A 72,089-nucleotide genomic window follows, 5' to 3' on the forward strand; every position below is an offset into this window, starting at 1 on the left:
GAGGATATGGCCCTATTCACTTTGATACTTCAGATCTGGACCCATAGTGGTCTATGGAGCTTATCGCAGCTGGATTTATGTTGAGATATGGAGGTGTTGAGCTAAGGATGCTGCTTTTGGGGCTAAATCATCAAGTGAAGCCTCCTAGACGTCCCATGAGTGTCAAGACTTGAACTTTACATGTTTATCAGGCTTAGGAAGGTCAGATCTATGGATTCAAGGAACAGATCTGAGCTCAGGAGGCTATTTGAGTTTGTGCATGGCATGAACTCGCCGAGTGCAAGGGCAGACTCGGCGAGTAGGGTTAGGTTTTCCCATGAATCACTCAGTGAGTGGACTTGCCGAGTTGGGGGAATAACTCAGTGAGTCAGGGGGGAATCAAAGGAATAGAGTTCAAAGAGGAACTCGCCGAGTTGATCTTGAGACTCGGCGGGTTGAGTCGAGGTGGCCCCGCGATTCATGCCAGGTGGAACTCATCGAGCAAGGGGAGGGAATCGACGTGCCAAGCGAGACTAAAGAGTTAGTGGACACGTGTAGACTCGCCGAGTCACCCAAGTGCACTCGACGATTCGGGTCAAAGTTTGACCATTGACTTTTGTTGACTGATAGGAATTGGTCAACAATGTGGCCTTTGACTCAAAGAGGGGTAAAATGGTCTTTTGCCCTTCTGAGGGTGCCAAGAGTGGGTTGAGTCTAGTCCCGAGAGATATATTTATGAGACTATTTACTTTATGTGATTAGGCGGAGGATAGATCATATTTCTTCTGAGTCAGAGATTTACCGAGACATCTGAGGTGAGTCTTCTCACTATATTGTACCTGGAAGGGTACCTATGTGTGACCGGAACGTCTGTTATGCTATGAGATATATGCATTGTATGCTATGAGTTGCCTATTTCGTATGCGATATGTATGTGATATGTATGTTATACTTGATATGGGTCGGAAGGCATTATCATTTGGGCCGGAAGGCAATATGATGTGGACCGGAAGGTCAGGGAGTTATGGAGCGAAAGGTCAACATGGGTAGGACCGGAAGGTTTACCGGGGTGGGACGGAAGTCCCCTGAGACACATGGACCGGAAGGTCGTGTGGAGTATGGCCTGGAAAGGCGTATGTATGTAAGTGGTATATTGGGGAACTCACTAAGCTTCTTGCTTACAGTGTTTATGTGTAATGTGTTTCAGGTACTAGTGAGGACAGTGGGAAGGCGCTGGCATGACTCGTACACACACACAAAAGCATTTGGATATGATTGATCTTGGGATTGATATGTTTTGTATTATGACCATGTTACATTGGATTTTATGGTTTGTCTTGAATGAAATTATGTTTTAAAGAAATGAAAATTTGTTTTGAAAATTTACGCTGTTACAAGTTGGTATCAGAGCCTTGGCTTGAGGGATTCAGATGCACCTTCGGGCATAACTGAACTCAAACCGAGGATTTGAAAAAAAATTCATACGATAAAAACTATTTTTTCTGAAAAGCAACAGATTTTGAGACAACCAGAGCGGAGCAGTGTGTACGGTCAGCCAGCGCCCGAACGATGAACCCCCAAAATGCCCTTACGTTATGTGTTATGAGATATGAGATGTTATATTATGCATGCTAGAGCTAGCTAGGTATTCATATTAGGACTAGAGTGGCCTGATTTTGTGATGCCCTAGCCTAGGAAGGATTGTGCTGCTATATGATGCTTAAGAGCGAGTAGGTAGCAGTGAGGGGCTGATAAAAGGTCTACCGAAGGGTAGCCTATGTCAGTGAGATATAGAGTACTTGTGATCTGGGATCCAAGGAGGAGGACTTAGGGTGAATATTGATGCGGTGTAGGCAGTAGTATAAGGGCACGTACTACCGAAGACATCGAAGTAGTGCGCACTCTAAGTACGAATCCTTTGGATAGTAAGGAACAACTAGGGTTGAGTTATCGAGCGCGAGCATGCTCGAATGAGTCTTTGATATTGATGTGTTATATTTCTGAGACATCATGGTTGGCACACGCCACAGACCTGAGGCGAGCGGTGTGAGTGACGAGGAGCTTTGTCAGATGATCCAAGATGAGGTGGCTGCGGCGATCAGGGCCGAGATTCCGGAGATGTTTGGGTCTATCAAGACCACACTAATTGAGACTTTCGATGAGCGGTACGCCTCGGTGACTGAGGCTGCAGCCGCTGCAGCTACAGCAGCTGTGGTTGCTGCCAGGCCTCTGGGAGGTGACTCGTTGTTGTTCTGGGAGTTCAGCAACACGAAGCCACCTGAATTTGATGGGACGCAGGATCTGATCGCTGCGTTGAGATGGATTGCTGATATTCAGGGATGCTTCTATACGTGTTCATGTACAGAGCATCTGAGGGTACAGTTCGCTTTGAACCAACTTCACTTGGGGGCGAAGGATTGGTGGAAGTTCGTGACGCCGAGCTTCACTCTTGCAGAGATTTCAGCGGTGACCTGGGAGAGGGTCACCGCCATGTTCAGAGACGAGTATGTTCCCCCGGTGGAGTTGGAATGGTTGGTTCAGGAGTTTTTGACCCTCAAGCAGGGTAATGATTCAGTTACTGTGGTTACCCGGAAGTTCCATGAGAGGGCAATGTTCTGCCCTGAACAGGTGTCTACTGAACAGGCACGGATGAGTCAGTATTTGGGCATTCAGAGGAGGGACATTCAGGAGTTCGTGTCAAAATCGACGTACCGGGCATTTGTTGAGCTCCAGGCAAATGCCCAGAAGAGGGAGATTGAGTTGGAGACTCAGGCCAGGGAGGAGGCCGAGTCTCAGAGGATGGATCGGCGACCGGCTCAGTCACATCCGGCAGCCAAGCGGACCAAGTCCGCTGATTCGATGACTGGAGGCCAGAAGGGCCGCACTTGCAGAAAGTGTGGCAAGGGTCATGAGGGGCCTGTCGATCGGGTGCTTGCTACAAATGTGGCAAGGAGGGGCATATCGCCAAGGATTGCCCCAAGGGATTTATGGTTTGCTTTCATTGCAACCAGACTGGCCATCAGAAGGCCGAGTTTCCACAGTTGCATCAGGGGTCAGCTTAGGGATCTGCACCTGCTGCTAGGGTTACCGAGGTTCGACCAGTGAAGGCTGAGGCTCCGAAGGTGTCACACCCCAAAACCGAGAACGGCGGAAATGTTCTGGGGCGGAGGACGTCATGTAATGTATCACAACAATGTAAAGTAGTAAACAAGCAACAACATCATCCATTGCATTAATAGTATAATTTTAATTACAAGTGTGTTCTTTCATAATATACAACAATAAAATGAATAATCAGAATATAAGACGAGTCTGGACTGCTCCGTCTTCACAAAACCTGGTCGTCGTACCTGTCTATTTGTGACCTGAGAATACAAGTTATTTTGAAAGCGAGTATCAGCCAAAAAGCTGGTGAATTCATAAGTATTAATGTATCTTTGATTTGTAAAACTTGTAATGAAAGACTTGACATTGTTTTGAAAGAACGTTCGTATAAGTGTGGACATGTTTGTAAGTAATTGAAAGCGTTTGAAAAACCCTAGAAATCCCTATGATTCCTATTAGTATAGATGAAATCTTCTACCAAGACCTAACTGTTTTGAAAGTAGCCTTCTACCAAGACTCGACTGTTTTGAAAGTAGCCTTCTACCAAGAATCGACTGTTTTGAAAGTAGTCTTTTACCAAGACTCGACTGCACTACTATTATTATTAATATAAGACATTGTATCCTTAGGTACTAGGATACTCAAATATAATTCACCTCATAGGTTATGTGAATGACTCACAAGATAAAGGTAATAATAATATAAATAACTTAAGTATTATCCTTTTGTATTAGGATAACTAACAGTGTTAACTGAAGACATCCGTGGATGTACATTTACCTCTGTTGCTAACAGCTGGGTGTAGGAATAGTTAGTCCCTTAAAGTATACCTATAATGGTATCAACCGTAGACATCCGTAGATGTTCATTACCTCTGTTGCTAACAGTTGGGTGCCGGAATGGTTAGTCCCGTCTTAGTAAGTAAGTAGTCTTCTCACAAGACCTGCTGTAAGTAAGTAATAATATGATTGGTAGTCCCTATTCTACATTTGGAACTAAAGGTGACTTCCGCAATGAATTGCTAGGTTGAAATCCATATTTATTACCAAATCATATATAAGCCCAAACTATACCTATAATAACTTACTAGGGATATATGAACGTATACCTTTGCTACCCAAAGGTACTGGACTGACTGACCAGAACTATTATGTCCGTATATGTACACATGATATATAACTAATATTTAGACGACCTTCGGACGAATACCCGATACCCTACCAGACCACATCCCAAAGAGGAAAAGGAAATAAAGCGGGTTAGCCTTCCTAAGTCCTTTAAACATTACTTATATAACTATACATATACAGGCATGCTTTTAACAAGGTATCTATGTAAGCGTATTATGTAAACGAACTCATGTAAGCGTATCTATGTAAACGTGCTCATGTAAACATATCTATGTAAACATACTCATGTAAGCGAATCTATGTAAACGTACTCATGTAAGTGAATCTATGTAAACGTACTCATGTAACATGTAATATATTAGTATAGACTCATGAATGAACTGAATCTGGTGTAATTCCTTGTAATAGGAATAACAAGTAGTATCTCCTAACTATACCTATAATAGTTACTAGTAATTTACAAGTATCAACGAAGGTATACCTTTGCTAGCCAAAGGTGCCGAACTGACTGAAGGCACTTTTATGTCTACATATGTATACATGATATATAACTAATATTTAGATGACATTCGGACGGATAACCGATACCCCATAGCCACATCCCAACGAGGAAAAGGAAATAGAGTGAGTTATCCTTCCTAAGTCCTTTAAACATTACTTATATAACTATACATATATGGGCATGCCTTTGATAATATAAAAGCATAAAATATGTTTTGTAAAACCTTTGAAAAAGATTAATATCTAAGAAAATCTCGACTTGATGTCAGTTTATAAAACGGTTTGAAAGTATTTGTTTGATAAGACAATTTAAGTATAAAGAAAGCTTTGTTTGAAACACAATTGTAAAAGAGTTTGAAATGAAACATACAGTGTATGATAAACAGTTTAATAAAGAGTTCTAAACATATAAAACGTTTATGAAAATCATTTAAAGAAATCTGTTTGGTAAAACAATTAACGTATAGTAAATCCATTTGCATGTTAGTTATCAATCACATGTGATTGATATAATAACTAGCATGATTCAACTTGTATTCCCCCCCCCCCCATAAAGCATTTAAAAACATTTAGAAACATTTAAAAGGTTAATTCAAGGGGGTATGAGCTCACCTGCAGTGAGCGGATCGGAAGGAAGTGTCGGACAAGTGCTTGGTGTCAAGTGAAGACTTAGACACACACAATGATCCTAATTACATAGAAGGCATATGTATATAAACAATTAGTGATTATAACACTAATTAAACATGTATACACATCCTAATGCGAGGAAAACACTTTGGTCAAGTGCTAGGAGGCTATCGGGTTGCAACAAAGGAGTGCAAAGCCTCATACGGGAGTTTATGGTCCAATGAACATGTTTGTTGGAGTTTATGGCCCAGGGGAGTTTACTCCTGGCTGTAAACTCTCAACTGGTCACCAAAATGGGCTTAAAACTCAAAGGGCTTAAGTGGTTAAGTGCTCCAAAGCTTTAAACAAGTGTTTGTGTGGGTTTAAGGTCCTAAAATGACCTTGTATGGTGTTTACGGCCCTGGGACCACTCCCCCATGATTTTACGGCCGTAAACTCATGGTAAGGAGTACCATTTCGTGAATTGTAGTCCTTAGGTCAATGGTGTAAGGTTCTATGTCCCTAACCAAGGCTTACTAAGGTCTTAGGGTGTCATTTGCACCCTTAAAAGGGGTTTACGGACCAAGAACATGCCTTGGCCGTAAACTCCTTGAATCCTATGATTTCTTATGCTTTCAAAGTCTTAAACATGATAAAACTAGTGTACAATGAGTTGGATCAAGAGTACTTACGATTTAGGAGCTTGAATGGTCGATTTTGGCCAAGAACACGAGTGTGTGTTCTTGGTGTTCTTGGTGGAACTTAAAGATCTACAAAATGGAATGATTTCACGGATGAAATCATGTAAGATTACTAGTTTATGCAATATAACAACTAGTTAAGACAATAAGCTTACGTGTTTTGAAGATCGGGGACGAAGATCGGGATGATACTTGAGAGCATTTGGGCCAAGAGGAGGAAAGAAATGAACAAAGTGGCCAGAACTTGACCTTATAGGAGGAGTTTACGGCCCACATGGAGTTTATGGTCGTAAACTCCTATGTGGTGGCCATGAACTCCTGGTCAAGGTGTTCCAGACTGGATCTTTGAGCTAACGATTTAGCAAATAAACCCCGACACTTATTCCTTAAGTGTACAAGGCTCAGAACGCGCAAATAAACTCCTAATTGTGCTAAAAGATAATAGCACTGAGTTTGACTTTTATTGAAGTGTTTGACTGTACTGGATGGAAAATTACAGGTTGTCACAGAAGGCTCGTGGGAGAGCTTTCCAGTTGACTGCGGAGGAGGTCCGCGCAGCGCCCGATGTTGTGGCTGGTATGTATTCTGTATTTATCTTTTTGCTGAGATATATTGCTTATATGATGTTATGCATAGGTACTTTTCTTGTGAGTTCTGTACCTGCTTTGGTGTTATTTGACTCAGTTGCGAGTCGGTCATTTATTTCTTTGGCATTTAGTCAGCACATTAGTATCTGTTGAGAGGCGTTGAGTCGGCCTCTGCGAGTTTCCATAGCGGACGAGCGAGCAGTGTATGCTACGGATGTGATTCGAGGATCTATTCTTGAGATCTTCGGTGTGGAGTTCCCGATAGATCTGGTTCTAATTCCGAAGGGGGACGTGTGTGTTATAGTGGACATGGATTGGTTGAGCCGATTCGGAGTAGTTATAAACTGCGAGCGTCAGTTGGTGACGATACGAGACCCTAGTGGGGGAGTACTTACGGTGTATGGCAAGGGAACCCGATGTGGGTCAGCATTTTGCTCGGCTGCCAAGGCAAGGCAGAGTTTGCAGCAAGGCTGCAGTGGATTCGTAGCCTATGTGATGGACACGCAATTGGTCGTTGGGAGGCCAGGTTCGATTGATGAGGTTCCGATAGTGTGCGAGTTCCCGGATGTTTTTCCCGAGGAATTGTCGGGTGTGCCTCCCGAGAGGCAAGTGGAGTTCCGTATCGATTTGATTCTGGGAGCAGCACCTGTCGCCAAGGCGCCTTATCGCCTCGCGCCGCCAGAGATGCAGGAGTTATCCTCGCAGCTTTAGGAGCTGCTGGGGAAGGGGTTTATTGATGGGTTTTGTACAAACAATCCTATGTGTGCATGCAACCCTAGAATTGGATCTATGTTTTCACTATTAGATACACAACATTATGAACACATAATTAAACCCTAATCATGATTGCTATTTTCGAAATTAACCAAGAAGGTTAGATTACATACCTCTTGTTGTTATATTGTAATAACAACTTAAATCTTCAAACCCTAAGTCTTGAAAGCAAGCACCACAAGTGTAGTGCCTCTAATGGCTTACAAACACCATAAGCAAGTGGAGAAGGTATAAAGAGAGAGGAGAGAGGTAGAAATTCGTCCTTAGATGCTCTAGGGATCAAGTGCACGAAATCCTAAGGCCTTAGGGGTCTTTATATAGGGTTGGGATTAGGGTTTCAGTCCTTATCCTTATCTAGTTACTTGCCCATCAAGCAACCATAAGATAAGCGTTGAAAATCCCTATCTCTTGGACCTTGGATGATTTTAAGGATATCCTTATCCTTGAATTCGTCCATCCTTTAACAAGGATAACCATTGCCCTATTTTGCAACTATCACATAATTACAATTCAGCCCCTCTAGTTTAATTAATTACATTTGATCACAAAATTAATTCTTAATTAATTATTGACCAATATTAATTAAACAAATATGATTTCTCCTTTAATATATTATTCTTATAACATATTAATAAATCATAATAACCTCTCTCTTTATTTATTTCTCCAATCAAGTTGCTTTGGTGAAGGCAACCCAAAAGGACCATGCACCATCGGGTCAAGTACATACCAAAATAGTTATGGACTTAGACACTAATCCAACAGTCTCCCACTTGGATAAGTCTAATAACTATTATGCGTATGACTTCAGATCCTGATCTGCAATCGTAGCTTTCCAAAGTCGTTGTCAACTCTGATCCTATCAGATACTCGTGTCCTTAGATAAGGGATCATATATTCCTCCATTCTAGATATCATATGAGATATGATTTCCAATTTATGACGACTGACTAATTGAACAAATCAAATTAGCCCTAGCCCGGCCGAGCATTTACGTTTGTCATCACAAAATCATCGAGGGGCCCAAAGATATCGCTTTTATCCTTCTTTGGATAAAAGGAACGGATAAACTTTGATACAATGCTCGCTTGCACTCACTCACCAAATCACACACAACAATATGTTTTATAACACCAAGTTACTAGTGCGTTTACATATTATCAATGTGCAACCGATTTGCAAGATACAACTCACACATCTCGGTTTCAAGAATATAAGATGTTATCGTCTCACCAATCACTCGTGATACAATCCATGGAGTGATCCAAGTGAGCGTGGGTTTAATCCAATGCTCAAATTCATATTCATAAGCACTCATGAACGTTGCAGCAAACATTTGCTTATGTCTAATACTCTTTTAGACAATCCACACACCAATTCACGACAGTCTTCATTCATATCTACTTCCAACATATGAACGACTGTGGCCCGTTCGAATAATTCGATTATTCTTAATAAACTCAATTATTCTGGAAGTCAAAACATGCAAATGTGAAACACAAGAATAATACTAATCCCATATGGTCTCAACCTTTGAGTATAAATAAAACGCCTTTTATTTATCACCATATTGATTACTCATTATTTGTCGTTTCGGGTAATCAACTTCTTTCTTGAATTATTACACTTGTCCCATGCTCCTAGCATGCACACAATGTTTACCTATGGTTCTTACTTTGTGAAATAGAAAATTTGAGCACATTTCTAATCATTCTCATTTCACAACTCCAAATCCTTTTTCATAAGTGTAAGAATACCAAATTCTTGCTACTTATAGAATATGCTATATTCTAACACTTTATGCAATGATCCTTTCGTAATATCACTGCACCAAAGTCACAAAGTCTATTGCCAATGATATTACAAAGTTTTCTAACGGAGATTGTTACAAGACAATTCCTTAGATACAATGTCTCTCACTCAAAGTACATTCCTTTAAACATCCTTTTGCATAAAAGTTTCTAATCTAGACATAGATTTTCAATATTCAATTCCCAATATGGATACATTTCCATATTTTCCATATGACAACTTATTCTTAATAGAATCTTGTCTATTCATAATAATGTCGATATGGTCCATCCAATATGAAAACATTTCCATATCTTCCAATACTATACTTCCAACTACTCACAACCAACCAATCCTCGTCGAACTTGGATTGTCCTTTGATAGTTGTTTAATTATTTTAGTCTAAACCGATTCTAGTCCTTTTTCCCTCTAAATGCGCTAGACATTTGGAAAATTTTAGAATGGTCAAACATTAAAGCATTTTCAATCGATCCTATACTCGAAGCGTATGGGACACGACGCATAATGTTTTATTTGCTATGTTCTCAAAATTCGAATTGTGAAGAGGAATGTCGTAATCATAATCGAAATTTTAAGAACACACTATTTACCTTTGACTAAATTTATTAACATTTCTCAACCTAATCCTTTAGATTTGAAATGAAGCATAATATTCTCTCCCTTAATTATAGAAAAACAACATTACAACCCTTACGACCTTGCAAGGTATAACTCTTGTTTTCTATAATTAATATTGCCAACTTGCAATAGGTGCCTTAATAATCATATAATAATAACTTTTATGCTCCCACTATCATGATGATTATTATAAACATAACAGTTATGCTCCCACTAGCTTTGACATGTATTCAGAAACAACTTAACTTTCAGAAAAAGAATACTTATTGAATTTCTTAAGTTCATGTTTCTAATACTTAGTACTTTAATAATCTTTTATCAAGGTTTCTTGAAATTATACACCTTTGCCTTCGATAGTTCATATGTGTGTCTAAACACTTAAGACTAATTGCCAAACCTCACAATTCAAATTATGGAAAGGGATACCATAACCATAATCGAATTCGAGAATGCAATTTTACAATCACTATCTTCTTAAGTCTTTCTTAGTGAAAGCATTTCCTCACAATCATTTTCATGAAAGAGGAAATCTTATGACACTTAGATTTAAACGGTGTATTTGTTCCTATCCATGTGAATTTGTTAAAACCAAAGTTTACGACAAATTCAAACTCATATGGATCGAACTTTCTTAATCTCGATTTCTTGCCTTATGGTAGCACAGCTGCCCACCATGTCTTTCAAGTAGTTAAGCAGCTCACCTTTTCTTATCAATGTACTTTCCATTGATCAAGGTCCTTGCCTTTTATGCATTCAAATGAGAACTCATAGGATTCACATGCATAATTAACTCGATTGGATTGGCACAGAAACAAAATAATGTCAACACGATAGGTTGTAAACCTCAACTCGTGTGCTAGTGATGATCGATAAGGTTTATTTGATTTGTTCTTGAACCTTTCAAGACCATTAAGACTCCCACTGACTCCTTGACAGATAAGATTCTCTTGTCAACAACCATTTCTTGACAAGCAAATATTCAAGAGTTAGTGTAGCTTTTATCAAACACTTCATAAATTTGGTCCTAGTTGGTCTTTGTCTTATCCAAGACATCACAACTTTCCACATTTGATGAATGTTATAAACCTTCTTAATACTTATCACTCAATATCACAATCTTAACTTTAAGAGTTGTTTTGGAACGAAGTATGATCGACTTCTTGATTTAACCATTTCTTCAATTCTTGATTCCTCTTCTTAGACATACAATTATACTAAGACTCATTTAGAGGATCAATTGAGATATGGTTCTTAATCATTAAGACCTATCATAAAGCATAAAAGGTACTATCCCATTTTCTTAGAATGGAGAAACTTTTATCTTTCTGCCTACTTGATTCTTCTTATTCGTTCTGCTATTGATCTAAACCCTTTACTCAATTCAGAATTACACTTAATCTTGTAAGTATAATCATATTTACTAAACCTTTAGTAAATCTTGACGAATATCTTTGTTACTCTTATGGTGGACTTGATCAACACGCAACTTTGTGTATTCGATCTCCAAGTCCTTCACTTGACACTTTGTCAATGAATTACTCTAATTTCCAAATATGAAATTTCTCATTCATCGTGCAACCAAGTTGCATGATTCCAAATTTCTGTCCAATTGAAACTTGGGCAATGAGAAACTCTCCCTATTTGGTAAATTCTCGACTTTTCCATAAACACCATAAATAAGAATCATATCCATTTGTTGTAGAAATATGCAAACACCAATTTTCATAACAATTTCATTGTAAGGAAATAAACAAATAAATAAATAAGTCAAACGAAAATTTATTTTATTTATAAAAGCAGCGGAAAACATTTGTCCTTACAATGCAAAATCCATTGAAAACTATGTATTTCAAAAGAAAATTTTCTAACAACTCTATCATAACTATCTAAGCTCAAAATCTAATCTTCAAGTCCATGCGATCAAGATCCATTTCTTCACGGTTAGATTTTACTCACTACTTCCCTTAAGCTTCCTTTCTTTTCTTCGATCCTACAAACATCAATTGTAATCTTATCACATTATGTATTAAGAATCTAGAATAGAAGCTTAAAAGAGTTTGTCAATGGATTTTACCTATATTAGAGCCATACGTTTCGACTCTCCCATCTCTTAGATCTCTTAGGTAAATGGGGCAGCTTCGTCTCCAATGCCCTTTCTCTTGGCAATAAAAGAAAATTGACTCTTTTGGAACATGACATGGAACTACTTCAGACATTGCCTTTCTCTTATGATCAAACTTTTCGATCATAGCACGTCTTTCGTTGTCATTATCTATATCCATAGAGGTCTTGAAGGCAGATTCACCAATCAACTTTGCTTTTCTATTGCACCAAACCATTGTTGATTCAGCATCAATAAGCATATATGTGAGATCTATAAGGGTCACGTCGTGGTTCATCATATAGTACTCTCTTACGAACTCACTATACAAGTTAGGAAGTGACTGAAGAACCCAATCAACAGCCATTTCCTCACAGACAACAGATCCCAACATTCTTAACCTATCAATGTGTGACTTCATCCCAAGGACGTGTGCACACACCGGCTTTCCTTCTTTATGTTTACTTGCCAAAAGGGCTTGAGTGATCTTGAACTTTTCAAGCCTTTGAACTTGTGGGTTAGGGAGAATAATTGGAGGAGGTTGAGGAATTGAAGCATGATTTCTTGTTCCTCGATCGAATCGTGGAATATCATCTTCATGTGGAATGCTTGTTCCACGGGATTTGAGAAGACCATAGTTGTCGAACTTTGACATCTACAAAACGGGAGAAAACGAATTCAAGTTAGTTGATTGATTGAGTCCTTAGTAAATCACCCAAATGAGCTACTAAGGCTAGGACCCAACACAATATTCTACAACTCGGGAGAGGGATGCCGTAACCCTAATTGTAGAATATTTGAAGGTAAGTGAATGACGATTCACTAATTTCCACCATGAAAAACGAAAAAGAAATTTAAGTTTTAAATCTATGAAAACTCCTAGATCCTTTTAAATTCATTGAACTTCCAATGGCATGTTTAAATCTCGATATGCCCCTCTTGTTTGTGACTGGGATGCCGAGGATCACAAAGCGGATGTGAATAACCATGCGAACTTACATGGTGCCCTCACATGTTACAGTCACCTATTCGATGTGTTGGTAAACCACACACGCTCCACCAAACTATGACAAACATTGAGTTACCCTTTGCTACCTTTGCTCAGAACCATTTAGTGTGCCGGTAAACCACACACGCTCCACTAACGTCTTTGCAAGGGCACAAAGTGTAATTTCATGGAATTGCATCAATTCACTTTTGCCTAAGTAACTAAGATTGTGAATTTTATGAAAACATTTAGTTACTTTAATAATTCATTATACTTATAATGGAAGGTTTCGTCCTATCCTACCCATTCTGTAACGACCAAAAAACTTCAACATAATTTAAACTTTTCAAAATAATTCATTTTAATAATGTCATTACAAAAAGGTTTTCAATACATTATTTATCAGAGTATTTCCCAGGTCCATTTCATAAAACACCAACGCGAGGAATGGTACGATCACGCCTTTGCCTTGCCACAGACTCCTGAGAACCTAAAAACATAAAACCACAACTGTAAGCCCGAAAGCTTAGTGAGATACCCCCAAAATACCAACCACATATACGCCCTTCCAGGCCACGACCTTCCGGTCCAAAACATATTGCCTTCCGACCCATAACATAAAAAGCATACATAACATAACAGAACATAGAACAGCCATGCATATCGGGTCAAACCCCAGTCCAAACAACCCTGCGTACATAACATTCAATCATATAACAGTTCACAGTCAACAAGTCGATCAAACATATCACATAACATATCATCACCCTAACCAGGTTACCGACCTAACCGATCACGAACATAACATCACCCTACGTCTCAGCCAAAATACAACTTACGCACATACGCCTTTCCAGGCCATGACCTTCCGGTCCACATAATATATAATGCCTTCCGGCCCATATCATAATGCCTTCCGGCCCATATCATAATGGACAACTATCCGGATTTCCATCCGATAAAGGGTCGGCCTTGGTGCCGTAGACCCTGTCGATATAGTGAGGATAACTCACATCGCGATTGCCGACACTCTGAACTGTAGAAGCAGACTCTCGAATCACCAACTCACCGCATATCCCGAACTAACCACCATCACAAAAATAAACATAAGGTCAATCATACTTTCACTTATTGGGCCAAGACCAAAGTCCCAATCCCACACAAAGTCCCACATTGGCCCAATTTACCAAATTGGGCCCACCTCACCAAATGGGCCTAGATCCAATATCCATAATATTAATTGGGCCCAAAATACTCTATTCATAATTTCCAGACTTGGCCCAAACACCAACAACCCACAATTGGCCCAACACAAAAGCCCAAAAAGGAAGTCCACAGGAGGAGTACGCTGGGCGTACTCTCCTTGGTACGCTGGGCGTACTGCAAAGATCGCCAAAAGAAAACGGGACACTAACCCGCTACGCGGGGCGTACTCAAAGGTTACGCGGGGCGTAACTGCGAGATCCATTAAGCCCTTTCTAACCTCTTAACGGCTTAAGCTCTTAAGCCCAAACTTCATATCCAAAGGTCAAATATGATTAGAATTCATAAAGTCTCAGACTTTATCACTTGGGACGTCCTTAAGCCCTTAATCCAAGGTCTTAATCCATTAAGACCTATATAACTCATACATGGAATAACTACAGCCCTTGGGACCTCATTTTTATCACTCAAGACCTCTCCAAAGGTCTGAAAGGACAGATAATCTTGGCCAAATCAAGCTATACAACAAGGAGATGACTTTTGGGACAAGAATGGAGACAAAGCTTCAAAATACATAGATCTATGCCATAAGAAGGTCAAGCAAGAAACTTTATACCTTAAACCAGCTCCAAAGGGTGGTATTTCTTCAGATCCACAAGCTCCACACGTTCTTCTTCTTCTTTGACAACTTCCCTTTTCTCCTTCAAGCCTTTCTTTTGCCAACAAGAGCTTCCCAAGGTCAAACACACTCAAATATGGAGGGAATACGAGATCTAGGGTTTCTCTGGGGTTGAAGATAAGCTTATGGAGGCTGAGGGGTGAACCATCATGTTCCTTATATAGTGGCTGACCCTAAAAATAGGGTTTGGGGTTTCTGAGCGTATGCTGGGCGTACTCACCCAGCTACCCGCAAACATTCATTCCATTACGTTGGGCGTACGTCCAGCTTACGCTGGGCGTACCCAGCCACCTTTCAAAACACAAAAGCATGCATGCATGCCATGCATGCATGAGACCATTTCCTTCGTATTCCACAAGGAACTATAAACAATGGTCAACTTCGAGGCACCGCAACTCCTCTAATCAACTCCCACTCTCAAATAACTTTACATTCATACGAGGGTGACTAGAAGCCCAAAACTTCTAACACATACACCCGTCCGAAACCTACTCGGATGAAGCTCATTTCTCGAAAGGGACCAGAATTACCCTTCCTCTTAAATCTCAAGGACTTATAATTGAACACTCGAAGAATGGGGTGTTACAATTCTCCCCCACTTAAATTTGGTTTCGTCCTCGAAGCCTGCAGCAACTCTAATTCAGAACTTCCCCTGCAACGCACTACCTGGCACTAACCATACCAGGTCCCTCAAGGTACAACCATCGAAACCCGAAACTCACTTCCTCCTTTCTTGCGGTGTCCTGACCACCGTCTCAAGTCGGTCACCGAATTTACCCTCTGATAGGTACACTCAACAATCGGGTACTACCCATGATGCAATACTGCTCCAGATCACAATAATCACTCGTCCCATATGAGCTAGAAATAACCATGAACCACCGGATTCCCGATCTGAATCCAACTATATCCACTCCGAGCTGACAGAAGGACACATTCTTCAGTCACAGAGCAACTCCCACGAGTTCTCTTCTTGCAATCACACGCACACGCTGAACCAGCCCTAGCACTCTCGGGTTGGGAAAAACCCGCCACACTGACGACATCTCTAACATCCCCAGGAGGAATCACCACTACATACACAACTCCTTGATCAGAATCAAGCTGGGAGTCCCAGACTCCATCCCAGTATCCCTCCTGAGACTCTTGGCTCTACCCCCGCGGAATCCCTCCCGCGTCCTCAGCAGACATCCCATCATGATGTCATTCCATACCATCATCGCAATCATGCTGCTCAATGACCACCGTCGGACCACTCCGATCATAACTCTACACTGCCGCTTTCACTTCCGTGAATTTACTCTTCCTCTCGGAGCTACACTCCTCTCTCTTTCCTCACCAAGGAGATCCACTTGGCTGCCTTGTCACCACGACAAGTGCCACGGTGCTCACCCAACTTTGCACCACCCCTTTATAGCATAACCCCTATCCATGCAACACACATGCTCTGAATCTGCTCGCAAGGACTCTCGAGTCCATGCACCCTCTCCACTAATCGAGATCAATACCCAGGGCCAGACCTTCTAGTGCTAACACATCGCGACGTACTCAATCCATTTCCTCGAACCGGACTAACAACACCTGCAGAGTCTTCAGCATGACTGGACCGCCCTCCAAGGCCTTCAGCCTGACTGATACGCCTTCCGGCCTTCAGTCTATCCAAACCGCTCAACTAGCATTCATTATTCCGGGCTATCTCTCCGGGAATCCTCCCATGCATACTGTTCTAGCCCTCTAAGGGTTCCGAACTCTATCTCCAACATACATACTCAATCCCGGCCTGATCCCAGGCCCTCCACACTCAAATGCCCCAGGTCTGTAATCCGCCCCATACGCCTGCTACTCACCCATACCAGTCCGCTCTCGGCTGAAAGAAATACCGCCGAAATCTCAAGCAGTTAAACAACCTCTCAAGTCAATCAATCATCCGGAGAATTTCTATTTCTCCCCCATTTAGGGCATTGACTATCAACCACCGGCCGCTAACACCGGCCTCCCAAAACAAACTTGCACAAAACACATTTCCACACTGATCAATCTGTTCAAAAGGAACCCGATCTCCAATTATCCATTCCTCAGACTGCAAATGCTACCCGACATTCAAACCAATGCCGTATCTCCACTAATAACCCTCACGAATGATAACCAACGATAGCACGAAACACCAAACTATAATCATACCAACCTCCAAGGAGCAACGGATACCAAAACGAAAACCATCCAACGAGACTAGCAGATAAACGATACTCCACAATCATCATAAATCAACAAGACAACAAGAAAGAAACATACCCGCAGCTGCAAGCTGAAAAGCACGACTCTAAGCCCTTGGGGGCTCCGCTCCAATCTGACCTCCACCCGTGATCCTCAGCGTGGCCGGTGCTGGAGCCTGTACCGGTCCTGCAGCAGTCTGTGGACAGTTGACCCTCAAGTGTCCAACCTGATGACGATGATAACATAACCTCAAATCCCGCACTGGCACTGACTACCGGCAATCCCTCGCATAGTGCACCTCCTTTCCGCACTTGCGGCATGCACCACCGGACCGACAAACTCCAGCGTGATCCCTCCCACATTTTCCACAAACGTGGCTGCCCTGATCTCCTATCCTGGAATCAACGGTCTTAGACCGTTTCGTCACCGGCTACGAGTGAACCGGAGCTTGCCTCAGCTCACGCAACTGCAACTCAATCTCTAAGTCACGCCGCCTGGCGGCCTCCTGCAACTCCAACAAGGTCTCGCACCTCTGCGCGACCACCAACTGTATGATATCTCTCTTTAGCATACTCAGATATCAGGACATCTAAGCCTGCTCCTAAGCGAACTCAGGGCAAAACATCGCCCTCTCAGCAAACATCCTGGTGATTTCCGTCACCGACTCCTTATCCTGCTTCAGCTCAAGGAACTCCTGAGCCAACCTCTCCCTCTCGACCTGCGGAACATAATGAGTGGTGAACATCTCTCTGAACTAATCCCATGAAATCGCAGCCCTCTGCGCATCTGAGTATGACCCCGTGGTCAATCTCCACCAATCCTTTGCCCCGAGCCATAACAGGTTCAGAGCACACCTCACCCTCCGATCAGCAGGGCATGAACACATGAAGAAGCAACCCTCCACGTCTGATAACTATCTCATAGCAACAATCGGATCCTGAACTCCATCAAGGTGGGAGGCTTCGTATTATCGAAGTCCCGATACTGAAAACCCCTACTAGCTCCTCCCCCTGCCGCTGTAGCCGCCGCGGCATCCGTCTCCGTGAGAACCGCATAGTGCTCATCAAAATACTCTACCATGGCGGTCTTGATCGACCCAAACAGTTCCGGCAGCTCGGCCCAGAACAAAGCAGCAACCTCATCATGCAGGATCTCACGAATCCTCGCATCCAACTCGCGCGTACTCATCTGACCGATAACCTCGGGCGGTACTGACCCGTCCGCAACTCCTTCTCCTGCACCCGATCCTGACCCGGATCCACTCCCATCATGCCTCGAAATTACCATACTGAAATAACCACAAAACCTCAGGCACTTCCCACTATCTCGGGAACCAACTCTCAACCCAACCCTAGAGGTCATGGTTTCCCTGATACGCGTATGGGTCCTATGCTTTCAGTAGTACGGGCCCATACTACCTTCCACACCTACCCATATTTGTATGAAGTACTACCACAACACCTTAGCGACAAATATACATAGCAAGCGCTCGATCCTCACTCCTAGAGGAACACTGGAAATCTCAACAGAGGCAAACCCTAGGCTAGCAGGCATCACATAACAGGCAACATCATCATGAAATCCTGAAGATCCCTAGCCTACCACTAGCATGTTGTTCTATCAAGCTCAATAAGACAAATATCATGTATGGTATCTTGGGGTTACTTACTGGTTCCGACTGATCGTACCTCCGCGTCCTCCTTTTACTTAATTTGAAAACCATTTTAATTTCTCTTTTTAAAACCCTCCTCGATTTGAGACTGGAGTCACACGAGTGTTCCTCCAATTCACTCAAACCAAGGCTCTGATACCAACTTGTAACGACCAAAAAACTTCAACATAATTTAAAATTTTCAAAACAATTCATTTTAATAACGTCATTACAAAAAGGTTTTCAATACATTATTTATCAGAGTATTTCCCAGGTCCATTTCATAAAACACCAATGCGAGGAACGGTACGATCACGCCTTTGCCTTGCCACAGACTCCTGAGAACCTAAAAACATAAAACCACAACTGTAAGCCCGAAAGCTTACTGAGATACCCCCAAAATACCAACCACATATACGCCCTTCCAGGCCACGACCTTCCGGTCCAAAACATATTGCCTTCCGGCCCATAACATAAAAAGCATACATAACATAACAGAACATAGAACAGCCATGCATATCGGGTCAAACCCCAGTCCAAACAACCCTGCATACATAACATTCAATCATATAACAGTTCACAGTCAACAAGTCGATCAAACATATCACATAACATATCATCACCCTAACCAGGTTACCGACCTAACCGATCACGAACATAACATCACCCTACGTCTCAGCCAAAATACTACTTACGCACATACGCCTTTCCAGGCCATGACCTTCCGGTCCACATAATATATAATTCCTTCCGGCCCATATCATAATGCCTTCCGGCCCATATCATAATGGACAACTATCCGGATTTCCATCCGATAAAGGGTCGGCCTTAGTGCCGTAGACCCTGTCGATATAGTGAGGATAACTCACCTCGCGATTGCCGACACTCTGAACCAAAGAAGCAGACTCTCGAATCACCAACTCACCGCAAATCCTGAACTAACCACCATCACAAAAAAAAACATAAGGTCAATCATACTTTCACTTATCGGGCCAAGACCAAAGTCCCAATCCCACACAAAGTCCCACATTGGCCCAATTTACCAAATTGGGCCCACCTCACCAAATGGGCCTAGATCCAATATCCATAATATTAATTGGGCCCAAAATACTCTATTCATACTTTCCAGACTTGGCCCAAACACCAACAACCCACAATTGGCCCAACACAAAAGCCCAAAAAGGAAGTCCACAGGAGGAGTACGTTGGGCGTACTCTCCTTGGTACGCTGGGCGTACTGCAAAGATCGCCAAAAGAAAACGGGACACCGGCCCGCTACGCGGGGCGTAACTACGAGATCCATTAAGCCCTTTCTAACCTCTTAATGGTTTAAGCTCTTAAGCCCAAACTTCAGATCCAAAGGTCAAATATGATTAGAATTCATAAAGTCTCAGACTTTATCACTTGGGACGTCCTTAAGCCCTTAATCCAAGGTCTTAATCCATTAAGACCTATATAACTCATACATGGAATAACTACAGCCCTTGGGACCTCATTTTTATCACTCAAGACCTCTCCAAAGGTCTGAAAGGACAGATAATCTTGGCCAAATCGAGCTATACAACAAGGAGAGGACTTTTGGGACAAGAATGGAGACAAAGCTTCAAAATACATAGATCTATGCCATAAGAAGGTCAAGCAAGAAACTTTATACCTTAAACCAGCTCCAAAGGGTGGTATTTCTTCAGATCCACAAGCTCCACACGTTCTTCTTCTTCTTTGACAACTTCCCTTTTCTCCTTCAAGCCTTTCTTTTGCCAACAAGAGCTTCCCAAGGTCAAACACACTCAAATATGGAGGGAATATGAGATCTAGGGTTTCTCTGGGGTTGAAGATAAGCTTATGGAGGCTGAGGGGTGAACCATCATGTTCCTTATATAGTGGCTGACCCTAAAAATAGGGTTTGGGGTTTCTGAGCGTACGCTGGGCGTACTCACCCAGCTACCCGCAAACATTCATTCCATTACCTTGGGCGTACCCAGCCACCTTTCAAAACACAAAAGCATGCATGCATGAGACCATTTCCTTCGTATTCCACAAGGAACTATAAACAATGGTCAACTTCGAGGCACCGCAACTCCTCTAATCAACTCCCACTCTCAAATAACTTTACATTCATATGAGGGTGACTAGAAGCCCAAAACTTCTAACACATACACCCGTCCGAAACCTACTCGGATGAAGCTCATTTCTCGAAAGGGACCAGAATTACCCTTCCTCTTAAATCTCAGGGACTTATAATCGAACACTCGAAGAACGGGGTGTTAGACGTTCGACTAACGTCCCTCCACTAGTCAAGAGTGCGGTGGGTAAGAGTGGATACCCATTCAATCGCCATTTTATAGGCAATTTCCTTAAACACCCCTTATAGACCAGCTTCGTGAATGAGGCCTACTAACGGTAAGACTGACTTTTACTCATACATATATATATATATATATATATATATATATATATATATATATATATATATATATATATATATATATAATGTTAGACTTTTAATGTTATATATATAGTATAGGGTGTATTTTACAACTTTTAAAATACTAGGTGGTTTAATTTAACAATTATACTTTTAATTCAATTAAATTGTTAACCTAAACTTTTATGGATTTATTAAACCTCTTTTAATTATACACCTTAGTTAATTAATTAAACCATAAGGGTGTGATTTGAACTTTTTCAAAACAATACTAGTGTTTTAGAATTTAACATTCCTAATTAAACTTTTAATCAACTTTTAAATTCCAAAACTTGAGGGCAAGTTTTGAAACATTTCAAAACATTGGGGTTTAGAATTTAAATATGCATCAAAATTAAACTTTTCATCAAAATTTAAATTCCAAAACTTGAGGGCAAGTTTTGAAACTTTTCAAAACATTTTAGTTTTACTTTCTCTTAAAATTTTCGAATTTATGACATATAAATTAAAATTTGAAATATTAAAAACCTTGATTTAATAATTATCTTCAATTAGACTATTAATTTAATTATTAAATCATAAGGGATTATCTAAATCATGAGGATAATTACCATTTATACATTTAAGATATCCTAATCCCTTGATTATCTCCCTAGATCTCGAAAATAAGGATAGGATAATGCAAAATCTGTAATTACCATATATAACAATTAGAGGATAATTACAAGATATGGGATAATCCAAATCCCTAAAATTTAGGATCTTATCTTGGGGAGGAGGCTAATTTCGAAAATCATGGGGTTTTTCAAACCCTAGATTTCGAAATCTTGAGGCTTAAGTAAAGGATTTGAAACCCTTTCAAATTTTCGCAAATTAGGCTATAGAAACCCTAATCTCGAAATTTCTAGCCTCCTAGGGTTTATTGGCTATAAACCCTAATATGTCAAGTTCATACAATTGAATAAACTAATTAAAAACAAGTTAACCAAAGGTTCTGATACCACTGATGGGTTTTGTACAAACAATCCTATGTGTGCATGCAACCCTAGAATTGGATCTATGTTTTCACTATTAGATACACAACATTATGAACACATAATTAAACCCTAATCATGATTGCTATTTTCGAAATTAACCAAGAAGGTTAGATTACATACCTCTTGTTGTTATATTGTAATAACAACTTAAATCTTCAAACCCTAAGTCTTGAAAGCAAGCACCACAAGTGTAGTGCCTCTAATGGCTTACAAACACCATAAGCAAGTGGAGAAGGTATAAAGAGAGAGGAGAGAGGTAGAAATTCGTCCTTAGATGCTCTAGGGATCAAGTGCACGAAATCCTAAGGCCTTAGGGGTCTTTATATAGGGTTGGGATTAGGGTTTCAGTCCTTATCCTTATCTAGTTACTTGCCCATCAAGCAACCATAAGATAAGCGTTGAAAATCCCTATCTCTTGGACCTTGGATGATTTTAAGGATATCCTTATCCTTGAATTCGTCCATCCTTTAACAAGGATAACCATTGCCCTATTTTGCAACTATCACATAATTACAATTCAGCCCCTCTAGTTTAATTAATTACATTTGATCACAAAATTAATTCTTAATTAATAATTGACCAATATTAATTAAACAAATATGATTTCTCCTTTAATATATTATTCTTATAACATATTAATAAATCATAATAACCTCTCTCTTTATTTATTTCTCCAATCAAGTTGCTTTGGTGAAGGCAACCCAAAAGGATCATGCACCATCGGGTCAAGTACATACCAAAATAGTTATGGACTTAGACACTAATCCAACATTTATTTGACCAAGTAGCTCGCCTTGGGGAGCACCGATTCTTTTTGTCAAGAAAAAGGATGGTTCACATCGGATGTGCATTGATTACCGGGAGTTGAACAAGTTGATGGTCAAGAACCGTTATCCGTTGCCGAGGATCGATGATCTGTTCGATCTGTTGCGGGGAGCGTCTTGGTTCTCCAAGATAGACTTGAGGTCGGGTTATCATCAGATGAGGGTTCGGGATGAAGATATCCAGAAGACAGCATTCAGAACTCATTATGGGCATTACGAGTTCGTGGTGATGCCTTTTGGGCTCACCAATGCACCCGCTGCGTTCATGGATCAGTTACGTTCATGGATCTCATAAACAGAGTGTGTAGACCGATACTGGATCCGTCGGTGATCGTATTCATTGATGATATTTTGGTGTATTCGAGGTCTAGAGAACAACATGAGGAGCATTTGAGGGAGATCCTTGGAGTTCTGAGATCGGAGAGGCTTTATGCAAAATTCTCCAAGTGTGAGTTCTGGTTACGAGACATCTAGTTCTTGGGACATCTCGTCAACCAGGATGGGATATTAGTCGATCCGGACAAGATTGAGGCGGTCATGAGGTTGGAGGTGCCGAGATCGCCCACCGAGATCAGGAGCTTTCTAGGATTGGCCGGATATTATCGGAGATTTATTAAGGGTCCGGAGTAGTAAACCTCATTTGAGACACTTCGCTAGAAGTTATGCGAAGACCCGGCGCTAGCACTCCCGGAAGGGATGGAGGATTTTGTGGTGTACTGTGATGCATCGATATCCGGGTTGGGAGCGGTGCTTATGCATGTTGGATTAGTGTCCAAGTCCATAACTATTTTGGTATGTACTTGACCCAATGGTGCATGGTCCTTTTGGGTTGCCTTTACCAAAGCAACTTGATAGGATGAATTATGGAGAGAAAGGATTAATTATGATTTATTAATATATTATGAGAATAATATATTAAAGGAGAAATCATATTGTTTAATTAATATTAGTCAAGAATTAATTGATAATTGATTTTGTGGCTAAAAGAGAATAATTAAACTTTAGGGACTGGAACTGTAATTATAAGATAATTGCATTTGGGCTATGGATCACCTTGGAATAATAGGTTGGATGAATTCTATGGGGAAACCCATTAGAAATCGTCCAAGGGATATTCTAAAAGGGTCCATGGGCTGCTTAGGGCTTAAGCAGTCAAATTAGGGTTTCCTAGTTGAAAACCCTAATAGCCTACATGTATATATAGTACCCTTAAGCCCCAAAAACATGGATAAGAGTTCCACTAGGGTTTCTACACGTTTTGGGCAGCCTCCTCTCTCCTTATTCTTCATTCTCTTGCTCTTGGTGTTTGTGAACCATTAGAGGAGTGACACTTGTGACTCTAAGCTTTCTAAAGTCATTACAATGAGGATTTGAGATTGTTCTTTCTACATAACAATCAAGGTAAGATCTAAAAACCCTTTCACATGTTAATATGATTAATTGTATGCTAGAACTAGGGTTTAAAGTCTTGGATGAATTGCATGTACAACAGAGAAACCTAGCTAGATCCAAGCATTAGGGTTGCATGAGCACATAGGATGTTCTTATGGCTAAAACCCATCAGTGGTATCAGAGCCTTAATTGGTTTCTATTGTATTGATGCCTTGGTTATTTTTTCAAGCTTCAAAATCGATTTTTTGGCTCCCTGACTGATGAACTCGGCGAGTTCCAATGTGGACTCGGCGAGTTGCTCCAACTCGGCAAGTCCATAGAGGAACTCGGCGAGTTCGAGCATCAGTAAGAGCAGATTTCGGGATTTCTTGTTGTTTTGCTTGAGGATACTTTCCTTAATTGTTTTAGGTCTTTAATATTCAAATTTTATCTTATATTTGAGTATATCCTTGATTAAACAAAAGATAATTACCAATTGATTAGATAATAACATCCTTATATGATTAAAGATTGATTATTTGTATTAATTGGGTAACTTATCTTGCAAGAAATTGAAATTAGGTCAAATATAGATAATGACAAAATTAATTGTTTAATTTCTATTATTTGTTATTTGATCCTTGTGTTGTGAAAAATTTTCATTTGTGCCCATGTAAGTTTTATGGTTTAAATTTGAACTTAAAGGTTTTGTTTTGAAATTTAAATAGTTGAAACCCTAACGTTTTGAAATGTTTCAAAACTTGCCCTCAAGTTTTGGAATTTAAAAGTTGATTAAAAGTTTAATTTAGAAATGTTAAATTCTAAAACCCTAGTATTGTTTTGAAAAGTTCAAATCACGCCTTTATGGTTTTATTAATTAATTAAGGTGTATAATTAAAAAAGAGTTAATAAATCCATAAAGTTTTGGTTTACATTTAATTAAATTAAAAGTATAATTTATTAAATTAGAACACCTAGTATTTTAAAAGTGTAAAATACACCCTATACTATATAACATTAAAAGTCTAATATATATGTATGAGTAAAAGTCAGTCTTACCGTTAGTAGGCCTCATTCAGGAAGCTAGTCTATAAGGGGTGTTTAAAGAAATTGCCTATAAAATGGCGATTGAATGGGTATCCACTCTTACCCACCGCACTCTTGACTAGTGGAGGGTCGTTAGCCGAACGGGTAGGATAGGATAGAAACCTTCCATTATAAAGTATAATGAAGTACAAAAGTAACCAAATGCTTTTACAAATTCTCAATCTTAGTTACTTTAGGCAAAAGTGAATTGATGCAATTCCATGAAATTGCACTTTGTGCCCTTGCGAAGACGTTAGTGGAGCGTGTGTGGTTAACCGGCACACTAAATGGTTCTAAGCAAAGGTAGCAAAGGTGACTCAATGTTTGTCATAGTTCGGTGGAGCGTGTGTGGTTAACCGGCACATCGAATAGGTGACTGTAACATGTGGGGGCAGCATGTAAGTCTGCATGGTTATTCACACCCGCTTTGTGATCCTCGGTATCCCAGTCGCAAACTAGAGGGGCATATCGAGATTTAAACATGCCATTGAAAAGTTCAATGAATCTCAAAAGATCTAGGAATTTTCAATAGATTTAAAACTTAAATTTCTTTTTCATTTTTCATGGTGGAAATTAGTGAATCGTCATTCACTTACCTTCAAATATTCTGCAACTAGATTACGGCATCCCTTTTCTAGGTTGTAGATTATTGTGTTGGGTCTTAGCCTTAATATCTCATTTGGGTGATTTATTAAGGACTTAATCAATCAACTAACTTGAATTTAATTTTTCTCCTGTTTTATAGATGTCAAAGTATGACAACTATGGTCTTCCCAAATCCCGTGGAACAAGTTTTTTTACATGAAGAATGTATTCCACGATTCGATCGAGGAACACGAGATCATGCTTCACTTCGTCCACCTCCTCCTATTATTCCCCCTAACCCACAAGTTAAAAAGATTGAAAAGTTCAAACTCACTCAAGCCCTTTTGGCAAGTAAATGTGTAGAAGGAAAGTCAGTATGTGCACACGTCCTAGAGATGAAGTCACACATTGATAGGTTAAGAATGTTGGGATCTGTTGTCTGTGAGGAGCTGGCTGTTGACTGGGTTCTTCAGTCACTTCCTGACTCATATAGTGAGTTCGTAAGAGAGTACTATATGATGAACCACGACATAACCCTCATTGATCTCACCTATATGCTTATTGTTGCTGAATCAGCAATGATTTGGCGCATTGGAAAGCAAAGTTGATTGGTCGATCTGCCTTCCAGACCTCTATGGATATAGGCAATGGCAACGAAAGGCATTCCATGATCGAAAAGTTTGATCATAAAGAAAGGCAAAGTCAGAAGTAGTTCCATGTGCTGTTCCAAAAGAGTCAATTTGCTTTTATTGCCAAGAGAAGGGGCATTGGAGACGAAGCTGCCCTATTTACCTAAGAGATCTAAGAGATGGGAGAGTCAAAACATATGGCTCTGCTTTAGGTAAAATCCATTAACAAACTCTTTTAAGTTCCTATTCTAGATTCTTGATACATGATGTGATAAGATTACAATTGATGTTTTGTAGGATCGAAGAAAGGAAAGGAAACTTAAGGGAAGAAGTGAGTGGAATCTAATCGTGAAGAAATGGATTTCGATCGCATTACATGAAGATTAGATTCTTGAGCTACTACTTAGAGTTAGAAAAGATTGCTAAGAAATATGTATCGACATAGTTTTTCAATGAATTGCATTCTAAGGACAAATTTTTCCACAATAAAATAGATTTTGATTTTATATTTATCCTTGCAATGGCGTGTATGAAAAATTAATGTTTGAATGTTTCTGTTATTAGCAATAATGGATTTGTTTCTTAATTATGCTATTTGTGGAAATGTCAAGAATTTACCAAATAGGGAAAGTTTCTCATCTCCCAAGTTTCAATTGGATAGAAACTTGGAATCATACAACTTGATTGCATGATGAATCAGAAATTTCATATTTGGAAATTAGACTAATTCATTGACAAAGTGTCAAGTGAAAGACTAGGAGATCGAGTACATAAAGTTGTGTGTTGATCAAGTCCACCACAAGAGTAACAAAGATATTCGTCATGATTTACTAAGGTTAAGTAAATATGATTATACTTATGAGATTAAGTGTAATTCTCAGTTGATTGAAAGAGTTTCAATCAATAGCAGAACGAATAAGAAGAATCAAATAGGCAGAAAAATAAAAGTTTCTCTATTCTAAGAAGAAGGGAGAGTACTTTTATTATGTTTTATGATAAGTCTTAATGATTAAGAACCATGTCTAAATTGATCCTCTAAGTGAGTCTCAGTGCAATTGTATGTCTGAGAAGAGGAATCAAGAATTGAAGAAATGGTTAAATCAAGAAGTCAATCATACTTCGTTCCAAAACAAGTCTTAAAGTTAACATTGTGACATTGAGTGACAAGTCTTAAGAAGGTTTATAACATTCATCAAATGTGGAATTTGAAAAAGTTTTCTTATTTTTGAAATTGGAAAGTTGTGATGTCTTGGATAAGACAAAGACCAACTAGAACCAATTTTGTGAAGTGTTTTGTCTTGATAAAAGCTACACTAACTCTTGAATATTTGTTTGTCAAGAAATGTTTGTTGAAAAGATATTCTTATATGTCAAGGAGTCAGTGGGAGTCTTAATGGTCTTGAAAGATTTCAAGAACTAATCAAGAATAAACCTTATCGATCATCACTAGCACACGATTTGAGGTTTACAACCTATCGTGTTGACATTATCTTGTTTTTGTGCGGTTCCAATTGAGTTAATTATGCATGTGAGTTCTATGAGTTCTCATTTGAACGCATAAAAGGCAAGCACTTTGATCAATGAAAAGTACATCGATAGGAAAGGGTGAGCTGCTTAACTACTTGGAAGACATGCTGGGCAACCGTGTTACCATAAGGCAAGAGATCAAGATTGAGAAGGTTCGGTCCATATGATTTTGGATTTGTCACAAACTTTGGTTTTGGGAAAATTCGCATGGATAGGAACACATACACCACTAAAATCTATGTGTCATAAGATTCCCTCCATCATAAGAATGGCTGTGAGGAAATGCTTTCGCTAAGAGAGATTTTAAGAAGATAGTGATTGTGAAAATTGTATTCTCGAATTCGATTATGGTTACGGTATCCCTTTCCATAACTCGAATTGTGAGATTTGGCAATTAGTCTGAATTGTTTAGACACACATACGAGCTATCTAAGGAAAAGGTGTATAAGTTTAAGAAGCTTAGATAAAGGATTATCATGTCAAAGCTAGTGGGAGCATAAGTGTTATGCTTATTTGATAATAATCATCATGATAGTGGGAGCATAAATGTTGTGCTTGTATGATTATTAAAACAAGTATTGCAAGTTAGCAATATTAATTATAGAAAACAAGAGTTATACTTAGCAAAGTCATAAGGGTTGAATAGTTGTTTTGCTATAATTAAGGGAGAGAGTATTATGCTTCATTTCAAATCTAAAGGCTTAGGTTGTGATATGTTAATAAATTTAGTCAAGGATACATAGTGTTATGGCATTGTTCGAATTGTGAGAACGTGGCACGTTAAATATTATGGCAGAAGATTGATAAAGTATCATATCTTTATGTAAGACATTATGCATCGTATCCCATACGCTTCGGGTATAGGATTGATTGCTAGTGCTATTATATTTGACCATTCTAAAATTTTCCAAATGTCTAGCGCATTTAGAGGGAAAAGGACTAGAATCGGTTTTGACTAAAATAATTAAACAACTAACAAAGGACGATCCAAAGCTCGCCGAGGATTGGTCGCTTGTGAGTAGTTGGAAGTATGGTATTGGATGGACCATATCGACATTATTATGAATAGATAAGATTCTATTAAGAATAAGTTGTCGTGTGGCAAAATATGGAAATGTTTCCATATTGGGAGTTGGATATTGAGAATCTATGTCTAGATTAGAAACTTTTATGCAAGAAGGATGTTCAAAGGAATATACTTTGAATGAGAGACATCATATCTATAGAATTGCTTCTGATAGAGAATGGCTAAGTCTTGATGATTTTGAGCTATGAATTTACGAAAGGATCATTGCATAAAATGTTATAAGTGGCAAGAATTTGATATTCTTATACTTATGATAAGGATTGGGAGTTGTGAAATGAGTATGATTGGAAATGTGTTCATTTGATTTATTTCACAAAGTAAGGATCGTAGGTAAACATTGTGTGCATACTAAGAGCATGGGACAATTGTTGTTATAATTCAAGTAAGAAGGTGATTACCCGAAACAACAAATAATGAGTAATCAATATGGTGATAAAATAAAATGTTTTATTTATACCCAGAGTTTGGGGCCATATGGGATTAGTATTATTCTTGTGTTTCACTTCGCATGTTTTGACTTCCTGAATAATTAAATTGATTTAGAACAATCAAATTATTCGAACGGACCACAGTCGTTCATATGTTGGAAGTAGGTATGAATGAAGACTGTCGTGAATTGGTGTGTGGATTGTTTAAAGTGTATTAGACATAAGCAAATGTTTGCTGCAACGTTCATGAGTGCTTATGAATATGATTTGAGCATTGGATTAAACCCACGCTCACTTGGATCACTTCATGAATTTTATCACGAGTGATTGGTGAGACGATCACATCTTATATTCTTGAAACCGAGATGTGTGAGTTGTATCTAGCGAGTCGGTTACACATTGATAATATGTAAACGCACCAGTAACTTGGTGTCATAAAACATATTGTTGTGTGTGATACGGTGAGTGAGTACAAGCAAACATTGAATCAAAGTTTATCGGTTCCTTTTATCCAAAGTAGGATGAAAGCGATATCTTTGGGCCCCTCGATGATTTAGTGATGACACCCTAAGCGCTTGGCCAAGCCGGGACTAATTTGATCTGTTCAATTGTAGTCTGTTGTCAGTCATCATAAATCGGAAATTGGGAAACAACATATAGACTGAGAGAATGATTTCAATCCATGTCTCACGTCTGTACGATATCTAGAATGGAGGCATATATGATCCCTTATCTAAAGGACACGCTTCTGATAGGATCAGAGTTGACAACAGTTTTTGAAAGCTACGATTGCATATCAGGATCTGAAGTTATATGCAGAATAGTTATTAGACTTATCCAAGTGGGAGACTATTGGATTAGTGTCTAAGTCCATAACTATTTTGGTATGTACTTGACCCGATGGTGCATGGTCCTTTTGAGTTGCCTTCACCAAAGCAACTTGATAGGATGAATTATGGAGAGAAAGGATTAATTATGATTTATTAATATATTATTAGAATAATATATTACAGGAGAAATCATATTGTTTAATTAATATTAGTCAAGAATTAATTGATAATTGATTGTGTGGCTAAAAGAGATTAATTAAACTTAAGGGACTGGAACTGTAATTATAAGATAATTGCATTTGGGTTATGGATCACCTTGGAATAATAGGTTGGACGAATCCTATGGGGAAACCCATTAGAAATCGTCCAAGGGATATTCTAAAAGGGTCCATGGGCTGCTTAGGGCTTAAGCAGTCAAATTAGGGTTTCCTAGTTGAAAACCCTAATAGCCTACATGTATATATAGTACCCTTAAGCCCCAAAAACGTGGATAAGAGTTCCACTAGGGTTTCTATACGTTTTGGGCAGCCTCCTCTCTCCTTATTCTTCATCCTCTTGCTCTTGGTGTTTGTGAACCATTAGAGGAGTGACACTTGTGACTCTAAGCTTTCTAAAGTCATTACAAGGAGGATTTGAGATTGTTATTGCTACATAACAATCAAGGTAAGATCTAAAAACCCTTTCACATGTTAATATGATTAATTGTATGCTAGAACTAGGGTTTAAAGTCTTGGATGAATTGCATATACAATAGAGAAACCTAGCTAGATCCAAGCATTAGGGTTGCATGAGCACATAGGATGTTCTTATGGCTAAAACCTATCAATGCAGAGGGGGCATGTGATAGCCTATGCATCGAGGCAGCTGAAGCCTCATGAGTCGAGGTATCCCACCCATGACCTGGAGTTGGGGGCGGTGGTGTTCGCCCTCAAGATCTGGCGTCACTATCTATATGGGGTTCGGTGTACCATATACACGGACCACAAGAGTCTGAAGTACTTGATGGATCAGCCCAACCTGAATATGCGCTAGAGGAGATGGTTGGATGTGGTAAAGGATTATGATTGTGAGATCCTGTACCATCCGGGCAAGGCTAATGTTATAGCTGATGCCTTGAGCCGTAGGGCGGATAGCGCCCCGATGCGAGACGTTTGTATGAGATTGACATTGATGACTCCAGTGTTGGATACCATTTGAGGGGCCCAGGAGGAGGCCGTGAGACTGGAGAACCGCAAAAGGGAGCGGTTGATTGGGCAGGTATCAGAGTTCGTTAGCGATAGTCGAGGACTTATGACATTTCAGGGTCATATATGGGTACCGTTTGTGGGAGGGACGCGTACCATTTTGATGGAAGACGCTCATCGATCGAAGTTCTCGATCCATCCCGGGGCCACTAAGATGTATTTGGACCTGAAAAGGGAGTATTGGTGGCCCTGTATGAAGAGGGATGTCGCATGGTTTGTAGAGAGATGCCTTACCTGTCGCAGGGTCAAGGCCGAGCACCAGCGTCCACATGGTAAGCTGCAGCCGTTAGAGATTCCCGAGTGGAAATGGGAACAGATTACCATGGATTACATCACCAAATTGCCGAGAACTGCGAGAGGTATCGATGCAATTTGGGTGATTGTGGACAGGTTGACGAAGAGCGCTCATTTCCTTGCTATCAGTAAGAGCTCTTCCGCGGAGAGGTTGGCAGAGATATATGTGAGGGAGGTGGTATCGCGGCATGGGGTACCGATCTCGATTGTCTCAGATCGAGATGTGCGTTTCACTTCCAGATTCTGGAAGAAATTTCATGAGGAATTGGGTACGAGGCTGCATTTTAGTACCGCATACCACCCACAGACTGATGGGCAGAGTGAGCGGACGATCCAGACGCTCGAGGACATGCTCCGAGCATGTGTGTTGGATTTCGGCGGGAGTTGGGACACGTACTTGCCCTTGGCAGAGTTTTCCTACAACAAAAGCCATCATTCGAGCATTGATATGCCAGCCTTTGAGCTGTTGTATGGGAGGAGGTGTCAGACCCCCGTTTGTTAGGGAGAGGTAGGGCAGTGTCTGATGGGTAGTACAGAGATCATGCTTCATATGACAGAGCAAATACAGCAGGTCAGACAAAGGTTGTTGACTGCTCAGTGTTGCCAGAAGAGTTATGCGGACAGGCACTGGTCCGAGCTCGAATTTCAGGTCGGTGACTTCGTGCTCCTGAAGGTCTCTCCTTGGAAAGGAGTGATCTGATTCAGGAAGAGGGGCAAGCTGGGGCCCCGATATATTGGTCCCTTCAGGGTGATCGCGAGATTAGGAAGGGTAGCCTACCGGTTGGAGCTACCAGCGGAGTTGGGTCAGATTCATGACACCTTCCACGTGTCGCAGCTGAGAAAGTGTATAGCCGACAAGTCGGAAGTGGTGCCATTAGAGGATATTCAGGTGGATGCGAGCTTGAACTATGTTGAGAGACCGGTGGCGATCAGGGATCGGGAGATCAAGGTTCTGAGGAAAAAGGAGGTGCCTCTGGTGCATGTCCAGTGGCATCATCGGAAAGGGTCAAAGTTGACTTGGGAGCCGGAGCGAGAGATGCGGGAGCAGCATCCCGAGTTGTTTGCAGAGTAAGACTTCGAGGGCGAAGTCTGATTCTAGTGGGGGAGAATTGTAACATCCGGATTCCCAGGTATATTATTTATTCTTTTATTTTTGGAGGTTGTGAGGGGACTCGGCGAGTTGGTGCTTAGACTCGCCGAGTAAGGTTGCGGATTCTTATCCGGGTTCATGGGTGGACTCGGCGAGTTCATGAGGTGGACTCGGCGAGTCCACACTGTTTAATGAAACCCTAATTTCCTGGGTTTGGGACCTGTTTAAAGGCCCTTAGGGCCGTCAATTGCGGCTACCAAACCCCAAAGAGAAACCCTAAAGGAGCTAGAGCGTTTGTGAGAGGATAGGAGCCATTTCTTGATCTTTGTGGTTGATTCTTGCAAGAAGGAGGTGTTTCTAGCTTAGAGAAGACCAAGGAGGTTGTACATCTGTGGATTTCGAGCAAGAGACTTCATCTTTGAGGTATTATATTGCCCCTTTATCTGTTTTGTGGAAGGAATCCATAGATTGTGAGGATATGGCCCTATTCAGTTTGATACTTCAGATCTGGACCCATAGTGGTCTATGGAGCTTATCTCAGTTGGCTTTATGTTGAGATATGGAGGTGTTGAGCTAAGGATGTTGCTTTTGGGGCTAAATCAACAAGTGAAGCCTCCTAGACGTCCCATGAGTGTCAAGACTCGAACTTTACGTGTTTATCAGGCGTGGGAAGGTCAGATCTATGGATTCAAGGAACAGATCTGACCTCAGGAGGCCATTTGAGTTTATGCATGGCATGAACTCGCCGAGTGCAAGGGCAGACTCGGCGAGTAGGGTTAGGGCTTCCCGTGAATCACTCAGTGAGCGGACTTGCCGAGTTGCGGGAATAACTCAGTGAATCGGGGGGGGGGGGGGGGGGAAATCAGAGGACTGGAGTTCAAAGAGGAACTCGCCGAGTTGATCTTGAGATTCGGCGAGTTGAGTCGGGGTAACCCTGCGATTCATGCCAGGTGGGACTCGTCGAGCAAGGGGAGGGACTCGACGTGCCAAGTGAGACTAATGAGTTAGTGGACACGTGTAGACTCGCCGAGTCACCCAAGTGCACTCGACAAGTCGGGTCAAAGTTTGACCGTTGACTTTTGTTGACTGATAGGATTTGGTCAACAATGTGGCCTTTGAGTCAAAGAGGAGTAAAATGGTCTTTTGCCCTTCTGAGGGTGCCAAGAGTGGGTTGATTCTAGTCCCAAGAGATATATTTATGAGAGTATTTACTTTATGTGATTAGGTGGAGGCTAGATCGTATTTCTTCTGAGTCAGAGATTTACCGAGACATCTGAGGTGAGTCTTCTCACTATATTGTACCTGGAAGGGTACCTATGTGTGACGAGAAGGTCTGGTATGCTATGAGATATATGCATTGTATGCTATGAGTTGCCTGTTTCGTATGCACTATGTATGTGATATGTATGTTATGCCTGATATGGGCCGGAAGGCATTATGATATGGGCCGGAAGGCAATATGATGTGGACCGGAAGGTCAGGGAGTTATGGACCGAAAGGTCAACACGGGTAGGACCGGAAGGTTTACCAGGTTGGGACGGAAGTCCCCTGAGACACATGGACCGGAAGGTCGTGTGGAGTATGGCCTAGAAAGGCGTATGTATGTAAGTGGTATATTGGGGAACTCACTAACCTTCTTGCTTACAGTGTTTATGTGTAATTTGTTTCAGGTACTTGTGAGGACCGTGGGAAGGCGCCGGCATGACTCGTACACACACACAGGCGGATTTGGATATGATTGATCTTGGGATTGATATGTTTTGTATTATGACAATGTTACATTGGATTTTATGGTTTGTCTTGAATGAAATTATGTTTTAAAGAAATGAAATTTTGTTTTGAAAATTTACGTTGTTACAAACCATGTCTTACACATATATCCACTGTGGAGCCCACTCTTGCTCCAGTGGTTGTGGAACCCCATGCTCTTTTGTCTCAAGAAGAGCCCTTTAATGTTTAAATTGATGTTTTTGCCCCTATGGATTTGCAGGTATTTGATTCCAAAGCTTGGACCATGTTCTCTTAAGATAACATATTCTGCACATACAGATTTGAGTGTAAAATTCCCGAGTCATCGTAGCAGGTATAAGACAATATTATATCTTTCCGACTTGATTTCTTTTTATGATGGTTTTGCCCCTAACCTAATAAGTTTTATATTTATTCAGGGACTATACAAATCCTATGCTTCCTGTTCCATCTTCAACAATAGATGCATTGGTCAGGTAAAGTCATTATTCTTTATAACAACTTGAAGGATTGTTTTGTAAAATTACTAAACAATAGATGCATTTGTCAGGTAAAGTCATTATTCTGAGGGTACCATCTTGTCCCACTTGATGGTTGGGTTATGAATTCTATAGTTGTTTTTCAATACCTCCTGTTCATCTTCATCACTCTGACAATCAGTAGCATGGTACACTTGTGCTTTGATTTCATCTACCATACTAGAATTTTGTAGGTTTTCATCACTTAATAGAACATTTAAGAAGATATCCTTACATTTATCAAGTGAGGACACAAATTCTTCTTTTGGTTCGTGGTCCATGTAAATGTCGTGGAGTTCAAAATCCATTTCACTCAAGCAAGAAAATGGCTCATGTATGCCAGCAAAGGAGTTAGCATACCCTTCGTTTGATGAAGCCATTACACCCTCCTGCATAAACACACTAAGTTTAGGAACCCATTTCAAGAAATGTTGGATGTAAACATAACAAGATCATGACATGTAAAAACCTTACCTTTCGAAGAACACTTTTACCTTAATCGTCTCCAAGAAAACCCTCTTTTTTTCTCTGTGTATACAGAATTTCAGTCGAGAAAATGGGAAAAGGTGAATTGTGATCGGGATATAGAGGGAGATGAGGATGCGACAGTTTAACATCCGTAACAGACTTGGAGTTTTCTCCCAAACGATGTTAATGAGCCTTCCAGCTAAGCAAGTGGTAACCGGTTGATTAACGGGAAGTTGGTTAATAGGCAAAATGACCCATTTAAGGCAAGTTTGAGGCAAAAACGGACATAAATTTTAACTTTGGGCAAATCCGTCAATTTTGTGCGAATTTGAAGATTTTTATGTCATTATCCCTTGATGATATAAGTTTCTGAACTTATAAAATCAGAAAAAACCCCAATTATAGTTTTTTTTTGCTAGTTTAATTAGTAACAATAGATTTTTTATTGAAATCATACATGTTTCCCTAGTGTTCGATTTAAAATATAGGGGATGTTACAAATGTGCACAAAGAGCTACTCAAAGACGGATTTATACATGAACAAAAAGACTGGTCCTAAAAAAACTGAGAACGAACTGGTCAAAAACGAGACCAACCCTAAAGAAGACGGATCATAAAAAAACCAGACCAGCTCGAGACCATCCTTGACCAATTCGAAAAAATAATAGACCATTTCGATACCGATCCCGAAAAAGACCAAATCATTTGGAGACCAACTCAAGACTGATTCGAAATTGGTCTAAAAAAGACCGGAGATAACAATTTATACACATAATTTTTTTATTATTACATATTTTTTAATCACACATTATCCAACTTATTTATCTCTTTTTTTTATTAAGTTTTAGTGTATCATTTTTATTAAATGTTAATGCATTATTTTCGTGTTAATCATAAATTTGTTAACGGGAAAAATTAAAAAAAAAAAAACAAAATAGAAAAAAAGAACAAAACAAAATAGAAAAAAAAACAAACAAACGACAAAGATCCGGAAACTCATTTATTTGGGTTCGATTTTTCCGATCGGATTTGAGGTATTTTGCCATTTGTTTAGGTGGAAAAGTTGTTTATTTTGGGCTTTTCAGGTGTAAAAAGACTTAATAGTGATTTTGAAAAATATATTGGGGTGAGAGAGGCTCGAACTCTCGACCTCAGGATAACTCAGAAGCTATGAGACCTACGCGCTAGCCAACTGCGCCACCACCCCCAATGTGACTTTATTGGTCCAATATTTAAAATAACATATTATATTTTGTAATTGGATTAAATTGTTTGGTTGAATTATCATCGTTCATCTTTTCCACCATGGAGAACAATTTTGATCAGGTGAAACCGTAAACTCGGCTTTGATTTCTATTTAGGATATGTTTTTAATAATGCGTGAAGTTTGGTTTTATTTTCTTAATCTGTGAAATTAACAGGATTTGATTTACGCAATTTTCAAAATGGTGTGGAGCAAGAAAGCAATCGGTTAGATTTCACTTCAGATTGAGATTTTCGGCTTAAACTCTCATATTCTGGTATGATTTTTGTATTTACCGAAATACATTTGTTTCCGTTTCTGTTTCAGAGCGGGAGAAGAACGTAGACGGCGAGACTTCCAAGGGTGAGGTAGAGCATATTTAATTATCGTAACTTCCGTTCTCGAAAGCATCTTCTGTTCAATTTTAGTGTCCAAATTGTGTGAAATGTTGTTATGTATCATCTGTCATGCTAAATTTAATCGAACTTGTTCCAAAACTTCGCCAATGTGTTAGTTAATGATGAATATAGGCTAAACAAATTTCGCTGCATAATTTTGTGTGAACAATCGATTCTTTGTTTTTTTTTCATATGTCTTGATTTGCTTAAATTAGCTATGTTTCTTGACTGTTTTACGATTTTGCTATTCAGGAAGGAGCTGGATCATCCAAGAAAAACCGACCTACTTCTGGTAATGATCCTTTTCAAGTTCCTCTGGCAAGTCAAGTTAATGATGTAACTTTGAATTACATACAAAATCAAGTACAACTTCTTCTTTCTGATAGTTTTAAGAGAAAATTGTTCTTCTAGGTTTCAGATGACTTTTCCCATGCGTCTTTCTCTTCACTTTTCTCTTTATCTTTTGCTTGATTTCTGCAAATCATCATTACAATCTACTCTTGGTGCAGCCAATTCAAATGCTCTGAAGCTGAGCTGTGAAAAACTTCGACTCTTTGTTTCAGGTTAATCCACCTTGATTGTAGCTACTGTTAGCATAAAGAAAACTGTCTGTATCCAATTGCTTCCCATGGATATTATCCATGTGTAATTTATAAAACTATTTATTCTATCAATGTAGAAGCAGTTCATCGAGCTGCTACTATTGCAGAAGCTGAAGGCAGAAACAAAATTGAAGCAACTCATCTGGAAAGGATACTTCCTCAATTACTTTTGGATTTCTAAGGTACTATAGTAGGTAGGACAAGTAGATATTAATATGACTCCAGTATTTGTTTCTTTAACACTTTATGAATGCAAGTTAATGAATTTACCATATACTGTTAAGATCAAGTGGTGCATAAAGTAGGTTAATATTAGAATGTATTATCAGGTATTATAAGCTAAATAAGTTAAAATAAAATTCTCACTCTTGTATATTGCAACTATAAAGAAGAATAACACACAATTGATTACTTATTCAAGAACTACGAACCAGTGTCACATCTGTAACAGCACTTCTTCACTGGCCCTAATACCAAATCACAATTCCAGACTCAATTCAAAATACAATAACCCTTTACCCTTTTCCTTAATCAGTACAACAACGAAACATAAAGAATCTCTCCATTTTCTTTCCACATTCCGAACATACGACTACCTCAGGAATCCCACCACTAATCCCAGGAAGTATAAGTCGGTTACAATGATGTGGTGTCTGCAAACTTTCCATGTGTCCTTTCAATGCAGCAACAAAGCCATTCACATGTACACTTCCTTCCCATTTCTGAAACTCTGATAAAGTTGTCATTGTCATTTCCGCATTTGCCCTTGCCATCTCAGTTGATCCCTTTGATATCAACGCCCAACCTTGGTCACTCCCGTCAAATCCCATTAGGGTCAATACCTCTTTCAAAATCGAATCGTTTTCAATGCTTTTTCCATGTTGAGTTCTCGAGTACAACATGCTCTCAAGCCTTGTCCAGAAATACCACACGGAAGTGGGGTCCGGCCATGTATTGCTTATGTTCTCCTCACTTATTGTTATACTTGATTTCCTTGTTCTCTCTCTTGATCCACTCTTTCCCACATAAACCATCTCCAAATGGATTCCTGCACTTCTTGCAATCTCTGCTGCTAATGTTGTAAATTTCCTGATCCATTCCATGTCATCTCCTCCATACAAGCATATGTATTTCCCTTCAGAAATCTAGGAACAAGGAACAAAGAATAAAACATTATAAACAATCAATTAAACTTATTATAATATTCCTACCAAGTAACTTCAAATTTAAAAACCTACCCATCGTAAAATATTGTGGTCAATGTTGTCAACCAGTAACTCGAGTTTCCAAGATTCCTCCCGCCATAACATATCCTCTTTAGTGCTCGTGAAAGGGTATGCCCGATTTCTCCAAATCCACATCATGTGAAGTGCATTTGTTGATGTTACTTTCCCCTGTTGATCTAAAGTTACTAAAATCGTCTTCTTTTCAAATTTCCATGTTTCTTTGATGTACTTAACGACTGCTGGTTCTAGCAAGTTAGGGTGATGGATCATATGCCATGGCATCATTGATTGAAGCTGCTCCAGTTTGTGTTGATGGGAATCGTTCCATGTTAAGGTGTCCACAATGGGGACCCACAGGATCTCGTAGTGAAGATCTGAATGTGTTTTTGAATCTTTGTAGATTTGAGTGAGAGTTATAATATCTTCGTTGGATATTTCAAGGTCTGATATGAGCAGCAACACATGCTTTTTCCTTAGTACATCCACATTAATCTGTTTTCAACATGATACATGGATTAAGTCTAGTTAATTAAAAAATTATATACAAAAAGTCAAAAGTAATTCAGGGATTAAGATTAACCCTTGTTTTGGAAGAGCCATGATATAGTGGATGAACATCGTCCTTGGCACAAAACAAAGCCTTGAGAATCTTTGTGTTTTCTATGTGAGTCACCTCAAAGATTCGCACCAACATCAAATGATATTCATCATGTTGCTTCTCCTCTGCACCAATATCACGGATTAACATTATCTATTTATTTGTTTTAAACTTACTTTACGGGCTGTTTTTTTTTTCTAGACCAAAAAAATTGTCTAAAGGAAACTAAATTACCATTTCACCCTTACATTTTAACAAACAGTTTTCACAATATTAATCCATTGAGTTCATTACGTCAAAAAGAAACAACCCCTTAGGCTAACAAAAGGTACACGGGACATGAAACTTTATAAGGCTATTTTCAATGATGAGGATAAAAGGGTATTTACGTCTTTTTACACAAACAAGAAAAGGTTGGCACAAAAATTTGCGGTTTTTCCCCCATTGACATCGGTCTGTGTCACCTATAGGAGTATGTAAGTGCAAAATTCGAAGGACTTGCCTATGTTTTGATAGCAAAGGACGAGGATTGATTTAAGGTGCTCATGAATGGTGTGAACTTTATGAGCCAAGCTCGAAAGCTCCCATGCTTCCGATGTAGCCGTAATGTATCGGCTGTTTAACATAACATAAAAAAACAATAATAAGTTGCTTGTATTAACTATTAACATATAAGAAATAATAATTTTTCTGAACTAAATTACTTACTCATAATTCATGCCTAAAAGGCTTTTTAGCTGAGAGGTACAAGCCACCATACTCTTAAGAGACCAATAAGTGGCTGTAGGGATATGAGCTGTTGCTGTTGACTTTGGTGGTTGATCATCCTGGATATATTGATGTGGTAGATTCTTGAATGTTATAATACACTTTGTCACATCCAACATGGCCTTAATCAGAAGATTTATAGCATCAAACCGAGTTTTAAGCGATTTATAATGCTCGACAATATTTGGCATATGTTTAAGCAACGCGATGGATTTAGCAAGCGGATTAGTCGCAAACAATTGAGCCACAAGCCAAAACTCCCCAAAATTAATGGCAAAAGCCCCTAACGATATCACCACCTTTGCTTCCCATGAATAACTCGAAAGCATGTTCAGGATTGCTAACGTGGATGCATGCGCGTCTGATCCACCCGAACATTTGCAAGTTAACTGCCAGCAAAAACAGAGTTTGTAGTATATTAATATATGATGCCATTAATATTATAATATTATAATATATAGATATATACACTAACCTCGCAGGAAATTTTATGGATGATGTTAGCCAATCCATCTGGGAACCCAGTAATGTCGTCAAACTCTAATAAAGCATGCTTATCGTCTCCAGCCAATGTATGAATATTCTCACTATGTGTCCCCTGCTATAACAAAGCAACCAAGATATTTATGGTAAGCGTCGCGAAAAGAAATGGAAAATAAATAAATAAATAAGCGTGCATCATACGTTGATGACGGAATCGATATCTTCGGGAACAGAGTGATGGAATGTTTCTTCAATGACACCAAGAAGTGATTCCAAATCGACTTCGCGACCATCGGGCGCATGTGTCGCTAAAACTTGCTTCATGATGGCAGTGTCATCGGATGAAAAGATTCGCTTTTGCTCCTTCTTAACCAATGTTCTCAGCATTTTGTCGGGAGCAAAGGTTAGGAAAGAAGGTGTGTTTTAATTGTGTGTGGTTTTTTCATTACGCGATATGTAGGCATTATATAATGATGTAAAGATGAGGAATATTTCAAACTTTGGATCAAGTACCTTACTTGCATATAGGTGTTACTTGTTAGCCCCTAAAAAAAAAAATTAAAGCTATTTTTTCTAACTTTGGATAAGCATTCAGTAGGTCCAAACTCCAAACCAATCAGTCAAAAAAAAAAAAAAAAAGAGAGCCCTTACGAGGTTAAAAATGAAACCATAAAACAGGAACAAACAAATATAATGGAACCACACCACCATCATTTAACATAAAAAAAAAAAAAAATAAAAAAAAATAAAAAAAAAAAAAGTAAATTGTGTAAACAGCTTAAATTTAGAATGAAAAATTACAGAAGAAAAAAAAAAGCACATGTGAGATGCATGGCATGAGGTTATAAAATAATGTATCAACTTGTCAGTGAACTTTTGCTTTCTTAGCCTGTCAGTAAAGCAAAGGGGAGTGAATAAAGACAACGAAGAGATTGGGGTTTAATTAGGGTTATTTCGCATTTAGCCAATTAGGTTACATTTGATACCGTATTCCAAATGGGTTTCTACTTTCTACCTATCAATCTTTACTTGTCAATAGTACTCTATGATTTTCTTTCTCAAATTGGACCAACTTACTTAATATATATATATATATATATATATATATATATATATATATATATATATATATATATATGTTCAAATGTTTTTCACATCTATTGTGTGCTAAAATGCACCCATAGAAATTTAGTATTAATTATATGTATATTAAATGTTATCCATATTTGTAACTCATTTTTATTGAAATTAATTAAATTCATCATTAATGTTAACAATATTATTCTTTCAGAATGAATTCATATCTAGAATAATGATAGTATATTCCATCAGAATGAGAGTGTATTTAGTAGAATACACTATCGTTATTCATATTCCATGTAAATTTATTGTATTTTAAGTGAGTGAGTCCTGAAACAAAATACGAACTCATATATAAAAATCTAGATGCGAATTCATTCTGAAAGAATGTTATTGCTGACATTAACAACGGATTTAATTAGTTTTCATAAAAAGAGAATTATAATTATGGATATCATTTAATATACATATAATTATGGAAATCATTTAATATCTATATTTATTTAATTAAATAATTATCTAATTTACTAAATTCCTATTGGTGGAGTCTAGCACACAATAAATATAAGAAACAAAATAACCTAGCTCTCTCTCTCTCTCTCTCTCTCTCTCTCTCTCTCTCTCTCTCTCTATATATATATATATATATATATATATATATATATATATATATATATATATATATATTGGATTTTTTATTTAAAAAAATTAAAAATAAAACCAAAAAACATCGTCCAACAAATCTAACAGTATTAAAAGTTATCTATTTTGATCGCTTTTTATCCAACTCGTCCCTACTTGCACATTTTGCTAAAAGCTTAGGGCAAATTAGAGAAAAAACATAATGCATATTCATCGTTGTTGACTTAGTTTTCAGTAATGATTGTTATACGTTTCTTAATTGTTTATCAAAACCAAATTTCTTGGTTAATCTCAAAAGACAAAAAAGAATGGAAAAAAAAAACAATGTATCTTTATCCATTTAGACACCTAACAATCGTTTATAGTTTTATGATTGTGATTAAATATTATTATTATTATTATTATTATTATTATATCGTCATTATTATTCAGTCATTATTATTCAGTTGTTATTAATTAGGGAAAATTGCTTATATAATTTTACGATTGAATTTGATAACGTGATTTTTTTCTCAATTTAAGTTACATTTTTGTTGCAAATTTAACCAATTGATCAAATTGCTTCTGATTCAGGTGTCTTATGTTTCTCTCTTGTTGATTGTGCAAAAAACTAATGTGACTTCTACATATGATCACAGTTGGCAAATATTTTAGTTAAATAGAACTCTTATATAGTTATGAACTCATTTTCTCTTATTATTATTTTTTTCTTTTAGAGATTCATAATTTTATGCAATTACTTCCAAAGATTGTTTAAATGGTTCATCATCCCAATATGGTGTAAGCAAGACAAGAAAGGTTGTCTAGAGTAACATCCCCTACAGAAAACCTTCATTGTTTTACTTAGACCACTGTAGGACAATGAACCACTTGAGCGACCTTTGTAAACCATTACATCAAATTGTGATGCTCTGAGAGAAAAAAAAATGAAATAAGCGAAAGCGAGTACAAGTATATGTAAGGGTTCAATTTAAGTAAAATGTTTGCCAACTCAAATCATATGAGGAAGCCACATCAACTTTTTGCCAAGTCAACAAATAAGAAACATGAAACACTTGAAGTAAACCGACCGATAGATTAAATTTGCAACACTAGTGTAAACTTAATGACTTAATTGGAGAAAAAAACGCAGTGTCAAAATCAAAATTTTATGTAAACTTAGTGTCTTTTGCACAATTTGTAGTTTTAATAATTTGAGAGTAATTTACAACTTTGGTCCTTGTGTTTTACTTAAAGTTGTAAGTTCAATCTAAAACTTGAAATTGTTACAATGTCCTTAAGTTTGAATATGGTAAACCAAAGTTGTCAATATCGGGACCTTACCTAAGATTGTTTTATGTTTTGCAATATCGTGAATTCGTGATCGTAAGATCGGATTGAGATCATAAATTTGCTCGTAAGGTCTTGTGTGTGCTTTATACATTATAACTTGATGTTGACTATGATGCTGATATGAAATCTATTTTAACTTTTTAAGCATGAAACATAACTTTTGTTATTACAAACCATAAAAATTAAGAAGAAAACATGAATGTGACATGCCTAATTTAAGATAAATTAATGAGGTGATGATGCTCTATGAGACTTCATGCAACTTGCAATACTTTATTTCAAGTTAAGTAAGCAGAATTTTTAGGCTCCACTATATAATAAAAGTAAGGAGGTGTGATAAGATTATGTTAAGATCTCAAGATTATAGTCAGAATTTTAAGATCTCATTATAAATCTTGCTTTATCTTGATCCTAGTAAGATCATGATCGTTTTTTGCTTGCATGATCTTAAAATCGTAAGATTAAGATTGAGATCTTAACAACCATGTGACAAACCATATAAAATGGCTTAATTTTAGACTAAACATGCAATTTTTTGTGAAGCACATGGACAATTGCTGCAATGAAATGTAAACTTAAGGACGACATAAAAATGTCTATGTGGTGACAATTTTAAAATTTGGATTGAATCGATAATTTTGAGTAAAGCATAGGGACTGTAACTATAAATTACTCTTATTGATGATAAATTATTATTATTATTATTATTATTATTATTATTATTATGAACAGAAATATTATCACTGTCATTATTATTATTATTAGGAAAATAATTTTTTTTATTACTATCATTATTATTATTATTATTATTATTATTATTATTATTATTATTATTATTATTATTATTATTGTAATTTGTTATGACTATCCTCATTTAATATACTTTATTATTTGCGACTCTATTACACAAAAAAATGTTTTTTGCACGAAAACATGTTTTCTATAGCCAAACATGTTTTTATACCAAAAAAATGATTCTTACACATAGGAGTTTTTTACACAAAATAATGTTGAACACATCTTTCTGTCTTCCTATGTACAAAAGTCTTCCTTAATGTTATTCCAGCAGGCTTTCCACGTCAAATTTGTCACAAACTCGCGGTGGTTACCCCAATAGCCCAATTGAATTACTAGCCCAAACCCTACCAATTATAGTGTCCCTTCACTTTACTTTGCATTTGACATTGCCATTTGCCCATGCCCATCGCAATCGTACGTATCAAAAGTCTACATCTCTCTCAAACAATCATCATCAGTCATCACCATGGGATCGGTGCTTCTAGAACATATGTTAATTATCTCCTAAATCAAATCACAATCAACATACTTACTTACTCATAGGCAGCTAATAAAGTAATCATCCATGCATATTCAAACAATTAACATATACACCACTTTGTTTAAGTCTAGGCACCTACAATATATATATATATATATATATATATATATATATATATATATATATATATATATATATATATATATATATATATATATATCCGACAAAAATCGTGTTAATCCGTCAACTCAACCTAACCAAAAATTAAAAATTGGTTTGAGATTTTCAACCCATATAAATTAAATTGGTCAATCTGTCTATCTCATTTAATTAAATAGGTTGAATTGGATAAATATTATTAATATGTTTTCAAATCCATTTAACACACACATATATATATATATATATATATATATATATATATATATATATATATATATATATATATATATATAAAATTTAATAACTATTTAAATATTATTATAAATTAATCTAAGTATTCATTTATAAATTTATAATGTTGAATTATTATTTATGTTTAAAAAATGCAATCATAATTCTCATTGTTTTTCTGTGTCGACAACACTAGCCACTCTCCAAAATGACAAAATCACTTCGGTTTAAACATTTTAATATTATCTAAACAATTTATTTGTATTTGTGAATTAGAATTATACTTTTGTTATAGTTTGCATTTTATTTAAGTTTGTAACTAATTTAAGTGGTATAATCTTTAGTTATTATTATTTTTTTATGTTAGATGGGTTAACCAATGTTTAACCAATTTATTTAATAGGTTGGAATGGAAACTTCATAAACAAGGTCAACATAGTAACAATCTATTTATCTAAAAGGTTGGGTTGGATTGGAAATATCAACCAATTTAAATAAATAAGTTGGATTTGGTTGAAATCTTCAACCCAATTAATAAATTAGTTGAACCCGAACTCGACTTAGATTGACCCATTGCGACATTGTCAGCTCTACTACAATACGCTCAACTTAGATCAGGTCCGTTGATTTTGAAAACCAAATGCAAATAATAAATCTGGGCCCTTAAAATTCTGGATTAGCAACATATTAGCAATGAATTATTAACGGATAACAATATATTAACCACTGATTAATTACGGATACCAATGGTTTAACACATATTAGTGACGAGTGATGAATTAGTAGCGGATTAACTTTTTTAGCCTTTTCACGAAATAGGGGCATTATGCGGTCGCACGAACGCCACATCCTCAACATGGTCCTTGGCTCCTAATTCAATTAAACTGAGATGGAATGAATCATGTTTCTAGCTTTTAAGTTTTTGACAAAAATATATTTTTTCTTGTGTTATTTTTTCAAACATTGATTTATTTTTTTCCTAACTTATTTAGTCTTCGAGTTTGTTTTTTATTGAAACATGGTTTTTGTTTAACTAATTTTCCAAGCTTTTTCATATTTACCACATAATTAGATGATAGCTTTCATGCCAACTAAAATCTTGAACTCAATTTTTCTGGGGTCCAACAGATGAAGAAACTTGTTCAGAAAAAAATAAGTTTCCCTTTTAATACTAACTGTAAGTGCAATTCGAAAGGGAAATGTTTGCTTGTAACACCTCAAAATCCCAACTCTATTGAAAAATGTTTGATTGAGTAAAACGGTTTTTAAGTCAATAAACACCTCTATAAGTTATGCAAACCGGAATGTAAACGGTCAATTTATTGTGGAGATTAACCGTTTTTTTGTCCTTTTTTCTTCATGGAAGTTAAATGTAGTTCTAGGTCATTTTTGGTGCTTTTGGACCATTTACCTTTCAGCGGTGTGTATAAATAGGGGCGAGTTGGTTTGGTTTCTACAAAATCCGAAAAAAAAAAAGTTTTCTAATCTTGTATTTTCGGCAAGTTTTGTGTTATCTACTTTCATATTTTGTGATCTTTGTATTGAAAATCTATATTCTCAAATCTCATATTCGTATTCTTGTCTTTAGTTTATCAAGTAATATATTTCATACTTCATGCTCTCAGTTTTCCAAGTCTCGTATTTTGGTATAAAAATAGAATGCATCAAAACAATTTTATTAATCATATGTGTAACTTTTAAAAAATATGATCCAAAATTTTCATTTACGGTAATCCAAAAACATTATCCATACAACCCAACTGAAAATAAGTATATCAAACATCATAACAATCAGAGTGATATCTTAAAAGCGGAATCCATGTGGTATGTGCGATGTAGTCATCACTAGCTCTTCCCTTTGAAACCGGAAGTACCTGAAATATAAACTGAAAACAGTAAGCATAAAGCTTAGTGAATTCCCCAAACTACCCCATACCATACATAATAAATCACATATATGGCCCTTGCCCGACATCGACCCCCGCTCGGTATATATATCTGTTATTCTTAGGTCTCGCCTGTCATCGGGCCTCACTCACTATACACATACAATAGACATCATATAATCATGCTAGCACATATAATGATCATAAACAATAGCATACGTTTCAGTCATCGGGCCTCTCCCGACATCGAGCCCCGCCCGATATACATAGCAGCACATAACACATGCAAGGGTCACGCAGACTCCTAGCATCCTAACATAAACAATAAGGGTCGACATTGGTGTCTTAGACCCGCTAAACCCAGTGAGGAAACTCAACTCAACTGTTGAATCTCACTGAAAAATCCATGGTTGTTGGTCCAACGAATCCCCGAGCACCCAATTAACATTTGGGTTCCAATCCTTAACCGTAAGTCCAACAATCCATACTTGGGGTAAAAAACCATTTTACCCCTCAAACAAGTAGGAAATGAAGCAATTAGTCAAGATCCACAAGCTTTTCCTTGATCCACCACCTTGCACCAAGCTTCTACTTCATGAAAAATTTAAACTTTTTAAACAACCCAAAAACCATCATTGTTTACATCTTGTTTTCAAAATAAGTTCAATATTAGAGAAATCCCAAAATCAAAAGGTAAAACATGAGGAGGTGTACGATCACGCCTTCGCCTTCCCGTGATCCTCTGAGGTACCTGAAACATAATCCAAAACTGTAAGCCCAAAGCTTAGTGAGTTCCCCCAAAATACCAATACATAACAAATAGCAAAAATACAAAACAACATACGATGGGTCCAATCAACCATCGGGTTGGAATACCCCAGGCCCCTCAACCATCGGGTTGGAATGCCACATACTTTGGGTCCAATCAAACATCGGGTTGGAATACCCCAGGCCCCTCAACCACAGGGTTGGAACGCCAACATACTATGGGTTCAATCATCCTCGAGATGGAATACCCTAGGCCCTCAACCTTCGGGTTGGAATGCCCCGACCTGTTGGCTTACACAAAAAGCAGTGAAGCCTCAGCCACCAAAAAATCATGTGCTCATAATACCGATAAACATACAATTAACCAACCAACAAACAAACATACAGATCTTACAAATCACTAAGCATAACAACATCCTAAATACCAGGATATCGATCTAATCAGATCACTACAACACTATAGCATACATAACAGGATATCAAATCTGAAGGGCCGGCCTTGGTGCCTTCGACCCATAAGTACAGTGAGGAAAACTCACCTCAGAATGTCGAACCAAACTGAAAACCTCCATCTGCTGGCTCACAAAAACCCCAAACTACCACAACAAAACAAACATCCAATTAACAATTGGATTACCATCCTTGACTAAGGATCCAAACTTAGGGTAATTGCCCACTTTACCCTTTCCCCAATTTGGCCAAGGGCCAAGTCCTAATGTTTGATCAAAAAGGCCCAAATTACTTCAAGATCCATAATTGGCCTAATTTTCCAAATTAGGCCCAACTCCTTATTGGGCCTTATCCTAAGGTCCAACTCTCCAACTGGCCCAAAACACTCATACTTAGAAAGTATAATGAGGGCCCAAACCATTCAAGCCCAAAAGGTGGCCCATAACTCGAAGCCCAAATTCAAAAGCCCACAGACGATGTATGTTGGGCGTACACCGGAGGTACGCAGGGTATATGTGAGCCTCACATTGACCACCATCAGGGTGGCTGACCGAGTACGTAGGGTATACTCCTCCCTACTCGGGGGGTACCCTTGCAGATCCCAAAAGTCCATTAAGTGCTTAATGGCTTAAGCACTGAAGCCCATATTACATATCCATGGTCCAAATGCACCCTAGAGTCATAAAGTCTCCAACTTTATGACTTTATACGTCCATAAGTTCTTAATACAAGGTCTTAATCCATTAAGTCCCTTTTTCAAAATGTATGAGACACTTCTGGCCATTAGGACCTCATTTTTATAACCAAGGACCCTTCCTAGGGTCTAGAAGGACAGCCCAAAACGTCCAAAATAAAACATGCACCACAATGGGACTTTTAGGGACAAAAGAACATCATAAAGCTACCAAGATGAGATCTAAGCAAACCAACATAAAGGTAGCAACTTTTTACCTTCTGGAGTTTCCAAATGAGATGATGATCCAAGATCTACAAGCTTGCTTTCCTTCCTTGACTCCTTGATGCACTTCCTTCTCCTTTAAGCACACAAATAACACACTTTATGCTCAAAACACTCACTTATGGGGTTAATTTTTGCTAAGAACGGATCAAGGACTTGGAGGCTGAAAGAGTGAAGAAAATGATGGGTTTTGGTCCTAAGAACATCCTATGTGCTCATACAAACCCTAATGCTTGGATCTAGGTTTCTCTATTATACATGCAAGTTATCCAAGACTATAAACCCTAATTCTAGCATACAAGTAATCATATTAATATGAGAATAGGTTTAAGATGTTACCTTGATTGTTATGTAGCAATAACAATCCCAAATCTCCTTGTATTGACTTTAGAAAGCATAGAGTCACAATTGTCACTCCTCTAATGGTTCACAAACACCATAAGCAAGAGGATGAAGAGGAGAGAGGATAGAGGCTGCCCAAAACCGTCTACAAACCCTAGAGAAGTTTTAGCCACGTTTTGGTCATAAGGGATCTCTTTATATAGGAGGCAATTAGGGTTATCTAACAAGGAAACCCTAATTAGGATGCTTAAGCCCTAAGCAACCCATGGAGCCCTTTCCTTAAGGCCTTGGACGATTTCATATGGGCTTCCCCCATAGAATTCGTCCACCTTATAATAAAAGGCAATCCATGGCCCAAATTGCAATTATCTTATAATTACAATTCCAGTCCCTTAAGTTTAATTAATCTCTTTTAGTCACAAAACTAATTACCAATTAATTATTGACTAATATTAATTAAACAATATGATTTCTCCTTTAATATATTATTCCCATAATATATTAATAAATCATATTTAATCCTTTCTCTCCATAATTCATCCTATCAAGTTGCTTTGGTGAAGGCAACCCAAAAGGACCATGCACCATCGGGTCAAGTACATACCAAAATAGTTATGGACTTAGACACTAATCCAACAGTCTCCCACTTGGATAAGTCTAATAACTATTCTGCGTATGACTTCAGATCTTGATCTGCAATCGTAGCTTTCCAAAGCCGCTGTCAACTCTGATCCTATCAGATACGCGTGTCCTTAGATAAGGGATTATATATTCCTCCATTCTAGATATCATATGAGATATGATTTCAAATCATTCTCTTTGTACTATATCTCGATTCCCGATTTATGACAACTGACTAATTGAACAAATCAAATTAGCCCTAGCCCGGCCGAGCATTTACGTTTGTCATCACTAAATCATGGAGGGGCCCAAAGATATCGCTTTTATCCTACTTTGGATAAAAGGAACGGATAAACTTTGATACAATGCTTGCTTGCACTCACTCACCGAATCACACACAACAATATGTTTTATAACACCAAGTTACTAGTGCGTTTACATATTATCAATGTGCAACCGATTTGCAAGATACGACTCACACATCTCGGTTTCAAGAATATAAGATGTTATCGTATCACCAATCACTCGTGATACAATTCATAGAGTGATCCAAGTGAGCGTGGGTTTAATCCAATGCTCAAATCATATTCATAAGCACTCATGAACGTTGCAGCAAACATTTGCTTATGTCTAATACTCTTTTAGACAATCTACAAACCAATTCATGACAGTCTTTATTCATACTTACTTCCAACATATGACTAACTGTGGTCCGTTTGAATAATTCGATTATTCTTAGTAAATTCAATTATTCTGGAAGTCAAAACATGCAAATGTGAAACACAAGAATAATACTAATCCCATATGGCCTCAAACCTTTGAGTATAAATAAAACACCTTTTATTTATCACCATATCGATTACTCATTATTTGTTGTTTCGGGTAATCAACTTCTTACTTGAATTATTACACTTGTCCCATGCTCCTAGCATGCACACAATGTTTACCTATGGTTCTTACTTTGTGAAATAGATCACATTGAACACATTTCCAATCATTCTCATTTCACAACTCCAAATCCTTTTCATAAGTGTAAGAATATCAAATTCTTGCCACTTATAGAATATGCTAGATTCTAACATTTTATGCAACTATCCTTTCGTAATGTCACTGCACCAAAGTCACAAAGACTATTGCTAATGATATTACAAAGTCTTCTATCGGAGATTGTTACAAGACAATTCCTTAGATATGATGTCTCTCACTCAAGGTACATTCCTTTGAACATCCCTTTTGCATAAAAGTTTCTAATTTAGTCATAGATTTTTCATATTCAATTTCCAATATGGATACATTTCCATATTTTCCATATGACAACTTATTCTTAATAGAATCTTATCTATTCATAATAATGTCGATATGGTCCATCCAATATGGAATCATTTCCATAATTTCCATATGACAACTCATTCTTAATAGAATCTTTTCTATTCATAATAATGTCGATATGGTCCATTCAATACCATGCTTCCAACTACTCACAAGCAACCATTCCTCGTCGAACTTTGGATTGTCCTTTGATAGTTGTTTAATTATTTTGGTCAAAACCGATTCTAGTCCCTTTTCCCTCTAAATGCGCTAGACATTTGGAAAATTTTAGAATGTTCAAACATTAAATCATTTGCAATTGATCCTATACCTGAAGCGTATGGGACACGACGCATAATGTTTTATTTGCTATGTTCTCAAAATCGAATAGTGAAGAGGAATGCCGTAATCATAATCGAAATTTTAAGAACACACTATGTACCTTTGACTAAATTTTATTAACATTCCACAACCTAAGCCTTTAGATTTGAAATGAAGCATAATATTCTCTCCCTTAATTATAGCAAAACAACCTTTCAACTCTTACAACTTTGCAAAGTATGACTCTTGTTTTCTATAATTAATATTGCTAACCTTGCAATACTTTCCTTAATAATAATTCAATAATAAAATTTATGCTCCCACTATCATGATGATTATTATAAACATAACACTTATGCTCCCACTAGCTTCGACATGTATTCATAAACATCTTAACTTTCAGAAAAACAATACCTATTGAATTTCTTAAGTCCATGTTTCTAATACTTAATGCTTTGATAACCTTTTATCAAGCCTTTTGAAACTTATACACCTTTGCCTTAGACAGTTCATATGTGTGTCTAAACAATTAAGACTAATTGCCAAACCTCACAATTCAAATTATGGAAAGGGATACCGTAACCATAATTGAATTCGAGAATGCAATTTTACAATCACTATCTTCTTAAAATCTTTTTTAGTGAAAGCATTTCCTCACAATCATTTTCATGAAGGAGGAAATCTTATGACACTTAGATTTAAACGGTGTATGTGTTCCTATCCATGTGAATTTGTTAAAACCAAAGTTCACGACAAATTCAAACTCATATGGACCGAACTTTCTTAATTTTTATTTCTTGCCTTATGGTAGCACAGCTGCCCACCACGTCTTCCAAGTAGTTAAGCAGCTCACCCTTTCCTATCAATATACCTTTCATTGATTAAGGTGCCTTGCCTTTTATGCATTCAAAATGAGAACTCATAGCACTCACACGCATAATTAACTCAATTGGAATGGCACAGAAACAAAATAGTCTCAACACGATAGGTTGTAAACCTCAACTCGTGTGCTAGTGATGATCAATAAGGTTTATTTTGATTTGTTCTTGAAACCTTTCAAGACCATTAAGACTCCCACTGACTCCGTGACATATAAGATTCTCTTGTCAATAAACATTTCTTGACAAACAAATATTCAAGAGTTAGTGTAATTTTTATCAAAACACTTCATAAATAGGTCCTAGTTGGTCTTTGTCTTATCCAAGACATCACAACTTTCCTCATTTGATGAATGTTATAAACCTTCTTAATACTTATCACTCAATGTCACAATCTTAACTTTAAGACTTGTTTTGGAACGAAGTATGATTGACTTCTTGATTTAACCATTTCTTCAATCCTTGATTCCTCTTCTTAAACATACAATTGTACTAAGACTCACTTAGAGGATCAATTGAGATATGGTTCTTAATCATTAAGACCTATCATAAAGCATAAAATGTACTCTCCCTTCTTCTTAGAAACTTTTATCTTTCTGCCTACTTGATTCTTCTTATTCGTTCTACTATTGATTTAAACTTTTTCAATCAATTCAGAATTACACTGAATCTTATAAGTATAATCATATTTACTAAACCTTTAGTAGATCATGACAAATATCTTTGTTTACTCTTATGGTGGACTTGATCAATACGCAACTTTGTGTACTAGATCTCCCAGTCCTTCACTTGACACTTTGTCAATGAATTAGTCTAATTTCCAAATATGAAATTTCTCATTCATCGTGCAACCAAGTTGCATAATTCCAAGTTTCTGTCCAATTGAAACTTGGGTGATGATAAACTCTCTTATTTGGTAAATTTTCGACATTTCCATAAACAACATAACTAAGAATCAAATCCATTATTGCTAATATTAGAAACATTCAAAAAAAACAATTTTTCATACACGCCATTGCAAGGATAAATAAATAATATAAAATCAAAATTTATTTTATTGCGGAAAAATTTGTCCTTACAACGCAATTCATTGAAAAACTATGCTAATACATATTTCTTAGCAATCTAATTCTAACTCTAAGTAGTAGCTCAAGAATCTAATCTTCAAGTAATGCGATCGAAATCCATTTCTTCACGGTTAGATTCTGCTCACTTCTTCCCTTAAGCTTCCTTTCTTTTCTTCGATCCTACAAAACATCAATTGTAATTTTATCACATTATGTATTAAGAATCTAGAATGAAGCTTAAAAGAGTTAGTCAATGGATTTTACCAAAAGCAAAGCCATACGTTTTGACTCTCCCATCTCTTAGATCTCTTAGGTAAATAGGGCAGCTTCGTCTCCAATGCCCCTTCTCTTGGCAATAAAAGCAACTTGACTCTTTTGGAACGGAACATGGAACTACTTCAAACATTGCCTTTCTCTTATGATCAAACTTTTCGATCACAGCATGTCTTTCGTTACCATTGTCTATATCCACAGAGGTCTTGAAGGCAGATTCACCAATCAACTTTGCTGTTTTATTGCGCCAAACCATTGTTGATTCAGCAGCAATAAGCATATAGGTGAGATCTATAAGGGTCACGTCGCAGTTCATCATATAGTACTCTCTTACGAACTCACTATATGAGTTAGGAAGTGACTGAAGAACCCAATCAACAGCCATCTCCTCATAGACAACAGATCCCAACATTCTTAACCTATCAATGTGTGACTTCATCCCTAGGACGTGTGCACACACCGACTTTCCTTCTTTATGTTTACTTGCCAAAAGGGCTTGAGTGAGCTTGAACTTTTCAAGCCTTTGAACTTGTGGGTTAGGGAGAATAATTGGAGGAGGTGGAGGAAGAGAAGCATGATCTCTTGTTCCTCGATCGAATCGTGGAATATCATCTTCATGTGAAATGCTTGTTCCACGGGATTTGGGAAGACCATAGTTGTCGAACTTTGACATCTATAAAACGGGAGAAAACAAATTCAAGTTAGTTGATTGATTGAGTCCTTAGTAAATCACCCAAATGAAATACTAAGGCTAGGACCCAACAAAATATTCCACAACTCGGGAGAGGGATGCCGTAACCCTAATTGCAGAATATTTGAAGGTAAGTGAATGACGATTCACTAGTTTCCACCACGAAAAACGAAAAAGAAATTTAAGTTTTAAATCTATGAAAACTCCTAGATCCTTTAAGATTCATTGAACTTTCAATGACATGTTAAAATCTCGATATGCCCCTCTTGTTTGTGATTGGGATGCCGAGGATCACAAAGCGGGTGTGAATAACCATGCAAACTTACATGGCGCCCTCAAATGTTACAGTCACCTATTCGATGTGCCGGTAAACCATACACGCTCCACCGAACTATGAAAAATATTGAGTCACCCTTTGCTACCTTTGCTTAGAACTACTTAGCGTGCCGGTAAACCACACATGCTCCACTAATGTCTTCGCAAGGGCACAAAGTTTAATTTCATGGAATTGCATCAATTCACTTTTGCCTAAGTAACTAAGATTGGGAATTTTATGAAAACATTTAGGTACTTTTATACTTCATTATACTTATAATGGAAGGTTTCGTCCTATCCTACCCGTTCGGCTAACGACCCTCCACTAGTCAAGAGTGCGGTGGGTAAGAGTGGATACCCATTCAATCGCCATTTTATAGGCAATTTCCTTAAACACCCCTTATAGACCAGCTTCGTGAATGAGGCCTACTAACGGTAAGACTGACTTTTACTCATACATATATATAATGTTAGACTTTTAATGTTATATATATAGTATATGGTGTATTTTACACTTTTAAATTATTAGGTGGTCAAATTTAACAATTACACTTTTAATTCAATTAAATTTTAAACCTAAACTTTTATGGATTTATTAAACCTCTTTTAATTATACACCTTAATTAATTAGTAAAACCATAAGGGTGTGATTTGAACCTTTTTCAAAACAATACAAGGGTCTTAGAATTTAACATTCCTAATTAAACTTTTAATCAACTTTTAAATTCCAAAACTTGAGGGCAAGTTTTGAAACATTTCAAAACATTAGGGTTTAGAATTTAAATATACATCAAAATTAAACAATTAATTTAAATTCCAAAGCTTGAGGGCAAGTTTTGAAACTTTTTCAAAACATTAGGGTTTCAACTATTTAAATTTCAAAACAACAAAACTTTTGGGTTCAAATTTAAACTATAAAACCTAGGGCGAAAATATGAAACTTTTCATAACAACAAGGATCAAATAACAAATAATCTAAATTAACATTTAATTACATAATTATCCATATTTGATTTATTTAATGATTTCTTGCAAAACAATTTACCAATTTAATCAAAATAATTAATTAATTATCACATAAGGAAACAATTATCTTATTAATTGATAAATATCTTCAATTAGATCAAGAATATAGTCAAATATATCATAAAATCATATTTATATTGATCTAATATGATAAGGTAACTATCCAAAAGCAAAAAGAGCAAGAAATCGCGAAGATATCCCCATCTGACGAGTTGACTCGTCGAGTCAAGCTTGGACTCGTCGAGTCTGCATGGACTCGGCGAGTTCAGCTATGGACTCGGCGAGTCCAGCCTCCAGAACATCAAAAATCAAATTTTTTGAACATGTAATGCATCAATACAATTGAAACCAGTCCTTGCTCTGATACCACTGATGGGTTTTGGTCCTAAGAACATCCTATGTGCTCATACAAACCCTAATGCTTGGATCTAGGTTTCTCTATTGTACATGCAAGTTATCCAAGACTATAAACCCTAATTCTAGCATACAAGTAATCATATTAATATGAGAATAGGTTTAAGATGTTACCTTGATTGTTATGTAGCAATAACAATCCCAAATCTCCTTGTATTGACTTTAGAAAACATAGAGTCACAATTGTCACTCCTCTAATGGTTCACAAACACCATAAGCAAGAGGATGAAGAGGAGAGAGGATAAAGGCTGCCCAAAACCATCTACAAACCCTAGAGAAGTCTTAGCCACGTTTTGGTCATAAGGGATCTCTTTATATAGGAGGCAATTAGGGTTATCTAACAAGGAAACCCTAATTAGGATGCTTAAGCCCTAAGCAACCCATGGAGCCCTTTCCTTAAGGCCTTGGACGATTTCATATGGGCTTCCCCGATAGAATTCGTCCACCTTATAATAAAAGGCAATCCATGGCCCAAATTGCAATTATCTTATAATTACAATTCTAGTCCCTTAAGTTTAATTAATCTCTTTTAGTCACAAAACTAATTACCAATTAATTATTGACTAATATTAATTAAACAATATGATTTCTCCTTTAATATATTATTCCCATAATATATTAATAAATCATATTTAATCCTTTCTCTCCATAATTCATCCTATTAAGTTGCTTTGGTGAAGGCAACCCAAAAGGACCATGCACCATCGGGTCAAGTACATACCAAAATAGTTATGGACTTAGACACTAATCCAACAGAAAAATGATCCATAAAAGTGCTTGAATACTCTTCAAACCCTAAAAATTAAGGTTTCACTCGGACATTAGTACACCTAGTGTACTAGGGCGCACCCTATTACTCTTAGCATACTCACATGTACGCCCAACGTACTACTCATGCTTCCAAAAATCACCATTTTGCCACTAGGGCTTCTTAAGGCTACATCTTTATACTCCAAGGACCCAAAATGACGTATTTAAATACCAAAGGAAGGATTTGAAAACACCTGAAATCCCGGATGTTACAACTCTCTCCCACTTGCTCTAGACTTCATCCTCGAAGTCTGCTGCAACAAACAAATCTGGGTAATGCCCCCACATCTCCGCCTCCGGCTCCCAGGTCAACTCGGAGCCCCTCCGATTCCCCCATTATACCTTTACCAAAGGTACTTCCTTGATTTGCAAAACCTTTACTTTCCTCTTCAGGATAGCTACTGGTCTCTCAACATAGTTCAGACACTCATCAACCTGAATTTCATCCAATGACACAACCGCGTCCTCATCTAATACGCACTTTCGCAGCTGCGAAACATGGAATGTGCTATGAATCTGGCTGAGCTCCTCAGGAAGATCCAATCTGTAGGCAACCTTACCAACCCTAGCAATAACCCGTAATGGCCTAATATATCGGGGACCCAATTTCCCCCTCTTCCGGAAGCGAATCGCACCATTCCAAGGTGAGACCTTCAACAACACCATGTCGCCGACCTGAAACTCCAACTCCGATCGACGTCGGTTGGCATAACTCTTCTGCCGACTCTGAGTAGTCTTCAATATCAGCCTGATTTGTTGAATCATATATGTAGTCTAAAGAACCACCATGGTCCACCCCATAACCATGTGACCAACCTCACCCTAACAGACTGGGTACGACATCTCCACCCATACAAGAGTTCAAAAGGCGGAATACCAATGATGGAGTGAAAACTATTGTTGTAGGAGAACTCCACAAGAGGCAGGTAGGAGTTCCAACTCCCACCATAATCAATGACACATGCGTGCAACATACCCTCAATAGTCTGTATCGTCTGCTCACTCTGGCCGTCGGCCTGTGGACGGTAAGCTGTGTTGAAGTGTAGCCTAGTGGCTAGTTCCTCAGGGAACTTCTGCCAAAAACGGGAGGTGAAACTGACATCACGGTCTGAAGCAATGGAGACCGGAAGCCCATGGCGAGCAACGATCTCACGGATATACACATCGGCCAACTTCTCGGCTGATGAATTCTCCCGAACCGCCAGGAAATGGGCAATATTGGTCAATCGATCCACGATGACCCAAATAGCATCAAAACCCTTTGCCGTCTTCGGCAACTTGGTGATGAAGTCCATCGAAATCTACTCCAATTTCCACATGGGAACCTCCAGAGGCTACAACTTGCCATTCGGCCTCTGATGCTCGGCCTTGACCATCCTTCAGGTCAAGCACCTCTCAACGTATCAGGCGATCTACCTCTTCATACACGGCCACAAATAACTCAATCTCAGACCCCGATAAATTTTGGTGGCCCTCAGATGGATAGGAAAACGAGACTTATAAGCCTCCTCCAACACAATTTGTCTGACCCCACCAGACATAGGAACCCATACCCGACAACAACGAGTCAACAACCTACGACTATTCGGGACAAATCTGGTGATCTCAACCCTGATCCTCTCAATCTTCCAATTCTCTTCCCGAACACCCTCAATATGAGCCTCCCTAATGAATCCCACAAGCAGAGAATCCATTGATATCCTCACACATGACACCCCATCAGAAGGTCCAGCTGCCTTCCAGCTCAAGGAATCCGCCACCACATTCGCTTTACCCAGATGGTAAAGGATTTCGCAGTCATAATCCTTGACTACTTCCAGCCGCCTGTGTCGCCTCATGTTCAGGTTCGGCTGATCCATAATGTTCCTCAAACTCTTGTGATCTGTGTAGATAGTACAGCGGACCCATAATGATAATGCCTCCAAATCTTAAGGGCAAAAACCACAGCCCCCAACTCAAGATCATGCGTGAGATACCTTATCTCATGTGGTTTCAGCTTCCGTGAAGCATAAGTTATCACTCGTCCTCTCTGCATGAGGACCGCCCCCAACCCAATGATTGAAGCATCACAGAAAACCACAAAATCCTCAATTCCCTTCGGGAGGGTCAAAATTGGGGCCTCGCAAAGCCTTTGCTGAAGGGTCTTAAATACTAACTGCTGCTCAGGGCCCCCTTCCTCATCAAATGATTAAGGGGCACTGCAATCTTGGAAAAATCCTAAATAAATCTCCGGTAGTACCTTGCCAATCCCAAGAAACTCCTGATATCCGATGGGAGATTTCAGAATCTCCCACTACATAAATGCCCCGATCTTGGCCGGATCAACCAATATTACATCCTGGTTAACTAGGTGTCCAACGAATTGAAACTCTCGTAACCAAAACTTGCAGTTTGAGAACCTAGCATAAATCCGTTCTCGCCTCAAAACCCCCATAAGCTCACAAAGATGCTCCTCATGTTGCTATCTAGTCTTGGAATATATCAAGATATCATTAATAAACACGATAACTGAACAATCAAGCATCGGCCTACATACCCAATTCATTATATCCATAAATATTGCAGGCGCATTAATGAGCCTAAATGGCATCACTACGAACTCGTAATGCCCATAACAAGTCCGAAACGCGGTCTTCTCCACGTCCTCTTCTCTCACCCTGACCTGATGCTACCCATACCTCAGGTCTATCTTGGAGAACTAAGATGCACCCTGCAACTGGTCAAAGAGATCATCAATCCACGAAAGGGGATAATGGTTCTTCACGGTAAGCTTCTTCGACTCCCAGTAATCAATGCACATCTGGTATGAACCATCCTTCTTCTTGACGAATAAAATCGGCACTCCCCACGTAGAACTACTCGGTCGGATGAACTGCTTTCCTAGTAGCTCCTGCAACTGAGATGACAGTTCTTGCATCTCAGGCGGTGCCAAACGGTACGACGCCTTGGCAATCGAGGCCACACCTGGCATGAGGTCAATCTTGAACTCGACCTGCCTCTCAGGAGGCACACCGGGTAACTCCTACGGAAATACATCGGCAAACGCCCTGACCACCGGGACCTCTAAAACTGAAACCTGATCCCCAACCCGCGTATCCACCACATAAGCCAAATAACCCGCACACCCGTGCTGAATATACTGTCGAGCTCTAGCTGCGGAACAAAACCCTAAACCCATCCTGGTGCCCTCTCCATAAATAACCAGTTTCCCCCCACTTGGGGTTCGTACTATCACGCGCTGGCCCTCACAGTCGATCATAGCACCAAAACATATTAACCAATCCATACCCACAATCACACAGACATCCCCTATAGGGGTATGGATCAAATCGATTGGAAAGGATACCCTGAAGATCTCCAAAACGCAACCCTAATACACCAAAGAAGCAAAAATCTCGTGTTCATTGGCATTAAAAACTCGCAATGGACACTCCAACTCCCCTAACAGCATAGCAAACTCCGTACTAAATGACCGAGAAGAAAAGGACTGACTCGCACCCGATTCAAACAACAATAAAGCAGACAATGAGTTCACTAGGAACGTACCTACCAAAGGTACAAATATATAAGCATAATACAAACATAATTAACAAGATAACGGATAGAAACATACCAGTCACAACATTTGGTGTTGCTTTGGCCTCCTCGACGATAAGGTGGAAAGCGCGCCCTTGAGCCCTCGAGGCCTCCGCCCTGCCTTGAATCCCATCTGTGATCCTCAAAGTAGCTGGCGCCAGAGCCTGCGTCGGCCTAGCAGCAAGCAAATGACATTGGGCCTTAATATGGCCCACCTGATCACAAAGATAACAAAGTTTGACTCCAGAAGCTGGAGTCTGCTGCCGCAATCCCTCGCAATGTGGCCCTACTTGCCCCATTTCTAGCAACCTGAAGAAAACCGACAAGCTCCATCATGCACCTTGACACACTTCCCATAAGTGCGGCCCCTCTGACTCCCCGACCTGGAGTCAGCGACCCCGAACCACTTCGACGCAGGCTGCGACTGCGCTGGGGCCGGTCTCGACTCCCTTGTCTGCAAATTAATTTCAATCTCACGCTGCCTGGTGGCCTCCTATATCTTTAGAAATGAACTATAACTTTGGGTAGAAACAAACTGTCCGATCTCCGTCTTGAGCATGCTCAAGTAACATGTCATTTGAGCCTTCTCAGATGTAGCAAAATCAGGGCAGAACATAGCCCTCTCCGTAAACATCTTGGTAAACTCTGTCACTGTCTCAAAACCCTTCCACGAGTCTAGATACTCCTGATCCAACCTCTCTCTCTCTCTCTCTCTCTCTCTCTCTCTCTCTTTCCACCAGGGGCACATACCGGGAGCAGAACATCTCAAAAATTGCTCCCACGTCATAGCAGCTCTCTGCTCAGCATAATAGGTGTAACATCCCAAAAATCATGACCAAAAATTTCATTTTTATTTATTAAATAAACCCTAGTTATCAAAATCATTCCATCCAAAACATAAGTCATAGTATCAAATCAGAGTATCATATCAAAACATCAGAGTGAACATCCCATGCTAAACATCATAGTGTGTGCAATGTAGTCATCTCGAGTTCTTCCCCTTGCTACTGGAAGTACCTGAAACCAAAACTAAAAACTGTAAGCACGAAGCATAGTGAATTTCCCCCAAACTACCACATACCATACACATAATCATGCTACTAGGAGATACAGGCCCCGCCCACCCTCGGCTAACTAGGAGATACGATCCTCGACCACACTCTGCAAACTATGAGATATGAGCCTCGCCACACTAAGCTAACAATGAGATACGGGCCTCACCCACACTCAGCTAACAATGAGATATGGGCCTCGCCCAAACTCAGCTAACTATGAGATATGGGCCTCTCCAACACTCAACTATCTGTAAAGCACACACAAGTATCACACAAACAAAAAGTATAATAAAATCTATCAACCCATATCTATACTCAAATATGTTGGGTTTTGAGTACTACAACATTCTTATGGTGTACATACAACCCTAATGCTTTGGATCTAGGTTTTTCTCAAGTTGACTTGAAGTCCAAGAAAGAAGCTTAACTCCCGATTCATGCTCATTTGGAATCGATTGACCATGAGTTTAGCAAAGTCAGCTACCATAGATGGATCCGTAGAACCAAAAATGATGTCATCCACATAAATTGGTACCAACATAAGATGCTTACTGTTTGATCTTCGGAATAGACTGGGGTCTAGGATACCTCTTTGAAAACTAGAGCGTTTGAGAAAATCAGTGAGGATCTCGTACCATGCCCGAGGAGGTTGATTGAGTCCATAGACAACCTTCCGGAGTTTGTAACAATGGTTCGGAAAGGAGAGATTAATAAATTTAGGGGGCTGTTGAGGGTATACTTCAGTGTCAAGTTTACCATTAAGAAATGCACTCTTAACACCCATTTGGTAAACTTTGAAGCCTTTATGAGAAGCATAAGCAAGAAAGATTATGATAGCTTCAAGAGGTGCAACCGGAGCAAAGGTCTCATCATAGTCAAGCCCTTCCATCTGAGTAAATCCTTTTGCCACCAATCATGCTTTATTTCAAATAATAAATCCTGCGTCATCTAGCTTGCTGCGAAATACCCATCTTGTAACGACAATGGGATGATTCTGAGGAGGAGGCACGAGAGTCCAAACTTCATTTCGGTCAAATTCAGCCAGTTCTTCTTGCATGGCTGTAATCCAGTTAGCATGCTCCAATGGTTCCTTGATGGATTTGGGTTCAACCATGGATATAAATGCTGAAAAATGGCATTCATTTTGGACACTTGTAGAAGAACGAGTCTGTACACCAGCATTGGGGTTGCCGATTACTTGGTTCGGAGGATGATCCTTGGTCCAAACATGTAATCATGGTAGTTCTTGTGTAGCCGTTGATCCAATATCAACAATGGAATTGATTTGCCCCCCCTAATGGTTTGAATGTTGGGATGATGCTCCCCATCAAGTTCTGAACCAGAGAGATTGACATCATCATCAGAAGGAAACTCAAAGAAGTTTTCATTTTCATCATTGTTGAGAGGATTATAATCATCGAACTCAACAGATGCATCTTGGAAGCCATCCACATTTGATTCAAGAGAGGGATGAGCATTCTCCCCCTCAACCTGAGAATGTTGAAATGGTTCAGAATCAAATGGAGGGAGACTTAGGATTGGACTGGAGACATTTTGTGAGACAGGAACTTCTGAAGTAGGGATTGGAATGAGGTTTGGTCTTGATTGAGATTTTGAATCAAGAGCTGTTTCCGAAGGACCAAAAAGTGTTTCAAAATCAACTTCTAGAATTGTTTGAGGGTTCGGACATCCTGGCGGAGGAGCATCAGACTCCATAATGTGAGTGGTGATGTGAGTTGGGCCAGAATTCCGAATGAAGTTGTCATCGAAAGTAACATCAAAGCGTTCTTCCAGAACACGAGTTCTCCGGTTAAGAACTTTGTAAGCTTTTGATTTTGAGGAGTACCCAAGGAAGATGGTTTCATCAGCTTTAGGTTAAAACTTGGTAAGCCGATCTCGGTTGTTCTTAGTGAAGCACCTGCATCCGAAGACATGTAGAGACAAGATTGTTGTCTTCCGACCATTCATTGCTTTGTACGGTGTCATGTTGAGGCGTTAATTGACGATACTCCGATTTTGAGTGAAGCAGGCAGTAGAGATTGCTTCAGCCTACAGGTAGAGTGGTAGGTTTGCGAAGTTCAGCATGGATCGAGCAGCTTTAACAAGAGTTCGATTGCGTCTTTCGACTACACCGTTTTGTTGTGGGGTATAAGGAGCTGAGAAGTTGTGGTCAATTCCTTTTTCTATGAGAAACTTTTCAATGGTGGAATTTGTGAATTCCGAGCCATTGTCCCTTCGGATTCTCCTAACTGGGAGTTTGATAAGAACTTCTATTCCCTTGATAAAATTGATGAGCTCTGAGGCTGTTTCGGATTTCAGCCGAAGGAAGAATACCCAAGTGAACCGTGTAAAATTATCAACAATCACAAGAATGTATTTCTAATGATGAAGACTTTCTATAGTGGATGGTCCACAAAGATCAATGTGTAGAAGCTCCAATGGTTCCGAAATGGATTTTTTGATGATAACAGGATGACCCTTCTTCGATTTCTTACCACACTCACAAGCAGCACACAAATGATCATTTTCGAATTTGAGTAGAGGTAAACCTCTTACCATTTCGCCAGATACAAGATCATTCATGTACCGAAAGTTTAGATGAGCGAGCCTTCGGTTCCATAACCAACTGACGTCAGGAACAGCTTTGGAGAGAAGGCAGAGTTGTGGTTTGCCAATAATCATGTTGATGTTGAGCGGGTACATGTTCTTGTTGTGAAGCGACTTGATTAAGCACTCTTTCCGGTCTTCGGTCATTACATAGTTGTACTTTTTGCAAAATTCCACACGATGATTTGAATCAGTGAGCCGAGCAACACTTATCAAATTGTGTTTCAGAGCAGCTACATAAGCCACATTTGAGATAGAGAAGTTTCCATTGGTGAGGATTCCATAACCACGAATTTGAGAGTTTGAGTTGTTTCCATATGTCACGTAACCAACATTTGGAGTAAGCTTTAAGTCTCGCAAAAAATATTTTTGCCCCGTCATGTGCATGGAGCAAGCACTATCAATATACCATATTGTTTTTTTTCTCTGAAGCACAAAGTGCCTGCAAAATTAGTGAGTAATGGAGTTTTTAGGCTCCGAATTAGACTTTGGGACATAGGCACGGGCTTTAGACTTTGATTGTGATTTTGGAACAACTTTGTGTTTCTGAGTGGAATTCTTTGAATACTTTTGAAATAGACAGAAGGCTAATCTCTTCTCATCTATCCAGTAGTCATAGTCAATGACTTGGAGTTTCGGAATGGTCTGCTTCGGACTTTTGACTTCCGGAGTATTCGTAACATTTTTCACCTCCAGAATTGGGTTTTCATCAATGGGAGTTTTGACTTTCCACACAAAATTGTTCTTTGAATATTTTGAAGAAGATGTTTTCTTTTCATTTGTGGATTTGCTTGATGACACATTAGGTTTTGAAAGATTTGGTTTAAAAAATTGTGCCATCAGTTTTTGCAATAAAAACAGATGAATTAGTCTGAGAAGGGATGTTTTGGACTGTTGTGACATTCACACGAGCTTTAAGCTGAGTAGAATTTTCTACTTTCTTAGGTTCTACACGACTATGAGACACGAAAGGTCTTTTGAGGATCTTAGTCGGAGCAAAGAAGTTTTGACTATGAGTTGATGCATGAGAGTTCTTGGATACACTTGGTTTGGAGTTAGCAATGAACCTGGACATTTGTCTAGTCTTAACTTCCTTCTTAAGTGCATTTTTAGCTTCTACTTTGGGATCTACAATATCCTTCCTATTCAGCATTGGTTTTCTCTTAGTGTGAGACAATGACTTTGAGGTTTATCATGCGGATGGATTATCAAACTTAGGAGTAATGGGAACCAACTTAGTTTTTGAGACAACCAAGGAATCCGATTCGCAAGAATCAGAGGAGACACTGCTTGATTTTCCAACTTTATCATCTAAGGATGCCCATACAAACTCAGAGGTATCAGTTTCAGTTGTCAGGGTAGGAATTTTTTAGCCTACACAGTTGTTTGTGTGATTGCTTCTAGGAACATAGTCTATGCAATTTGGGAGACTATAATGAAATTTTGTGGTCCGATTGAGGTCCAGGTTTGTCAGAGGTGGAATTTTCGTGGAATCAGGACATTTGTCAACAATTGGTTTGAACTCGGGAATTAGGGACTCAAAATGGTCTATAGTCTCCGGAAGAGGTGACAAGGGAGAAATAGGGGTGTCTGAATGTTTGATGTTCGGAACCTCTCCCATGAATGTCAAAATTTGCAATTCCTTCAGCGGACTAGCAATTGGTTTCGGAAACTCGCTTCCGAGACCAGGTGCTTTAGACCATGGATGACAAAAATTATGAGTCATCCGAGTGTCAGCTTCAAGCATGTCTACAGGATTATGCAAAAGCATCTATTTTGACATTAAGACGTTTATTATCAGAAATCTAAAAATTTCGTTCGGAATAGGTGATTTCATATTTATCTTTCAAAATGATACATCCATCGCTTAACATTACAAGTTCACGCTCTAAAGACTCAATTTTTAACTTTTTGTCCTCGAAACGTAACCTAAGAGGATTTAACTCACACTCCTTCTCACTCGCGTCTATTGCAGACACATAGGCTTTATAGATGGTGTTTATATCTGTTTGAATTTGGGTCAGATAAGGCTCACAGAGAGACAAGTCAAAATTATTATAAGAGATCATAGATTTTACCTGTTGAATGATGCTTCGACCTCGTGGATCGTTGGTTGCCATGTAGCAATAGTGAGGTTCAGCAACATCATCTTCATCTTCTGACCCAGAAGACCAATACCCTTCATCACATTCAACCGTTTGTCTTGCCATCAAACACATATTCCTTCCAGTTTCCATATCATCATCATCCCCGGAGGACTAATATCCTTCAACATCTCTTGAAATCATTGTGACAAAGGCTTTTTCACTTTCAGCCATCTCTTGTGCTCTTCGGACGTAGTAGGCTGAGTCCTTGATCTTTGGCTTTTGTGGAGAATCAGCCAGACAATCTTTATGTAACATCTAGAATTTCGGGTATCATATTTTAATTATTTATTTTTGTCAAAAGAGGGACTCGACGAGTTGATGCCTAGACTCGTCGAGTAGGATCGCGATTTGCTAACTGGATTTAATGAAGGGACTCGACGAGTCGAGGAGTCGACTCGACGAGTCTGCGCCGTGGATAGAAACCCTAAATCCTTGGGCCTGAGCCCTATTTAAAGGTCCTTATGGACCTCATTTGCGGCCACCTTCACCCTTGTGAGCACCAGAGAACCAGAGAGCGTAGAGAGAGGGAGAGAGAGGAAGCCATTTTCATAATCTTTAGTGTGATTTTTCAAGGAAGAAGGAAGGAGGGCAAGCTAGACAACTTAAGGAGCTCAGATCTGCTACCATTTTATCAGAAGAGGCTACTAGAGGTATGGATCTATGATCAATCTTGTGTTTATGGTGATCTACTTGAATCTAGGGTTTTCTTATCCCTTCATAGCTTGGATTCGAACTTTATGAGGTCCCAAGGTGGAATAACTCTTAGATCTGGACCTTATGAGGTCCAGAGAGTCCCAACCATTCTGCTTTATGCTGTTCCATTAGATGTATAAACCTAGGGTGCCATTTTAGAAGCTATTTCACCAAAAGAAGCATTATGGACGTTGCATGAGTGCAAAGGTTGGACCTTTACATGATTATTGAGCATTAGGAAGTTAGATCTATAGGTTACAGAAACAGATCTGACCTCAGAAGGTCATTTGAGTATGGATATGGAAGAAACTCATCGGGTCCATAAGAGAACTCGACGAGTCGAGTCGGGGTTGCCCCACGATTCATGACCAGCGGTAACCCGTCGAGTCGAAGATTCACTCAACGAGTCAAATGAGGCCTTAGAAGGATTCGGAGGACACGCTTGGACTCGCCAAGTCACCCGAGTGCACTCGACGAGTCTGGTCAAGGTTTGACCGTTGACTGGAGTTGACTTCATTTGACCTTAGGGTTTTGGTCAAGCTGGTTCAAGAGAGGCCAGGGAGGGGTAGAATGGTCTTCTACCCATCCTTTAGAAGTGATGGCATGAGAAAGTATTGATTATAGATGTTATTATGTTAATAGGAGGAGGCTAGGTCGGGTTATCTAGCACGAGAGGTTATTCGACATCATACGAGGTGAGTCTTCTCACTATACTTTACCTAGAGTGGTAATTATGTGTGACCGGAAGGTCTTATATGCTATGAGTAGAATGTGGTGTATGTTGTTATATGATATGTATGTGCTATGTATGTTATGAGTAGTATGATATGGACCGGAAGGTCATTATGAGATGGACCGGAAGGATACGGGTAGGGCCGGAAGGTCTACCAGGGTTGGGATGGAAGTGCCCTGAGACACATGGATCGGAAGGTCCCATAGAGCTATGGCCTTGAGTGGCGTATGTGTTGTATGTGGTATTTTTAGGGAACTCACTAAGCATTTATGCTTACCGTTTGTGTGTTATGTGTTTCAGGTACCAGCGCGGATCGCGGGAGGGCGTCAACATGATCTATACACATTGATGGAGTTTTATGTATTTGAGATCGTGGGATATATTTATTGAGATAACATTTGACACTTGAGTCTTTGGAATGAATTATATGAATTACGTTTGTTTTAAAAATGAAAAATTGTTTTAAATTTTCACGTCGTTACAAGTTCGTATCAGAGCCTTGGTTTGAGAGATTCGGATGCACTTTCGGGTGTATTTGAACTCAAACTGAGGATTTGAGAAAGTTTTTCATAAAAGAAACAATTTTTTCTAAATAGTAAAGGAATGTGAGGAAAGCGGAAAGAAGCAGTGTGTACGATCAGCCAGCGCCCGAACAGTGATCTCCCAAAATACCCTTACATTATGTGTTATGAGATATGATATGGTATGTTATGCATGCTAGAGTAGGCTAGGTATTCCTATTAGGACTGGAGTGGCCTGATTTGTGATGCCTTAGCCTAGGAGATTGTTGCTGCTATGAGATGCTTCGAGAGTGAGTAGGTAGCAGTGAGGAGCTTATGAGAAGTCTACCGAAGAGTAGCCTATGCTTAGCGTGATGTAGAGTACTTGTGATATGGGATCCTAGGAGGAGGACTTGGAATGAATGTTGATGCGGTGTAGGAGGTAGTATAGGGCCCGTACTACTAAAAACACTGGATCAGTGCATAGTCCAAGTAAGAATCCTTAGGGTACTAGGGAACAAGTAGGGTTGAGTTATAGAGTGAGAGTATACTCGAGCGAGTCTTTGATATTTTTATGTTGTATTTCAGAGACATCATGGTTGAGACACGCCACAGACCAGAGACCAGCGGCATGAGTGACGAGGAGCTTCGTCAGATGATCCACGATGAGGTGGCTGCGGCTATCCGCATATAGATACCGGAGATGTTTAGGTCTATCAAGACCACCCTGATTGAGACGTTTGACGAGAGATACACAGCGGTTACTGAGATTTCGGCTGCTGCAGCTGTGGCTGCTGCTAGACCTCAGGGGGTGACTCATTGTTGTTTCAGGAGTTCAACAACACGAAGCCACCAGATTTTGATGGGACGCAGGATCAGATTTCTGCAATGAGATGGATTTATGATATCGAGGGATGCTTCTACACCTGTTCGTGTCCGGAGCATCTGAGGGTTCGGTTTCACGATTTGCGCTGAACTAGCTTCGCTTAGCAGCGAAGGACTGGTCGAAGTTTGTGACGGAAAACTTCACTCTTGCAGAGATCTCAAAGGTGACCTGGGAGAGGTTCACCACCATGTTCAGAGACGAGTATATTCCCCTGGTGGTAAGGGAACGGTTGGCATAGGAGTACTTGTCCCTCAAGCAGGGGACGAAGTCCTTGACTGTGATTACACGGATGTTTCACGAGAGTGCGTTGTTTTGCCTTGAGCACATGTCGTCTGAGCAGGCCCGCATGAGCCGGTATTTGAGCATTCTAAGGAGGGACATTCGGGATTTCGTGGCGAACTCGACTTACTGGACATTTGTTGAGCTCCAGTCAAATGCCCGAAAGAGGGAGATTGAGCTAGAGACTCAGGTCAGGGAGGAGGCCGAGTCTCAGGCGAAGGATAGGCGGCCGGTACAGTCTCAGCCGGTAGCCAAGCGGACTAAGTCCGCTGATACGAGATCTGGAGGCCAGAAGGGCAGCACTTGTGGTAAGTGCGGAAAGGGACATGATGGTGTGTGTCGAGCGGGTGCTTGCTAAAAATGTGGCAAGGAGAGGCATAAAGCCAAGGACTGCCCCAAGGGATTTATGGTTTGCTTTCATTTAAACCAGACGGGTCACCGGAGGGTCAAGTACGCACATCTATTACAAGGATCAGCGCGGGGATCTGCCCCTGCTACTGCACGAGCTACTGAGGGTCGGCCAGTGAAGGTCGAGGCACCGAAGGCTCGTGGGAGTGCATTCCAGTTGACAGCGGAGGAGGTCCGCGCATCGCCCGATGTCATTCCTTGTATGTATTCTTTCATTTATTTATTCTGAGTTGAGATATTATGCTTGTATTATGATATGAGTAGGTACTTTTCTTGTGAGTTCTGTACCTGCTTTGGTGTAATTTGACTCGGGTGCGAGTCGGTCATTTGTGTCGTTAGCATTTAGTCAACACATCAGTATTCGACGAGAGGCGTTGAGTCGACCTCTACGAGTTTCCATAGCTGACGAGTGAGCGGTGTATGCTACTGATGTGATTCGAGGATGTGTACTCGAGATCTTCAGTGTTGAATTCCTGATAGATCTGGTCCCGATTGCGACGGGGGAAATTTGCGTTATAGTGGGCATGGATTGTGTAACATCCCGAGTTCATGAGTGCAAGTTCATGGTTCCAAGTGAAATTAAGAATGGTCAACTCGGCGAGTCCATGGTTGGACTCGGCGAGTAGGGTCGCGATTTTGGTCGCGTGTCAAGTGGCCAACTCAGCGAGTCGGTGGCTGGACTCGGCGAGTTGGTGTTGTGTGGAGAAAACCCTAATTCCGGGGGATGAGCCCTATATAAAGGACATAATGCCCTATCCCCAGCCTCTTGACCCTCCCTGGAAGTCCAGAAACCCTAATATTCGTTTGTGAGTGAATTGGAGAGCATTTGGGCCTTGAAGGAGTGTTTGTGGAAGAGATCTTTGAAGGCTAAGAGGCCTGGAGCAAGGGGCTTTGCAAGGATTTGGATTACTCTTTTGTTGGAGCTTTCTTTTGAGGTATTATTTCGTTGCTTGGGCTGTTATTCATCTAGATTCATCATTTTGAGTTTTTGGAAAGCATATATTGTGATAATTTTGATGGGTTTTGACCATAAGAACATCCTATGTGCTCATACAAACCCTAATGCTTGGATCTAGGTTTCTCTATTGTACATGCAAGTTATCCAAGACTATCAACCCTAATTCTAGCATATAAGTAATCATATTAACATAAGAATGGGTTTAAGATGTTACCTTGATTGTTATGTAGCA

General features: G+C 39.0%; 2 protein-coding genes and 1 non-coding gene across 6 annotated transcripts; 1 reads left to right on the top strand and 2 right to left on the bottom strand.

Annotated features, from left to right (window-relative positions):
- Positions 1-36,965: 36,965 nt before the first annotated feature.
- Positions 36,966-37,050, bottom strand: TRNAM-CAU (transfer RNA methionine (anticodon CAU)). The gene is given in 2 exon segments: positions 36,966-37,001; positions 37,013-37,050. It is a non-coding gene; the product is annotated as a tRNA-Met (tRNA).
- Positions 37,051-37,100: 50 nt separating this feature from the next.
- Positions 37,101-38,375, top strand: LOC145052286 (protein MHF2 homolog). 3 transcript variants are annotated; one of them, XM_079000085.1, is made up of 6 exons: positions 37,101-37,169; positions 37,265-37,313; positions 37,414-37,454; positions 37,737-37,776; positions 37,994-38,047; positions 38,170-38,375. In XM_079000085.1, exons 1-6 carry the CDS (start codon positions 37,149-37,151, stop codon positions 38,265-38,267), a joined length of 303 nt encoding a protein of 100 aa, XP_078856211.1. In that variant the 5' UTR covers positions 37,101-37,148; the 3' UTR covers positions 38,268-38,375. The 3 variants fall into 3 exon arrangements, with proteins under 3 accessions (XP_078856211.1, XP_078856213.1, XP_078856210.1); XM_079000087.1 differs by having other exon boundaries at positions 38,194-38,375; XM_079000084.1 differs by having other exon boundaries at positions 37,102-37,169; positions 38,164-38,375.
- Positions 38,376-38,434: 59 nt separating this feature from the next.
- On the bottom strand, positions 38,435-41,606 carry LOC145052285 (protein SIEVE ELEMENT OCCLUSION B-like). Of its 2 annotated transcripts, none has more exons than XM_079000083.1 (7): positions 41,363-41,606; positions 41,154-41,276; positions 40,619-41,067; positions 40,413-40,525; positions 39,893-40,035; positions 39,325-39,804; positions 38,435-39,231 (listed from the first exon to the last, which is right to left on the bottom strand). In XM_079000083.1, the coding sequence occupies exons 1-7, from the start codon at positions 41,546-41,548 to the stop codon at positions 38,614-38,616; spliced, it is 2,112 nt and encodes a 703-aa protein (XP_078856209.1). In that variant the 5' UTR covers positions 41,549-41,606; the 3' UTR covers positions 38,435-38,613. The 2 variants fall into 2 exon arrangements, with proteins under 2 accessions (XP_078856209.1, XP_078856208.1); XM_079000082.1 differs by having other exon boundaries at positions 41,154-41,279.
- Between the last annotated feature and the right edge of the window lie 30,483 nt (positions 41,607-72,089).

This window comes from Lactuca serriola, chromosome 5, assembly GCF_051521515.1.
Source record: "Lactuca serriola cultivar US96UC23 chromosome 5, Lser_US96UC23_V15, whole genome shotgun sequence".
Classification (NCBI taxonomy): Eukaryota; Viridiplantae; Streptophyta; class Magnoliopsida; order Asterales; family Asteraceae; genus Lactuca; species Lactuca serriola.

Excerpts from the sequence above, each read along its gene's own strand:
- LOC145052286 (XM_079000084.1), top strand. The coding sequence starts at position 37,149 with ATGGAGAACAATTTTGATCAG. Across the intron at positions 37,777-37,993 it reads GAAAAACCGACCTACTTCTG|CCAATTCAAATGCTCTGAAG; the intron begins GTAATGATCCTT and ends CTCTTGGTGCAG. Across the intron at positions 38,048-38,163 it reads ACTTCGACTCTTTGTTTCAG|AAGCAGTTCATCGAGCTGCT; the intron begins GTTAATCCACCT and ends CTATCAATGTAG.
- LOC145052285 (XM_079000082.1), bottom strand. The coding sequence starts at position 41,548 with ATGCTGAGAACATTGGTTAAGAAGGAGCAAAAGCGAATCTTTTCATCC. Across the intron at positions 41,068-41,153 it reads TCCATAAAATTTCCTGCGAG|TTAACTTGCAAATGTTCGGG; the intron begins GTTAGTGTATAT and ends TTTTGCTGGCAG. Across the intron at positions 40,526-40,618 it reads CTTTTAGGCATGAATTATGA|CCGATACATTACGGCTACAT; the intron begins GTAAGTAATTTA and ends TATGTTAAACAG.